The sequence below is a fragment of the Panthera tigris genome, chromosome C2 (genome assembly GCF_018350195.1).
Source record: "Panthera tigris isolate Pti1 chromosome C2, P.tigris_Pti1_mat1.1, whole genome shotgun sequence".
In the NCBI taxonomy this organism is placed as follows: domain Eukaryota; kingdom Metazoa; phylum Chordata; class Mammalia; order Carnivora; family Felidae; genus Panthera; species Panthera tigris.
This window is the reverse complement of record NC_056668.1, coordinates 80268542-80340630: the sequence shown is the minus strand read 5'-3', so window position 1 is coordinate 80340630 and position 72089 is coordinate 80268542. Positions and strand designations below refer to the sequence as shown.

At 45.2% G+C, this 72089-nt stretch overlaps 1 long non-coding RNA gene across 1 annotated transcript; it reads right to left on the bottom strand.

The window, feature by feature from the left end:
• Positions 1-31074: 31074 nt before the first annotated feature.
• Positions 31075-56339, bottom strand: LOC122230703. The gene is made up of 3 exons (XR_006207749.1): positions 56195-56339; positions 34094-34196; positions 31075-31136 (listed from the first exon to the last, which is right to left on the bottom strand). It is a non-coding gene; the product is annotated as an uncharacterized LOC122230703 (long non-coding RNA).
• Between the last annotated feature and the right edge of the window lie 15750 nt (positions 56340-72089).

Genomic DNA, 72089 nt, shown 5'->3' with positions numbered 1-72089 from the left:
GAAGAGATTAAGAATGAAAATTTCAACAATTTGAGGTATTAGCTAATAAGTTTTGGGCTCAATCATCCACTGATTTAAAGGACTCAAAAACTTTTGAGATGAAATCCTGGGAGTGCTGTTTGTCATCTTGGTCTCAGGAAGCCAAGAGCCAAACAAATTTTCTTTCACATTCTACCAGATCATAAAAAGTACTGACTTTTATGTGGAGTTCTGAGGAATCTCATACTATCAAAGCAGCTACAGTCTGTCAAGTCTAAAATTTACATTTGGAGGAAACGACTTCTTGCAGATTTACTTTTCCCATGCCAATCTCCTAACAGTGAGCAGTCAGCTCCCAAGATGATACCCTACCCTTGCAGTGGTGGTTTTGGCTGTCTATCCAGAGAAAGGAAATCTTAAATGTCCTGCTCATTAGCTGGACACTCCTGTGTTAATCATTCCCTTGACCCCACTGAAATATTTATATAGTTATAATGAGCACCCAAGTGAATTATTGTGGTCTCACTCAGGTTCTGAAAGAATATCATACTTCGGGCAACTAACAAGTAAAATGTGGGATTTCATCGTTTAAAAAAAAATGCTTATTTTTGAGGAAGAGCGCGCACACACATGTGCATGAGGGAAGGGCAGAGAGAGGGCGAGAGAATCCCATGTACACTCCTCACTGTTGGCGCAAAGCCCAAGCAGGGCTCAGTCCCTCAAACCTTGAGATCACGATCTGAGACAAAATCAAGAGTCAGACGCTTAGCTGACCGAGCCACCCAGGCGCCCTGAAATTTCACTTTTTAAAAACCCTGTGAGAGAATGATGAAGCTACATAAAGAGAAGACGCCAGATGCAGACACTCTGGTGGTACAACCACTTGAAACAACGAAGGCACCCAAGGCGTATTTAAGCTATTGCAAGGTCGTTGTGATTAGTGTGATTAGATTCACTGAATGAGTTAAGTCCTCAAAAGGATCCTTCTTTGGAATCCCTTTAAGAAAGGGTCCCAGAAGGGCTGGCGGGATGGGTGGGTGGGCCACGCTTGGTATGTTGTGGGAGTGGTTGCCAAGGAGGGGGCAGAACAGTCTGTGGCGGCCATGTCTCTGTGGCTCCGCTCAGCTGGTTTTCTGTAAAGTGACACCTGGACACGCAGCTGTCCTGAGAGCTGTCTCCTTCTCCAAAAATGAAGTTTCCGAAAGCAAAGTACGTTTCTCCAGTGCCTCTCCGTCCTTGACATGTGCTCAGGGCATGTATGTAGTCTTCCCGCACTATCCGTTCCACGTCTACTTCTAACCCTCAGTTGGTTACTTGTGTTCCCAGGAAAGAGAAAGACAGGGGAAGCAGATCCAATCTGAGCTCAACTAAAGGAGACACAGGAGGATCGACATGACTTTCGGGCCAACTGCAGAGAGCGAGAAAGGCTGTCGTGATCCTCTTTGAAGGGGTAATTTCCGTCAGATTCCTTCTAATTTGCTCACAACCCGCATAAAACAGCAAACCAACTGATTAAATTACCTTTGTTCTCCCTCAAGGTATATCTACTAAGAATTCCAGGCTTTATTCTTTGGTACGGCTGATATTCAGCCAACATACACAAGCAAAGTCCCAGTTGTTGGAAGTGTTGAAAATATTTCTGCACTCCTTAGGCATAGAACTACTGCCTGAACTGTCTTGGGTGCTACCAGCTACCCCATTCGTCCTGGCTCCTCCACTGGGACCCAGACTTCTGCCCCCTGCAGCATCTAAAGGGTGACCACTTGGCTCCAAAGGGCTTTGCTCTAGCACTACAACACCCATTCCCTACCGGCTGTTACAGATTTCACTTGTCCTGTCTGTCCTCAGATGATGGTCATAAGTGATACCGATTACCTAAACAGGAAGTTATTAAAAAGTAACCTAGTACAGGATGACAAGGGAAATGGGTAGAGACAGAAGAAGAGGCTACTACCCCCAGGGTTGCCTGGAGAGGATGAGCGAGGGGTTCTTTGTCCTGAGGGCTCTTGGGCAGGCTGTCCAAAGGAGGATTCTCCTTGGTCCTGAATGCTACAGCAGTACCCATTTGCTGCCTCTAGGAGATGCTGGGAAGAAGAACAAATCATTGTTGAGAAGCAATAGGAGCCCCAGAGAAGGGAAGTCCTATGTAAATATGCAAGAGGATTAAAAATAGAAAGAGAAAATTAATCCAAACCACAAGTGTATTTTCAGACTGCCAAGGTCCTGAACGCCTGATTCTTACGCACCTCGATGTGAATGGTGTGCTTAGCAAAGCAAGAGGGAATTTAGCTCAACTGAGGGACATATAAGGGAGGTTAAGGGAACAGTGCCAGATGGGGTAGTAAAAAAATGCAGAAAGAACATAGAATTCCTTTAAAGAGTAAATGCTACCAAAGGCCCCAATTCAGCACACACATGAGTGCTCTCAGAGCTCCCTGCACTTAAAAAATGTCCCTTTGGAGTCGGGTATGAAATTTGGCCACGTAAAAAGATTTCACTCCATATATATTTATTGTGGTTACAAATTGGGTCTCAGAACTGAAAAATGCAGGAGTGAGCCCCGTCCTCCCCCCCAAACTTTCAAGCAAATGGCTTATTTTTTGTGATCTTTTCTTCCATCTCCACTTATACCACTGTTTTCTCTCCTGTGATCCCTCGAAGCCCTCTGAGGGACAAGTGCTCTTTGCTTAAATGGTAATCCCTTTCACAGAGGAATTAGGAAGTTCACATCCCATTCAAGGTCCAGGGGAGCGAACCTCTACCAGCAGGCTTTGGGTCACCGTCATGGGGGGTGGGAGAGGGCCTTTTGTGTGTTCAGCTCGCTGTCATTCATTTTCCCTGAGCTTGGCAGGAAAGGTCGCTGAGCCAGTGGGCACTTCACATTTCGGGGACCTACTTGTGGCTGTTCATGCAGCCAGGAAGTCTGTGTTTCTCATAGCCAAGCGTGAGGGATTTGTCTTAATCAAGTTGGGGTGTTATAACAAAAATAACATAGGCAGGTGGCTTCCGTGACAAACATTTACTTCTCACAGTTCTGGAGGCTGGCAGTCTGAGATCAGGCTGCAGCTTGATTGGGTTCTTTTGAGAATCATCTTACTGGTTTAGGTGTCTTTCGGCTGAGTCCTCACATGGATTTTGGGGGAGGGGGGGAGAGAGAGAGAGAGAGAGAGAGAGAGAGAGCGCGTAAGGGTGAGCAAGCTCTGGTTTCTTATCAGGGCACTAATCTCATCATGATACATTACCTCATCTAAACATATTATTTCCCCCCCAAAGCCACGCCTCCAAATGCCATCACTTTGAGGATTAGGCCTTCAACGTATGAAGTTTGGGGGCACACGAACGTTCAATCCAGAGCAGGACTTGGAATGTGAGCCGAGCAATGCCTTGGTTTCCCAGGCAGTGGCGCCATGAGCTGGGTCATCACGGGACATGAGTAGAGGGGGAGCACGGGGGCAGGAAAGGCAGCACAGCAGCAGGGGTTGAAAGGGAGGGGGACCATCGAGGAGTATTTATCACTGACAAAAAAAATTGCTGGCCCATGTCTATAGTAAAAAGCAGAGCAGCTTTAAATTGGCTTCATTATCGATTCTGCGTTCTCTGCAGACCTGTGCCTTTATTTACTGCACGGGTCGGGCCACGCCCATAGCTGGCCACCGCTAGCACTCATTCCAGCTCACGCCAGCACCAGAGGGTACAGTTCTAGGTCAAGTTTCTGAACACCGGTCACAATCATCCCGAGAGCTAAAGTCTGAGAAGTTTTCGCAGAAGAAATTGACGAGGGCTAAGCTAGGAACGGAGGCAGAGGTGAGGCAGGGAACTTGGTAGACTCTCAGGGCATCACTTCTGGCAGGAGGAGAAAGAAACAGGCTCTTGTACCACCTTCCCCATCAGTCTGTGGTGACTACAGCATCACGCGAGGCCCTGCCTGTGTCCTCTCGTTGCCAGGGCGATTTAAAAATAGCTTCTGCTGCCAAAGAAGGGGGTGGGGCAGGGAAAGAATGAAGATAAGTGGCCTTTTGCAGGAAAACTGCAGGCCGGGAATCCTGCCTATACTTACTTGATCTGGACTCAGAGGGTCTCTTGAGTTTACTGTGCTTCATGCCGTGAGGACAAACTTTCTGCACAGGGTTTCCTGTGAGCTCTTTCTGGGAAGGACCCAGCTGCATCTGGAGAAGGCCCTGTTTACTCCTTGGGCCAGCGGCCAGGAGGACCCTGGCAGTCTGCAGAAGAAACCCTCCGGGTTCAAGTTCAGACAACCGTTCTGCCTACACAAGGAGGGAAGCTTTGGCAGACCAGGCTTTGTGGCTGCAGTAGTTCCATCAGGAAGGGGCCCTTGTGCAGGGGGAGGAACATGGGACTCTGCTGAGCTCGGGGCCAGTGACCTCCTCACCACCTCTTCACACCAGGAATATTCCTATTTTTGTGTGAACAGAAGCGGGCCAGTGCCCCGCGTGTGGTAATACCAGCCTGACCCCCCAGGCGGATGCCACGCTAACTTTACGAACCTTTTCCCATTCTGTGTGAGGGTTTGAGGCCGAGTGTCCCAATAAACTGGCCGGCTGATTTTGAAAATTACTCGGTGGGTGTCCCAGAAAGCTGCTGTGGCTTAGATCTTTCCCCGGTTCTCCCTTCTCCATGTAAGAGGCTATATGTCATCATTACCAGGCTTTGGGATTAAATCAAAAGCAGTTCTTTTTTCAGGAAAAGATTCAAGACCCTTGCATTGAACTATGTGAGAAACTTCCTTGTTACGCAGTTTTTGTCCCCTCAGAAATGCCATCAAAATGAGTTATGGTACTCCATCTCATGGAATATTGTAAAGCTATAAAAAATCATAAAAGAATAATTAAAAACATGTAAAAGCGTTCACAATAAAGTAACACACAGGTTACCAAAGAGCATGTAAATCTCAATTTTTTAAATTATGAGATATATGTATACAAGTATTATATTTTCATGTATTACGCATATAATATAACCATATGTACATATATGATTATATATGTATATAAAAATACAAATATGATATCAGATTTTTTCTGGGTAGTTCAATTATATTAATTTTTTTGTTCTTTATGCTTTTCTTATTTTATATTTTCTACAAGGGGCATTAAAAAAATCTTAATGTGGGAGCCCGGGTGACTCAATCATTAAGCATCTGACTTCGGCTCAGGTCACGATCTCATGGTTTGTGAGCATGAGCTCCGCTTCAGGTGAGCCCGGCTGCTTTCTCTCTCTCTCCCTCCCTCCCTCCCTCTCTCTTTGTCTCTCTCTCTCTCTCTCCCTCTGCCCCTCTTGGGATTCTCTCTCTCTCTGTGTCCCTTGCTCACTTGTGCTCTCTCTCTCTCTCTCTCAAAAATAAACCCTAATGTGATTTTTAAAAGTTCCCTGTTACCAAGGTGAAAAAGTAGTGTGCTCTTCCCTTAGATACAGCCATAAGAAGACAGAATAGTGGCCTGGTGGCAGAAGTGGCCCTCCCTTGCCTTAGGAAACTCCCAGAGAATGTAGAGCAAAGGCAACACTCCTTGGAGGCAGAGGGATGAACTCGATGAACTTCCTAGCTCCCAAATTCAAATCACTACTGAATGGCAACTTGCCAAAAACTTTCCAGAGGGAGGTATTCACAACCTTTTCTATGATCTTGCCCTGTCATTGATCAAAATGTACTTCCTCACATTTAAACTGAATCCCTCCGTACTGGCCTGCAAAACATCCCTAGTGGGCTCAGGGATGAACAAGGGCCCCACAGCCAGGCATCCCCCTACCAGCAGCCCAGACACAGACACTGAATCCCAGGGCACTGGGGCATGGGACTGCTGAGGCCTCACCAGGTGGACGGCCATTGGAATGCCTTCATTGTCTGTTGTGTCTTCTGACTGTACATGGTGACTCTGATCAGGCTGACAAAATCTCACCTTGGGCTGGGCCTTAGTGCCTACTCTCCATGCTTAGACTTCAGTGCCTTTTCCTATAAAATAAAGAATAGACTTGATGAACTCTAAGCCTTCTTCTGGCTCTTGGCTTGCAGGTAAACAATTGCTTCTCGAGTGTTTGGATATGCCCAGACCCCATTTGTCCTTTGCAATCTTTGCCCTAGTATCAACTACAAATCTAGGACCCAAGCACACACTCGAGGCCCAAGGACTGTATCCAAAGGCAAATAATTTAAAAAGAAAAAAAAAACACCCACTTACTAATATTTAAAAATAGGCACATTTGGAATAAAAACCTGTATTTCTGGATTATCTTAGAAAATCATAAAATCTGGCAGCACTGGGTCCTCCTGGCAATAACCTGCTGGATCTGAGTGGCGGCTGTCCCTTCTGAAAAGGACACGGTCTTTCCAGGTGCTCACAGTCCCCATAATTTCCTACCATCTCTTCTTGGACTTGGGCTGAATGGCAGTTGCCATCATAATCTTTCTTTTTAAATTTTTTTTAACGTTTTTATTTATTTTTGAGACAGAGAGAGACAGAGCATGAATGGGGGAGGGGCAGAGAGAGAGGGAGACACAGAATCGGAAGCAGGCTCCAGGCTCTGAGCCATCAGCCCAGAGCCCGACGCGGGGCTCGAACTCACGGACTGCGAGATTGTGACCTGAGCCGAAGTCAGACGCTCAACCAACTGAGCCACCCAGGCGCCCCCCATCATAATCTTTCTTACATCAAGTCTTCTTCACTTATTCATGCTACTTTGTCTGACCCTTGTAAGCATCTGAGTTTCCAATTTCCGATATAATAAAAGCCACCTGGGGACAAAGATCACCTTCATACCCTAAACAAAGCTTAGCTCACTAGAAACTTATGGAGTCTTCAATAAATGTCTGTTGAATGCAGTTGTTATATTGTTTCTAGCTACCTAAAATGAAAGGTTTTGCAGACAAAGTCAATAAAACCCTAGATTTGGAGTTTTACTGTGGTCCTGCCTGAACCTCTCTCCGTTCCTGTGAAGGCAAAAGGACTTGTTCCTAAGAGTAAGCCTCTGGCTGCCACTGGCCCTCCTTTCATGCAGCCTTATTCCCAGCCCTGAGAGTTCCTCAGCCTATGGCAAAGGAGGTTTAGCTTAGCCTAACTTCTCACTTAGGAGAGAACTTGTCAGTAATCTCCATGGAGACAGAAATGGGATTCTAGGCTCCCCCCAGCAAACACTCAGTTGAAAACACAAGAGCATATGTTTCCTGACAAGCCCACAGCTAATATCATACCCAGTGATGAAAGGTTGAAAGCTTTTCCTCTAAGAACAGGAACAAGAAAAAGGTGCCCACTCTTGCCACTCCTATTCAACATAGCACAGGCAGTACTAGCTAGCTAGAACAATCAGGCAAGAAAAAGAAATAAAAGTTATCAGAATTGGAAGGGAAGAAGTAAAATGGTCTCTGTTTTCAGATGACATGATTTTATACACAGAAAACCCTAAAACCTCAACCCAAACACCATTAGATCTAATCAATGGCTTCAGTAAAGTTGCAGGATATAAAATTAACATGCAAAAACCAGTATGTTTCTATATCCTAACAACGAATTTTCTGAAAAAGAAATAATCAACAGCATCAAAAACAATAAAAATAGTTAGGAATAAATTTAACCAAGGAGTTGAAAGAGCTCTACTCTGAAAACTGCAAGACAGTGATGAAAGAAATCAAAGACACAAATAAATGGAAAGGTATCCTGTGTCTATGGATTGGAAGAATTAATATTGTTAAAATACCAACACTACCAAAAGCCATCTATAGATTCAATGCAATCCCTATCAAAATTCCAATGGCATTTTTTCACAGAAGTAGAAAAAAACACTCCTAAAATGTATATGGAACCACAGAAGACTCTAAATATCCAAAGAAATTCTAAAAAAGAAGAATGAAGCGGGAGGCATCACACTCCCTGATTTCAAGCAATACTATAAAGCTATAGTGTTCGAAACAGTGTGGTACTGGCATAAAAAACAGACACATAGACCAACAGAACATAATTGAGAGTGCAGAAATAAACCAAAGCATATATGGACAACTAATATTTGACAAAGGAGCCAAGAACACCCGGTGAAGAAAGGATAGGCTCTTGCATAAATGGTACTGGGATAATTGGATATACACATATAAAAGAATGAAAATAGACACCTATCTTACACCACTAACAAAATTAAGTAGAAATGGATTAAAAACTTAAATGTAAGACCTGAAGCCATGAAACTCCTAAAAGAAAAGGTAGGAATAAAATCCTAGACATGGGTCGTGGTAATGATTTTTTGGATATGACACCTAAAGCACAAGCAACAGAATCAAAAAGAAACAAGTGGGACCCCATCAAACTAAAAACTCTGTATAGCAAAAGAAATGACCAGCAAAGAGAAAACACAGCCTATGGAATGGGAAAAACTGTTTGCAAACCGCATATCTGATAAGGGGGTAATATCCAAAATATATAAAGAATTCATATAACTCAGTAGCAAAACAAAAACAAACCCAAATAATTCAATTTAAAAATGGGTAAAGGAACCTGAATAGACATTTTTCCAAAGAAGATCTACAAAAGGCCAACAGGTATGTGAAAAAGATGCTCAACATCACTAGTCATTAGGGAAATGCAAATTAAACCACAATGAGACATCACCTCACACCTGTTAGACCATCATCAAAAAGACAAGATAACAAATGCTAGCATAGACTGTAAATCAGTACAGCCACAAGGAAAAACAATATGGAGAAGGCTCAAAAAATTAAAAATAGATTTACTATATGACCCAGCAATCCATTTTGGGAAATATGTCCAAAGGAATTGAAACACTAACTTGAGAGCCTCTTTGGAGGTTCTAGCAGGGGAGTGCAGCTACTCGTATACCCTTGACCAAGAACGATCTTCCTCTATCGGGGAAGGTCGTTCTCTTCGACCGAGCCCGCAGCTTCACGAGGGACGCACATGGAGCAGTGAGGAAGGGGACACCCGCCTAGCCAGCCAGATCAGCTGAATCAACCCTGGCGATCATTGGGGTGACAGATGTCGCAGCCAGATCGCCCTCACATCCTTGAAACAATAACTTGAAAAGATATCTGCCCCCCCCCAACCACATGGTCATTAGCAGCATTATTTATGATAGCCAAGATATGGAGACAACCTAAGTGCCCTTCAATAGATAAATGGATAAAGAAGTTGTGAGATACATCTCATATATATATGAGATAATATTGTTCAGTCTTCAAAAACGAGGATGCCTATCATTTGTGACAACATGAATGGACCTTGAGGGCATTATGCTAAGTGAAATAAGCCAGATAGAAAGACAAATACTGTCTGACCTCACTTACATGTGGAATCAAAACCAAACAAACAAACAATTCATAGAAAAACAGATCAGACATGTGATACAAGGGACAGAGGGTGGGGAGAGGGAAAGTAGGAGAAAAATGGTCAACAGGTACAAACTTATAAGATATAGACTTATATATTATATATCTTATATATATACACTTACAAGTATATATACTAATATACTTGTGTCTTATACTAATCGGTACTTTATATAAGTCCTAGGGATGGAATGTACAACATGATAACTACAGCTAACACTGTACAATGTACAGGAAAGTTTAGAGGATAAATCCTAAGAGTTCTCATCACAAGGAGAAAATTTTTTTCTCTCTTTTTTTTTTTGGACCTATTTGAGATGATGGATGTTAGCTGAACCTATTGTGATAATCATTTCACAGTCATTTCACATATATTGTAATCATGTAAATCATGACCACATCATAATCATGACCACAATATATGTAAATAAGACCACTTTAAACTTACACAGTAGTGTATGTCAGAAACATACATTTCTCAATAAAAACTAGGGGAAAAGAGAATTAAGAAAAATATGCCAACCATTCAAATACAGAATCTTCATCCTATTTACACTATAGGTTTAGATAAGCTACCAATAAATACAGAGATGGAAGCTTCTAGAGATATGTGTGGCGTGGAGTGAGAATACCTACCCATCTACTCTTTACTTTCATTAGTGCCTATTTATCCTTGAGCTTCTGCTCCTTCAAACTTCTCTTCCTCTGATGATTCTATCTTTAGTCAAAGGGGAAAACATGCTATAGAGTAAGACAGATGGTTCAAAAGGTAAGTCAAGAGCAGTTCATCAACTTAAAGTAAATAATTTAAGGAAAATAATATTCCATGCAATAATACACATTTTTAATTTAGAAACAGGGTAGCCATATAACTTACCATCCAAAGCAGGACATTCTGGAGAGTGAGGGGGTGTACTAACGGGATAGGGTCCTGGGACTACAGGCATAAATAAACTGGAACTGTCCCAGGAAAGTTGGGATTTATGGTCATCCTATTTAGAAATCAGATGTCTTAATTATAACAGCCGAGGGCAATAGTTTTCCTTTATGTCAAGGCTGGATGCCTCGCAGCAAAAATATTTTGAACTGCTTACAGCAAAACTTGCTGTAGAGGGGAAAAAGAGGTTACAGGCTATTAAGGAGAAATTTCTAAGTGACTACAGGCACTTCCCAACTTGTACTGTCATACATTTATCTGTTCATTTGAGGCTGTGTAAAAATCATCTATATCTTAGGTCATACCTCCATTCTTTTCATTTTGAGATTTATGTTCCTAAGTGATGTAAAAAAGGTTTAAATAGTCAGAATACCTGTAATACTGGGACATGGCAGGCTCTTAGGAAGGCAGCAGCAGCAGGTTGGGGAAAAGGACATAGCTCTCATGGAAGCCGGTAGAAGTAGTAATCACTATCATAGGAGCACCTATTATGAGCTAGACTCCCTTCTAGACACAGGAATCTGACCCACAAGATAGATACACCATAAACAACCATAAGGCCAGCCCTGTAAGGGAAGTTAATTGTTATGCTGTAATAAATAGGCCCAAAGTCTCAGTGACATTACACAATTAAGGTTTAATTCTTGCGCATGTCACAGTCCACTGTGAAGCAAAAGGCTTTCCAGAGCAATTGTCCTCCAGGTGGTGACTCAGAGATCCAGGCGGCTTCCATAACGTGGCTCTATTAGCTCGGAAGCCTTCACTTCTAGTCACGTGACCAGGGAGAGCCAGAACAAGGAGGATCCCACTGGAGCTTTAGGGCCAGGCCTGAAATTGGTATTCATCGCATCCACCCCATTTGATCAGCCAGATTACTCACATGGTCCCACCTACCTGCAAAGGAGGAAATGTAGTCTTGGTTGATGCCAGGAAGAGATTAGTGAGCATCTTCTTAAAAACAGAATCTTATTAAGAACAGAATGCACTTGTGTATTGTAAAATGGTTCCTTTCCCTTCCTCCTGCAAGAAGCATGTGGGAATTTTTCCTCTGATATTCACTGTGAGGACGTGGTCAATCTCCTGGAGGTAAAACTTAGAAAACTGTGGGGACCCCCCTGCATGACTAAGGTTCCTCTGGAGTTTTTGACCCTCAGAATGGTCCTCATTGAGCCTCCAGCAATTTTTCAATCTCAGTTCTAGTTTTCCTACTTCCACAAGGGTCTCCATAAAGGTTTCTGTTTGTAGGCTCCTGCCCTGGTAAGTTGTGATTCTTTGTACGTTTGCCCTGTGACGTCACTTCTCTTTTGCCTATATGAAGAGTTGTTAATTTTTCAGTTTATTCAGGTTTTTACTCGGTAAGACAGAGTGGTGACCTCCAAGCTTCTTACATGCTGCACCAGAAACTGGAACTCTTCACTTTCTTGAGAATACTTTTCGATGCATAAAAGTTTTTAATTTTGATGAAGTTCGATTTGTCTCTTTTTCTTTTGTGGCCCATGCTTTTGTGTCGTATCTAAGAATCTATTGCCAATTCCAAGGGCATGAAGATTTGACTCTGTTTATTTCTAAGAGTTTTAGAGTTTTATGTTCATTAATCCATTTTGGGTTAATTTTTGTACATAGTATGAAGTAGGGGGTCCAAGTCCATTCTTTTGCATGTGGGCACTTGCATATATGGTTGTCCCAGCACCCAATGCAGATCTTTTAATATCATTTTGCTTTCTTAAAAGTCTAGGAATATATTACCTATCAAAAATTAAATAGCTTTTAAAATGCGAAAGATATAATCCATGCAGAAAGAGGAGCAAATTGACAATGCGGTTAAGATCATGAACTCTGAAGCAGGACTGCTTGGGTTTGAATCCTGGCTTCTCCACAAACTAGCTGATTGATCCTGGACAAGGTACTTAATCTTTTGGTGCCTCAGTTTCCTCATACATAAAATTAGGATAATAATAGAATTATTATAAATTATTATGAGAATTAGGTAAATGAGTACATATAAAGTACAGTGCCTGGCTGTAAGTCTTATGTAAGTACTGTTTTAAACAGTCGAATCAATAAGCTTTGAAACTCTAGATATTCCAACCAATGTCCATTCTTTAGGTGCTAAGCTTTCCAGACCAACAGGCACTGAGGGTGGTGAACCAGAAGAAAAACCACTGAAAGTGGTTAATAGCATACTGTGAGAGGAAAAACCCCAACCCTACATTCCAGTTTCCTGGCCATTGGCCCTGGGGAAAACGGCTTCTACCCTGGTCCCCTGGGTTAGTGGGCCCCATATATCACAAGCATAAAGAAATAGTGAGAGCCTCTGTTACCAGCACGGCCAGTGTAACCCACAACCTTAAGGACCAACACAGGGAAGCTTGTCTTTACTTCTCTTGCCCTATGTTCTTGAAACAAAAAGCAACTTTGTTCAAACGTTGGAAAACTATGTAGGTGGGTTGCTGCTATCACTATGATGGACACTGATTTGAAATGTGCAAAACATTTGCATGGTACAAGCTTCATATAAGAGGAAAGGACACCTTGTGACAATTTTTCTCTGGAGCACCTTGCATAACGCAGTATCTATTTCTTTATGCTTTTTGTGTTCCAATTCATAGTTTCAAAGTTTCCCACAAGTTAGCAGTCTCTTCAAAACAATTGCACAAGATGCCTGAGGAACATTTTACAGTATTATCATATCACTGTGTGTGCGTATGTCTCTTACATAATATGTATGAAGATTGATAATGATTCTTTACATTGGCAACAAAATGGACATTGAACATTAGAATTGCAAGTAGTTTTATTTGTATAACAATTTAACACTACTTAATTAAAAATTTTAAATTCAATAAGTTATATTTCAACTTTATTTAAAAATTTTATTAAATAATGAAAATGTATTTTATTAAAACCCTGATATTCTGTTTATTATTATTTGTATGTTGTCTTTTAGTTTAAATAATTTTGAATAATTTAGAAAATATAACATTAAAAACTTATGGAGAGTAATTTTAGCTTTTTATCTTTTACATTTACTTTATAATTTTATTAAACATACTCCATTTTTGAATAATTTCAGTATGATTACATTTTATTTATTTATTTTTAAATGTTTATTTATTTTTGAGAGAGAGCACATGTGAGCAAGGGAGGACAGAGAGAGAAAGAGAGAGAATCCCAAGCAGGTTCCATGCTGTAAGCAAAGAGCCCGAAGTGGGGCTCAAACTCACGAACCATGAGATCATGACCTGAGCCAAAATCAAGTTGGACACTTAACTGACTGGGCCACCCAGGAGCCCTTGTATGATTATATTTTATGTTTTAATCATTTAGATCAGTGTAGTCTAATAGAACTTTATGCAATGATGGAATGTTCTATATCCATGCTGTTTAACCACTAGTCCCATGTGGCTACTGAGTACCTGAAACGTGACTGGTACAACCAAGGAACTTAATTTTTAATTTTATATAATTTTAATCAATTTAAATTTAAATAGCCACATTTAGCTGGTGGCTCTCTTCCTGGAAAATGCAGTTTTAAACCCTACTATCCCTAGAATAGAAATTACATGAAAGTGTTCAGTATAACTACATAATTAGTGAGTTTGCTAGAATAAAGGCAAAAAATAAATTTTATTTTAAAAATAATAATTTACAGTTTATAAATATCTTATCTATTCCTTATCCAAACACCACAGGTCCATGAACAGAACTCCCAGAATATGCAATAATAATTATGTCCAGTCATCTTTGATGTTTTGTCAACATAGAAACCTTCAGCTTTACTCATTTTTTTTAAGTAGGTGCCCAACACAGAGCTTGAACTCACAACCCTGAGATCAAGAGTCAGATGTTTAACTGACTGAGCCACCCAGGCACCCCCATATATTTTCTGTCTAATCATTATGAAGATATATTTGTCAAGAAGGGAGTGTGGAAAGTTGTTTAACTGTTTGTGATTTATAACTTTTAAGTGTTGGCTTATGAAAATGGAAGCCACCATTTGAACACTTGCCCCTAGCTCTCACAAATGTCAGGGCTGGGCCTGTCTGCCCTAAGTCATCCACCTGCAAAGAGAGGAGTCAGCACACCTTCACTGGTCACTGCTCTCAAGCCCCTGGAGTACCACCCCACTTGGCCTCTGCTGGTAACAGGTTCCTTCCCACCCACCCCAACCCCCACTCCCCAGCCCACCTAGCTCCAGCTGCCCGGAAGTTCACAGTCAACTGAGAGATGCATTTCAGATCCTGTAGGGGCCCTTCCCAATCCCATCTACCCAGTATTTGCTGTGCTGTGCTGTCCGGGAGAAGTCTGACCCACAAAATAGCTACCAGCCACTATGCCTTTCTCTAGCAACCTGCTCATTCTCTCCACTCCTCACCTGAGTAATGTGTGCACCCATTCTAGAGGGTGAAAAGTTCTCATGGACTCCCAGCATCATTTTTATTATAATCTCACATAGAAATGTACAAGTAAAAGGGCATAAACTCCTTATGCCTATAGTACTTATTCAACTAGAAAGCTCAAATAGGCTTTTGCAAAACTGCAGTCAATAAAAATAAACCCAGCAACATTAATTTAATGTGATAATGTGTTATGGAAGCTAGGTTGCCAATGCTGAGTTTAACAGTCAAAAGTTATTATCTTGCTGTCAGTTTTTTGCTTATTATGTTTCTGTACTTTAAATTTAATAATACAGGGAATGCCCCATGCAAAATCATATTAAGAACAAACTTTACTTCTTAGTTAGGAGAATTGGGACTCACATTTTTTTTTTTTTAATTGGGACTCACATTTAACCAAAGCCTTGCCCTTGAGCACCAGTTTTAATGAGGTGCTCCTTGCTAACTCCATTAGCTGTCTGGTTATATCTAGGTAAGGGGGCTGCATTATAGCATTATTGATATCCGAAGTGGGCAGCTAATTCCATTAGATTTTGGACTTGGAAATGAAAATTTCTTTCTTTGACTACCTTCAAATACGCTTGCTCATAAATTAAGATTCACACGGTAAATCCCCTCTGCCATGAACATGGTGTTGATTGCCATGGCCCAAGTTCTCCCTTTAGTTCAGGCTCCCTGGGCTTCTGTGCACTTTGCAGTCACAGCTACCTGTGTACCCTACTTCAAAAGGAGATCCCAACGTAACTGGACACAATATCAATGTGGGCCCCAACATACAATGGCTCTGTTTCAACTGTGGTCCTCTATGGGTTTGCATACATAGTTTATCATAAAAATGAATGCACAAAATTTCTGAATCCTCAGGGGTATCTCAGGAAACCCCCCAAATGCCCTTAGCTGAGTGGTTCTCAAAATATGGTCTGCAGATCCCTCGAGGTCCCTGAGACGTGTTACTGGGGTCCTCAGGTTGAAACCATATTTATAATAATTTCTAATGTGGGAAATATTAATAGATATAACCCACATAAACAAAGACTCTGGCCGGGCAAACAAGCATCAAGGTCAACATTTGCTGGCAGTGTTAGACCTTTAAAATCAGTTCAATCCTACTATGTAGTCGCTCTGCCTTAATCTTAATGCCCAGCTCCGCGTGTTTCTCCTGGGATCTAGTGTGCACTATCTCTGGCCTGACCTGAATTCGGAATTATTTTTTCTCTTCCATGGTGGGATTTACAAAGCATTGAGGATGAATCTGAACTTACGTTATGGTCACAAGGTACGCCTCCTGCTGGGGAGGACTGTTACATCCAGTGGAAACGGGAGTAATGGTGGCAAATTATCTGAAGTAACCCCACCTATGTTGGGAATAATCTAATTCTTCAGGCACCCAAGACTTCCCAGATATCCCTCTGTTTTTCACAATTCCTGTTTTTGAGAATGAGGGCCACAACACTGACACAGACACTTGTTGTGTCTAGGAATCCAGCTTCTCAAGTTCTGAATCTAATCAGTTTCTTTTTTTTTCTTTTAATCTTCACTTACTTTTGAGGGAGAGAGAGAGCGGGGGAGGGGGAGAGAGAGAGGGGGACAGAGGATCCGAAGTAGGCTCTGCACTGAGAGCAGTGTCCCAGATATGGGGCTCAAACTCACGAGCGGCGAGATCATGACCTGAGCCGACAGAGCCACCCAGGCGCCCCTGAATCGAATCAGCTTCTGATCTCATTTTACAGCAAGAAGACAAATCACAAGGAAATGGTTCTTCCTGAGTGGGGTCAGCTTCTTTATCTGCCTAGAGCAGTACAGTCCGGAGCCAGAGTCAATTCCTTTCCCAAATGAGGCCATTAGAAACATTACTCTGAGCCATTAGAAACAACCTACCTGTCCTTGCCTACAAACTTCTCCCCAGCCCGTGAAATGACATCTGTCATTGCCTCGGAGCCTCATCTTTAGTGGGCACCTCACCTGCACCCTGAGACCAAAATGTGAGAGCGTAATCAACCTCTTCACTGCTGTACGTCACAGACCTGCTAGCCTTCCTCCGTAAGATGTGGGTATTCTTACTTTCCTCTGCCCGGTGGCATTTTAATCAGGTCCATGGCACTGAGGACATCTTGCAACTCCACTCTCAATACTAGTTTCTGTAACCGTCAGGTTTTTACGCGACTGCAAAGATTCCCGTTGGTATGGGGACTGGTGAAGCAACAAGGGAAGCCATCTCCCTGGCAGCCTGGGCATCTGGATCCCGGTGCTGCTCAGAATGAGAATGGGGAAGCAGAACAAAAGCCCAGTGTTGTTTGGGCTACAACCTTAGCTGGAGAGATCTGCCCTGGCATTTATACTTCCTAAAATAGAAAATTTGACTGAGTCAGATGGCCACCATCCAGATGAAGTGCCTCTACTGAAAAGTGATTCATGCCAACCCGCCCCACAGCATTTAGCCTTCCTTATATTCAGTTGACCCCTGCACCCCTCATGTGCGGTGAGGTCATCTGGATTGTGCCACTCAATTCACTTGGCAAGAACCACAGCAACTGATGCGGACGGCAGCCTATGCAAGTCTTTTTTTTTTTTTGCCAAAGTCAGCCAGGCACGCATCAAGGTGTCATGGATTCATGAGTGAACCCCCTCAACTAGTTCCGTATAATATTCTCAGAGAACATTTTTTTATTTTTATTAAAAAAAATTTTTTTAAGTGTATTTATTTGTCTTGAGAGAGAGAGAGAGCTTGAGTGGGGGAGAACCAGAAAAGAATCCCAAGCAAGCTCCATACTGTCAGCACAGAGCCCAACACAAGGCTGGAACCTACGAACTCTGGGATCATGACGTGAGCCGAAGTCGGCCACTTAACTGACTGAGCCACCCAGGAGCCCTGGGAACATTTTTTTAAAATGTTTGTTTATTTTGAGAAAGGGAGAAAGAAAGAGGGTGAAGGACTATGCCTACATGTGCTGGGTAGGGGCACAGAGACAGCAGAAGAGAGAGAGAATCCCAAGCAGGCTCCACACTCAGTGCAGAGCACGGAGCTCAACCCAGGGCTCTATCTCATGACCCTGAGATTGTGATCTGAGCAGAAATCAAGAATAAGATGCTTAACTGACTGAGGCACCCAGATGCCCTTCAATGAACATTTTAATAAACCCTTACAGCTAAAGTCGTGGTGCTAACTTTTCAAAATCATGACTCCAACTTTGAGGCAGTTTGTGGTTCAGTGAATTGATTTTCAGTATCTCTGTTACTGAGCAATTTATTGAAAGAAAATGCAGACATTAGATCCAAGTTCCATGCCAGTTTTTGTAAGTGACTTGTAAAAAAAGCATCCCCAGTGCCATTTTAACTTTTAAAGGTGCCAAACAAAATGGCTACTAATTAAGTTTCTAGAAATGTGAACTAGTATTTTCCAAACTGCACCCTATAGAAACTATAATAGATACACAGCAAAAATGAGTAAATAAATAAAAACTTTTAAATCCATGGTCAAAAAATTTTGGGAAGAATTTGTATACCACAAGACCTCCTCTTGGACATGTACTCTCCAAGAATATTTGAAGCCCTGAGAAGTTTCATCTTAAAGAAATTTATTTTAGGGGCGCTGAGGTGGCTCAAGCGGTCGAACATCCAACTTTGGCTCAGGTCATGATCTCGCGGTTCGTGAGTTCGAGCCCCACATCAGGCTCTGTGCTGACAGCTCGGAGCCTGGAGCCTGCTTCAGATTCTGTGTCTCCCCCCCTCTATGCCCCTACCCCACTCACACTTTGTCTCTCTCTCCCTCTCTCATTAATAAATAATAAAAACATTTAAAAAATGTTTTAAATAAATTTATTTTAGTTAGCTAAGATTTTCCAGATTTACCTGAACACGTGAATGTTTTTGATTTTGCCTCATGCTTCCTTAGATCCTCATTTTAGGATGTATTGATCTATGTAAATTCTAGGTCAAATGTATAATTTTGAAAAATGTGTAGGACTGAAATGGAACAGGACATTGTATAGACCGTGCCTCCAATCAGGTCCTTAGGAACCAAATTCCAGGACAAGGACTTGAGTGTGGAAAGTTTACCAGGTGGGATCCTCAGGATCAATACCTGTGGGGTGTTAAGACATAGACACAGGTAGAGGGAGAAGCTGAAGTGTTTTGTCATCGCCACCAAGGCCTCATGCCATCATAGGGGGACTCTCTGAAGCTGGGTGGCCCTTTAAAGTTGTCTCACCTTGAGGGAGGATGGCTGGTGTTTGTGCCCCTCATGACCAGGCTGCCTCCGTGGCAGGGCATGATCCTGGGTTGGACAGCTCTCTTCAGCTGAGGGCAGTTCTTGGAGAAGGATGCTGCTGGAGTCTCCAGTTGTTAGGCCATCACCAATTGGGAGATCAAGTACATCAATCCTAAAGAGGTATCTGGGGGAGGACCACAGCATTTATGACATGCCACTGTACACCACTTGGTTTGGGTTTGAGCGATGTCTGGGAACAGTTCCTCCAGGATTCTGATTGGTCATTTTACTTGAGGAAACATGCAACAGAAAGGAAATAGGAACAACAGCCCCACTGATGCAGCTCATGTAGAGGTTGCAACTGACATTCGTCTCCTTTGACGACTGTTTCAGGTTCCCCTCATTCACAACCAGCAGCTCTGTAGGTCCAGGTGGCTTGACTGATCTGGTGATTAAACCCTATGAGGGGTCTGAGACTTACAGTCATGATTGCTGCACTTCCATTTATTACCAAAATTGGATGCTGAATATTTTCTTCCTGCCCCCATGGAGTAACAGCAGCCCCTTATAATCTTCCTTATGATTGAGTCAATTTCCTGCCAGGATGGTGACTCCTTTCCTTCTCTGCTGCTGTCTCTGCACCAGGGGTCAAAACTTGGCCCCTGACAGTCATAGGTAAAAGTTTACTGGAAAATTCACTGAGTCCCTTGGTGGAATCGTTTTCTCTCTGAAAACTGAATCTCTAAACCCATAAAGCTCAGAGTTATGGGAATGGCAAACACGAAGTCCACAAGGGGGTCGCTAGGAATGATGGTGAGCAGGGCAATGCCTAAATCTATCTCTTAGTTTCTGGACCCACGTATTCTACCTACTGAGGAGACAGTGCCATGTTATGGCAGTTGGTTCACGTCTTTCAAACTTTGGGTTTCAGGAACCCCCTTACACTCTTAGAAATAATAGAGGACCCCCAGAGAGGTTTTGTTTATGTGGGTGATCACTATCAATATTGTATTAGAAATTAAAACTGAGAGAAGCACCTTGGTGTCTTAAGTCAGTTGAGTGTCCAACTCTTGATTTCGTCTCAGGTCATGATCTTACGGATGGTGAGTTTGAGCCCCACATCGGGCTCTGTGCTGACAGTGCAGAGCCTGCTTGAGATTTCCCTCTTTCTCTCTCTGCCCTCCCCCCACTCTCTCTTTCTCTCTCTCTCTCAAAAAAAAAATTAAAAAAAGAAATTAGAACTGAGAAAATTTTGAAATACTTTTCATTTGAAGATACTGATGAGGAACACATTACATGTTACAAGAAATAACACCTTAGTGTAATTACTATGAAATTACTTTTGACCTCTTGGAATCCTGAGGCCCAGCCTAATGTGCCAAAATGTTCCAGAATATGAAGGAGGATGATAAAGAACAAAATTTGGTAAGTGAATTTTACTTTCCCTGATTTATAATACTTGAATCTTAAAAGAAGCTAAGGAATATGTTAAAATTTAAGTAAAGTTTGGTCTACTTTAATGGGTTTGCCTTCTTGATTTACTGATTAATACCTTTACCAACAATATGAAGGATTATTCTTAACTTTCTGTGTAATCTGCCTACATGGCAAAAATCTTTACGTTAATCTTTTATATCTCTGTTTAGGAAAAGAATCTCAGTTGTGAAAGAACTTACATATTCTTTACAATCATGTTAACACCTATTTTTTTTTAATTTATGGCTATTTTGATTAAATACGTAACTAAATATTATCAGGTACCCACCATCCCTTCTTAATCAAACGTCCAAATCTCCTCTAACAGCTTTTTGATTTTTTCGTCTCCAATCAAATCCAAATACAGAAATACAGGAGGGAAAAAAAGATTGTTTCAAGATATCTTTTATACCAAAATCTATTTTGAGATTTCCCGGAGGATCCTTGGAAAAAGCACAAAGATTTGTTCTTTCATCTTATAAAAAGAAAGATGCGGGGCGCCTGGGTGGCTCAGTCGGTTGGGCAGCCGACTTCGCTCAGGTCATGATCTCGCGGTCCGTGAGTTCGAGCCCCGCGTCGGGCTCTGTGCTGACAGCTCAGAGCCTGGAGCCTGTTTCAGATTCTGTCTCCCTCTCTCTGACCCTCCCCTGTTCATGCTCTGTCTCTCCGTGTCTCAAAAATAAATAAAACATTAAAAAAAAAAAAAAAAGAAAGATGCTAGAAATAATTAGTTTTTTTCTGGATATATTACTATTGTAGTTTCATGGGAAAAGTTGTCAAATCAGAAGAGGTAGTTGACTTTCAATTTGGATAAGTAAAATATTATTAATACAAGGATCTCAGACATCATAGAATTCATGGAAGTCCCTAGATATTTGTCAGTGTCCTCACTTTTCATATCTCTTAACTTCAGAGGAAACATTGCCTAGACTCTGGTTTTCTTTTCTTTTTTTAAAATTTATTTATTTATTTTGAGACACAGAGAGTGTGAGTGTGGGGGAGGAACAGAGAGAGAGAGGGAGAGAGAGAATCCCAAGCAGGCTGTACACTGTCAATGCAGAGCCCAAGACAGGGCTCTATCCCACAAACTGTGAGATCATGACCTGAACCAAAATCCAGAATTGGATGCTTAACCAACTGAGCCACCCAGGCACCCCTGTTTGGTTTTCTTATATCTGTCGGAATCCTGGCAGCGTTAGACGACAGCTATAGAATGTTAGCCATCATTTCCATCATTTAACATTTAAAATGTTAGCATTGTCACAGTCTTTTTTTATTTGAAGTTAGTATCTTTTATTCTACCAATTTGCAACTGGGGACGCACATCAGACTTACCTACAGAGTTTATAAAAATATGGATGTCTAGACCCATGCCAAATTCACTGAACCTCTTTATATTCTTGGTATATTCTTGTATATGCTTGGCATAATCTTAGTATACAACGTATATTATGTCTCAAGAGTATTTTATTATGTCTCCAGGTTTTTCCTCTATAAAATTATATTTTATCCATTTATATAATCAGATACTCTCTGACTTCTCTGAAACTAGGTTTTATCATTATTCTTAGAAACAAGTTGTCTAAAACTTGCTTTGGAATGGTTTTATCTTGTTTTGCATGCCAAAAAAGCAATCAAGTTTCCTTGTCAGTTTATTATTATCATTAATATTATTCCTGCATCTTCAACAAAGAAAGACAATCTCAGAGCCCCATGGAAAAGGACTATATGAGGTACTACAAAGTATTAGCACTTCAAAGAACAGGCTCTTACATATAGGCTTCTAATGCATCACCTGGACAATTTTCAGGTCATACCAGTGGGTTGGGTCCGGATTTCCAGAACTCTTTCCATTAAAAAGCACGTGAGACTGCTAACTCAAGACCCAATAGAAGAGGGATTCATTACATAGGACTGAATGAACTGATGAAAAAAATGTGATTATGGTTACTTGTTTGAATATGGTTACTTGTAGAATATTGTTGATGTTTTAATGTTTGATTTTCCAAATATAAAAGCAAATACTTGTTTCCTTCTAAATTTTCTGTAACTCATAGTGATGAAATGCTTTTAAATATCAAAATATTTTAAAATTACATCTGATTCTCATTGATCCAGCCCTAAAATTAGAAACTCTTAACCAAGTCGCCATATTTTTCATGGCAATATAATTATTTGCATAGGTTTAGTAAAAATCTGTCCTTTTTGGTTTTTTTTAAATTTTTTTTTACATTTATTTATTTTTGAGAGACAGAGAGAGACAGCGCGAGCAGGGGAGGGGCAGAGAGAGAGGGAGACACAGAATCCAAAGCAGGCTCCAGGCTCTGAGCTGTCAGCACAGAGCCCGACATGGGGCTCGAACCCACGAACCGTGAGATCATGACCTGAGCTGAAGTCGGACACTTAACCGACTGAGCCACCCAGGCACCTCTGTCCTTTTTGGTTTTTAACCAGAATATAATTGGTCCCAGTTATGCAACCAATGTCATATTTGAGAATGATGCTTATTTAATGGAACTTAGGAGGCCAATATTTATATTTATATAGCCTTCCCCAGAAAACTGGCCTGGTACCTGGCTCACAGGATCCCAAGCTTGCAGGAGTGAAGGCTTGACTGAGGCCAAAGGTGGCTCATTCAGGTATGTTGACAGCTCTTCCCTGGCTGTTAGCCAGAGATCATAATTCATGGGCCTCTCCCTCCATAAGCAGCCTGAGTAACCTCATGACATGGTGGCTGATTCACCTAGATCCAGTCCTCAAAGACAGAGAGGAATGAGAGGCAGTAAGGAGTAAGTTTCAGTGCTTTTTATGACCTAGTTTCAAAGTCACACTGTTATTTCTGCCTTATTCTATTTGTTACAAGCAAGTCACTAAGTCCAGCCCACACTCAAAGGGAGGGGAATGAAGCTGTGCCTCTTGAAGGAAAGAATATCAAAGAACTTGTGGGGGTGCCTTGGTGGCTCAGTCAGTTGAGCATCCGACTTCGGCTCAGGTCGTGATCTCACGGCTCACGAGTTCAAGCCCCACATCGGGCTCTGTGCTGACATCTCAGAGCCTGGAGCCTGCTTCAGATTCTGTGTCTCCCTCTTTCTCTCTGCGCCTCCCCTGCTCACACTCTGTCTCTCTCTCTCAAAAATAAACACTGAAAGAAGAAAGAAAGAAAGAAAGAAAGAAAGAAAGAAAGAAAGAAAGAAAGGGAAAGAACGAACTTGTGGACATGTGTGTAAGCCCATCCCAAGGGCAAACCAAAGTTTGGTGACTTCCAAAGCCCTGGCTTGTCCAATCATTCTGGGCCTACCCTCACCTATGGGTAACTGTATGATGTAATGATGAAACAGTCTTCTAATGAATAGCAATAAAACAAAGCAGGCCATAATTGTGTGGTATGATCGAGGTCCAGAAAGTTCCAGGGAAGGCTGGTAAGTCCAACTGGAGTGATCTGGGAGACTTCATGAAGGAAGTGATATTGGACATGAATGTATTTATTTTTAGTTTATTTATTTATTTTGAGAGAGAGAGAGAGAGAGAAAAGTGAGGGGAGTGGGACAGAGGGAGAGAGAGAGAGAGAGAGAGAGAGAGAGAGAGAGAGAGAGAGAACCTGAGCTGAAGAGTGCAGAGAGAGAGAGGGAGAGAGAATCCCAAGCAGGCTTCATGCTGTCGGCACAAAGTCCAACTTGCAGCTCAATCCCACGACCCTGAGATCATGACCTGAACTGAAATTAAGAGTCAGACACTCAACCAATTGAGCCACCCAGGTGCTCCTGGACAGGAGTCTTGAAGAATGAGAGGATTTCAATGGTCTCAGAGTAGAAGCCAGAGGGAGGAACTGATCAGGGAAGGGAGCAAGGCAGATGCTGGTAGGGAGGCAGGAGACAGGTCCTATAGAGTCCTGGGGAGCTGAGAACAATACAGCTTCACTAAAAACAACTAAAATAAAAGAATGGATGGTTTAACTTTAAAGAAGAGAATGGTGTTGGATTATGCATCAAGGTCATGGAGTAGGAAAGGCTGGTTGGGGCTAGATAACAGGAAGCCTGTATGTCAGGGTCAGGACATTAGAAATCCAGGAAAGGCTTCTGATGAGAGAAATCTTTCCAGCATGTGCCTATGTACCAACATGCTTTAGAAAGATTAGCCTGATGAAGACCCAGCCCGGGAAGACCGGGTCAGAGTGGGAGAGGCTAGAAGTGGGAAGGCCAGATGAGAGCTGCTGAGATGGCCATGTGCCCTCCTCACCCCCAGTGCAGCTCAGAGGTGCTCCACCTCGGCTGTACATCAGAGTTACCTTTTTAAGACTCACTGGTGCCCAGCCCTCCCCTCCTGTGGTTCTGATTTAATTAATTTTGGGCTAGTGCCCCCTCGTACCTCATTATCTGAACTCCTCTTGTACCTCCGTGGGTCCTTGTCCCTTAGTTCTTTGTGTTTTTATTGGTTTTAAGTTCCCCCTGGAAGTACCTCTATTTTGCTGACTATTCTCTTCCCCAATGTATTTCAAGTTCTCACACAGCCTATCTTCTCCCAAGACCCCACCAACTTCCATTTCCCCAGAGAAGCTGTTATCAAACCTACATTAGAAGGAAAACAATACGATGGGGCGCCTGGGTGGCTCAGTTGGTTAAACATCTGACTTCAGCTCAGGTCACGATCTCATGGTCCGTGAGTTCGAGCCCCACGTTGGGCTCTGGGCTGATGGTTCAGAGCCTGGAGCCTGCTTCTGATTCTGTGTCTCCCTCTCTCTCTGACCCTCCCCCATTCATGCTCTGTCTCTGTCTCAAAAATAAATAAACGTTAAAAAAAAAAAAAGAAGGAAAACAATACGATTGGGTGACGTTACACCAAGATGTAAATGACTGATGACCCCATTACCCACCTAAGGATATTTGATTTTTAAACGTTTTTCTAATATTTTTTTAAAAAATAATTTTATATGCACATAAAAGTTACAAGAAAAAAATAAAAGATTTCCTATATACTTTTTTGAAATACATTTGTTTTATTCTTTCTCTCTCTGTCTCCACACACACACACACACACACACACACACACACACACACACATTTGTTTTTCTCAACTATTCAGGAGTAAGTTGTAAGCCTTCCCCCAAATTCTTCAGTGTATACCTCCTAACAACAAGGACATTCTCCTACAGCCATAACATACACACCAAAATTAATACATTGACATCGATACAATCCACCCTCTAACCTACAGACCCAACTCAGCTTTTACTAATTATCCCAATAATAATTTTTATCGAAAGACAACACCACCACCACCAACAGCATCTCTTTCCTTTATACCTTTTCTTTCTGGTCCAGATGTGACACTTGATTCCACATTGCATTCAACTGTTATGCCTCCTTAATCTGCTTTAATCTGGAGCATTTCCCTAGTCTTCACTTGCATTGTACAACCTCGACATTTTTGAAGAGCACAGGCCAATTCTTTTGCAGAAAGTCCCTCCACTTGGGTGTGTCTGATGTTTTCTCACCATCAGATTCAGGTTATGCACTAGTTTGGGGTTACAGGAACCCCACTGAAGTGATGCTGTGCTCTCAGTGCATCCCACCAGCTGTCGTGCTGTGTCCACTTGTCCCATTAATGGTGCTGTTAACGTTTACCACTGGTTAAGACAATTTCTATGTAAAGTGAAAAAGTGTTTTGTTAGAAACCGGTAAGCATTTTGTGGGAATATACTATGAGGCCATATATATATCCTGGTCCTGAACTTTCATCTATTTCTTTTAGACCATTGATGACCCTTGCCTGAATCCATGATTACTATGATGGTTGCCAAGTGAGGATTTTCAGATTTTATCATTTCTTCATACCTATTAGTTGGTCTCCTGGTAGAAGGGAGAGCTCTTCCTTCTCCCCTGTTTGTTTGTTTATGTATATAAATATGGACTCAAATTCCTACTCTACGCAATAGGTTGTAATATATTGATACCATTATTTATTTTGATGCCCAAATTAACTCAGATTTGACCAATGAGAAACCCTGTCAAGTTGGCTGGATTATTTGATTTTTAAAAGAGGTGGATGTTCCATTCAAATATGTCTCCAAATAGTACACATAAGACATTAAGAGCAAATGAAGTGAAGAGTTTAGGCGGTATGCCAGAGTGTGATGGTGAGCAGAGTATTCTTTACTGGAACAGCGCTCCCCCAACTGTTAAGCTTCTCACGACTTCTTCCTTCTCTGTCCTAAAATGGAATTAAATGCTAGAACTTGGAGGGACTTTAGAGACCATCAGGTCTGTGGTTCCCAAACACTGGCTTGTGCCAAGGGCTGTGTGACTGTGACCACTGGAGACTTGGTTTAACAGAGCAGGTGCTTCCCCCCAGGAGATTCTGATTCAAAGGGCAGACCCAGATGGGTGGGCACTTTGTGCGTTCATAACCTCGCCACGTGACTCCTGTACTCAGCCAACATCCCTTCCCCTTTACACATACACCCACCTTTTACAGGTGAGGAACCAACCACACAGAGAGGGACATCCATGTGCTTTAGGTCACACTCTTAGTGCCAGACTAGGAGGAAATCAAGGAATCTTGGGGGGTCAATTGGCCTGCATTGTGCTGCCACCTTCCAGTCCTTTGAAAGCTCCCACATTTTTGTCCCGGTACAACCCTCACAGCAGTAAGAATGAGGAATTTGCTATCAGGATGGGCAGAGTGTAAATTAGATGCTTGTAAACAGGGAGCTGTTTCTGTTTATTGACTTAATAATTACCTGCAATGTAGTTTGTTTCCTTTAAGCTGATCTCCAGAGTTTGTTGTAAATCGAGAATGATAATCCCCAATCCATATAGTTGTTATGAGCATTAATTGTAAGGACACTGTATGGGAAGACCTGGCACTTTTGCTAGGGAATACATTACCTAATTCCCCTGCCCTCAAACACACACACACACACACACACACACACACACACACACACTCCACTAATGTCATTTAAGGAAACCCTATCTGTTATTACTTCTCTCTCCTTTACCTACTGACCCCTCCTGAGGATATCAGCAACATGCCCTTTCCCCAAACAGAGATAGAAAACTGTATGGTAAACGGGTATGACTGCACTATACACACATGTCCTCCCTGGGACTGTTCTGAGCTATGGGCCACAAGAACTTGAGTCTTCAACAAAACCAACCTTTAAACACACCTTTAAACCTGATAGCCCAGGATTTCCACCTAATGACCACTCAGCCACCCACCTTATCAATCTAGAAACCGCCCAGTATTTTCAAGGCATGTGACACTACAGTGAAGGAGGGGCACATGTTATAAGCGTATATATGGATCCGTCATCAAGGTGCTCAAGATCGCAAGCACTCCACAATATACTTGCTCATTAGGTAGGTCATTTCTTAAGCTCCAGCTCCCTCCTATATCTTCCATCTGCTCTCTTCCTTCAGGAAATCTGTCTGACAGAAGGGTACTGGTACCAGGAGAGTCCCAGGAGGGTCCCAGGAGGGTCCCAGGAGGGTCCCAGGAGGGTCCCAGGGACCAGGGCAGCAGGATTCCATTTCCCCGCCTTCCACTGTCACCCAGCTGGCCAGAGCCTTGGCCTCCAGAAGAGAAGGGGCCCTTCTGATGTTATGAGAGTGAGTGAAGCTAGGGAGTAGTTTAGGCTGGCACCACCAAGCTGTAGAGACAGTGACTGGAGAGGCTGTATTGTTCTGGACTAGAAAGAGCTGCTGAGGGGTGCCTGGGTAGCTCAGTCGGTTAAGTGTCCTGTCCGATTCTTGATTTTGGCTCAGGTCATAATCTCATGGTTCATGGGTTCGAGCCCTGCGACAAGCTCTGTGCTGACAGTGCAGAGCCTGCTTGGGATTCTCTCTTCTCTCAAGCTCTCTGCCCCTCCTCCCTCTCAAAAATAAATTAAAAAAAAGACATTTCTATTCTAAAGTTCTAAAAAATAAAATAAATTAAAAAGAAAGCTGCTGAAGCTACCCACTGGGGAAGAAACAGGTGGTAATTCTGTGTTTCTGAGTAACCGTAGCAAAGAAACTTAGCATCACTGCTAATTAAAAAACTCTGGGGGCACCTGGGTGGCTCAGTCGGTTGGGCATCCTACTTCAGCTCAGGTCATGATCTCATGGCTGGTGGGTTCAAGCCCTGCATCAGGCTCTGTGCCGACAGCTCAGAGCCCAAGCCTGCTTCAGATTCTGTGTGTCTCTCTCTCTGTCAAAAATAAATAAAAACTTAAAAAAACAAACAAACTTTGGCTTAAGAATGCATAAATCAATCACAGTGACTCAGCACTTAAGGGGCTTGTGGTTTTAAAATATGACCACAAGTTCTTTGAATCTCCTCCCTTCAAAGCAGCCTAATTCCTCTCTTGAGTGTGGCCTATACACTTTTAATCAATAGAATATAGCAGATATGATAGAATATGACTTCCAAGGGAAGGTCATAAAAGACATTGCACTTCTGTTTTGCCCTCTCTTTTGCGTCATGGCTCTACAGGAAGCCAGCTGCCATATCATGAGCAGCCCTGTGGAGGAGTCCCCATTGTGAGGAACTGAGGCCTCTTCCCCACAGCTATGTGAGTGCGCCATCTTGGAAAAAGATCCTCCAGTCCCAGTCAAGACAACATGGCTGTGGCCCTAGCCATCATTTACACTGTGGCCCCTCGAAAGACCTTGAGCCAGAACAGCCTAGCTAAATCGCCTCTGAATTCTTAACCTGTGAACATTTCAAGATAGTAAAACCTTGTTGTTTAAGTCACCAAGTTGGGTGGTATTTTGTTCCATAACCATAGATAACTAATACAGGGCGCTCAGTCTTTTCCATAGCAACCATGATGAAAGGTGATCCAGGCTCAGCTGAGCACACCCACTGACAGCACTTGCTTCTTCCAGGGCAGCCCAGTGCATGGCTTGACTACTCTGGGTCTTATTAAGTGCTGCCTTCAACGAGCTGGTTTTGGCTTCAATAGCTTCCAACCCTGTCAAGGCGTGCCCTGTGAAGCCAAAGCGAATCCTCTCCTCTTCTGTGTGACTGCCCTTCAGATACCTGGAGTCAGAGATTACGCTGCCCCCATGTCCTCTTCCACTGGCTACAGGAACAAGGAGAAGGGGCCCAGGAAAAGAGACAGTCTTGGGGCGCCTGGGTGGCTCAGTCGGTTAAACATCCAATTCTTGCTTTCAGCTCAGGTCATGATCTCACGGTTTGTGAGTTTCACATAGGTCTCTGCACTGACAGTGTAGATTGGGATTCTGACAGTGCTTGGAATTCTCTCTTTCTCTTTGCCTCTCCCACACATACACTCTCTCTCTCTCTCTCTCTCTCTCTCTCTCTCTCTCTCTCAAAATAAATAAACATTTTTAAAACAGAAAGGAAAGAAAAGAGACATAGTCTAGAATTAGGCCACATTCTTTTGGGGACCAACCCAAGAGGGACTGGATACCAAGAGGCCTCGGGAAATGAGGGACACCAGTCCTGAACCTCTAGATAATGACAATAGCAGTAACACTAATAACAATAATTAGCACTAACATAGCACTTAGTGTGTGTTGCGTTTGTTGTATGGGTTTTATGTGTGCTAACTCACTTAATCCTCCCAACAGCTCATCATCACTGTCCCCTTTTCACAGATGAGGAAACCATGGTGGTTACAACATGCCAAGGTCCCACAGCTATTAAAGGGAAGAGCAAGACTTAAAGCCAGCAGCCTGGTTTCAGGAGTCATTCTCCCAGTCACAACTCAGTCCTTTCCTACTGGGTCTAGCTCACATCAGAGCTGCCTTAAAGCTCAGATAGAAACAAAAATCCTGGCTACCATTTATTCAACGTCTGCTGTGTGTCAGGACCTGGGCTGAGCATTTTGCATGCCCTAGAAAAGTTAATGCTCAGAGTCACAGAAAGATGGAAATGTCACGAGGGTATTTTTGTCTAATCCCATGCCCAACCGTGTGATTGATAAGGACCACGGGATTGAGGCTACCACTCATTTGTGATTGCAGCAAATCCATCCAGGCTGTGAAGGCTGAGGTCCTATCAGGCCTTCATCAGCAGAAAAGGAAAACTGTCAGATCCTCCGAGCCCCCAGGACACTCATTTATCATGGTGAGAAATATTGATGTTAATAAACCCTACCGCCTCATACAATTTCCTGTCATCGCCCTGCCCCTCCCAACCACTTTCTGTTTGAAGAATAAAACTCCCAGCAAACAGAGCTTCACACTTCTTGCAGACCTGTTGGATAAACACACAGAAACACTCACAGCAACCATTTCACACCTAATGAATGGGGGTTGAAGTTGTCTGACAGCACGGTGGGAGATTGGAGAGCTACTTTCCCTCGGATTCCCTCTCCTGGGAGCCTGGCAGCAATGGCTAAAACAAGGCTTTCCCCCCACTTCCTGCTTTTGAGGTGCTTTTGAGGGAAAGTCTGGCCTCTGGTCCCCAGGTCGGGAAAGCCCCCTCTGAGGCACGGGGCATGCTTTTCGAAACCCGCCCTTTTTCCAAACTCAGGGAAGAGACAAATGCAGATTTTGTGAGGCTTGAAAGTTGTGCAGTTTGAGGTCCTTCTTTAAGAAAAAGGATACCAAATTATGACACGAACTGAGATTTGAAAATTACCATTTATGCAAAATGAGAAAAGAAATCACAACCAATTTCAAATCTTGCAAATGCTAACCGACACCATAAACATCACAAAATCCAGAAACACGATACAATGTTTTGTAATTGCCTGGCACATGACTAAAGTATTTTTTCCTACCTTTTTTTGGGCCACATATTCTTTAGATTGCTTCTTCGCATGGCAACAATTTGATGACAGTTCTGCCAGAGGAAGACAAGTCAGACTTACCTCTAATGTGTTCGATCAAAATTTTTTTCTTATTGGCTGTTTCAGAAAGTTTCTCTCAGCGTTACAACTCATTCTCGGAAGTGCCACATGTTACCTTTAGGATGGTTGTCGATTTGGGGAAAACCTCCAACAGCATTTCTTTCCGATGTGATGACATGACCCGAGAGCATATCAAGTTTTCTTCAGCAGTGACTAATCTTAAAAACTCTTTAAATCGAAAGTCACTCATTGATTTACTTATTAGTCATTCACGTCCTCACTGTAGATGGGTATCTTGCGTTGTAGGCTATTTTCACTGGTGTGAATTTATCAGCAAGAAGTGTAACTCTTTCTCTAATGTATTCATATGATTCACTCTTCATCATTAACTGGATTATTAAACGAGACAAAAGTCTGTTCATTATTATTCTGTTTGGACGTTATCTCTCCTATTGAGTTACTGCTTTTGATATGATTAATGATAGTTCTATCCTTGAATCAGAATAATTTCTATCTATTTTATTGCTTTTCTTTTTCTATTAACTTTTTTCCTGAAATTTCTCTCAGTTCTGTGAATGTAAAGATGACAAAAGAATGTACCTTTCCTATGTGCCCCAACTGGGAATCTATACTATCTTGTTTCTTTTAATGAAATGTTCCAAAAGTGCCCTTGCAAATTGAATTAAAATGGCACAGACAGCTTTATGAACTTTTAAGTAGGCACCTTCCTTCTTATTTGTATTCAAGTTTCTCTTCTGAGTCTTCAAAAATAGTTTTTAGAGCCTTTTAAAGGTTGCTGTGTTCATGTTGCAAGGTTGAACAGATTTGTAATTGCAGGCCAGCCATTATCTACAGAATTCCAAAGCTGGGCACTGTAGGCCACATTCATACTGAAACGAAACATCTGGTCCTACACATTTTGGACAGTAGAAATATTCTTGGAAGACATTCCTATACCAGACACCCAATAACAACTCAACTATACATGGAAGTGATAGTGATTTGAAACCACACAATTATATCCCAACAGAGGAGATAACTAAATTAAGTAAGCCCCCAACTCAACGTCCCCCCTGGCCCACATACCCAAAATGCCCATGGGCCACAACACTGCCTGGGATAAGGGGGAGTATGAGGGAGAAGGAATTGCAGCAGAAAGAGATAATGGACTGTACCAACTGCAATAAAAAGTGTTTATTTTAAGGAAGTGTTTACCTTGAAAGAAGTCCCAATGGCCGAATCTAGGAAAACGGGAGCAATAAGGTGGATAATGATAGTGATGGACTTAACCTGTAGAAAAGGTTAGTATCTATTGGTTCATGGTGATACAGATAAAATAACTGATTAAGTAATAAAGAAATGGGGGAGAAGGGACTTCTCTTTATAGAAGGTTTCCAATCAATAATTGTATAAAAGGGAGGATGAAGATAGAAAATCACCAATTGGCAAATAACGTAGCAATAATTATCGCAGGCAAGAATCATCAATGGATGCTAAAGTGGGTGAAAGTATGATGATAAACAGAATATTTGTATAGTATCAAAGTATCTCTTCATCAGATCCTTACTGATTCCTAGGGGGTGGCAGAGGTGGGGGAATAAAATTCTACAGAGGAGAAGCCTCACAGACACCTTAACCAAGTGGTCAAATTAATAGGACCAGAAATAAGACACATCAATATCAGGTACCACCTGATATAATGTCCAAGAAGAACATAACATCCCTGTCAAGTCAGTGAACTCTTTAGGGATCTATTGGTTTGGGGGTATGTGGGGACATCTCTTGGAAATAAAGGACAGATTAATGTATCCCTCACCTCTCACCACTAAGAAAGAAGCCCAATGCCTGGTAGGCCTCTTCAGGATCTGAAAGCCACTTAGTGATAAGGCTCTGACCCATTTACCAGGTAACGCAGAAAGCTGTCCCAGCAAAACTTTGAGTCACAGCAAAACTAGGATGCAATGCAAAACCATATTGCTTAGACCAAATGATTGAGCAGACTCTATTGATATTAGAGTTACCTGTGGTGGGAAAATAAAACACCATGTGGAGCTTATGGCATGCCCCAATAGGAGAATCGCAATGTAGACCCAGAGGGTTCTGGAGCAAGGCCATGCCATCTGCAGAGAACATCTATATACCATTTGAAACATAGCTTCTGGCATGCTACTGATCCTGATAGAGACGGAGCATCTGACAAGTGACCATGTGACCAAAGCTTCCCATCATGAGCTGGTTGGCATCCAACCTACCAAGTCATTGGGTTGGCAGACTCGGCAGTAATCTGTATGTAATGGAAGTGGTACATCTGGGATTGGGCACGAGCGGGGCCAGAGGGGAGTGTAAGCTGCATTGGTAGATGGCCCAGATGCCCATGTCATCCACCACTGCTGTACCAAGTTCTCTCCCGTAGATAAAACGTATTGCCACATGGGGGATGCCTTCCATCGGCCAAGCCGGTAGAGGCAGAAAGAGGCTGAGATTGGATGTGTTGGCTTGGTTTGGAGATGCTAGCCAAAGATGGACTGTTGTGGCCATGGGGCAGTCCCGAATGACAATGTTAAAGGAATCTTCTCATTAGACGGAACACATGGTTGTTTACTTTGTATGGAATAGGAGTAGGTATATAACTCAGGGCTGTGGAAAATGACTAGGCCGGTTGGCCAGGGGGCCTGAAAAGAGAAAGATTACAGGACTGGAGCCTGAGAAGAGCATGGTGGTGGGCCTATGGGAGTGGACATGCAGAGTGATGATCTTTGTACTGCAGGTTAATGCCCAGCAGAGAGCATCTACCGTGGAGGAAGCACTAAACTCTGTGAAAATGGGGTGCTATCCTCTAGGATGTAGTTAATACCCCCAATCAAAGACTATTATATAATTTGGTATCCCCAAATAGTAGAATACATAAGTCCAGGAACCAAGGGGTAAAAGTAGAAAAGGCTTTGCATACCTTCATTTCCAGTGTCTTGCCTGGGCATGTAATGCTTCTCACTGCTGCAACATTCGACTCTGTAAGTCTACAGGTCTTGATTCCCCGAAGGAAACATTTGTATCTGGAAACATAGTAAATGCCTCATTAAACTTTAAGCCTCAGCTGCTGCCTAGTTACTGTAAGCTTCTTGTACCAAAAGAAGGAGGTGAGAAAAGGAGTCCTCATACGTGCAGGGTAATTGGCCTTGACTATCAGGAGGAGTTAGGGCTGCTGTAACACTGTGACACCAGATGATATCCTGGGGCTTTTCTTGGTACTCTCCTGCCTCATCTAATGATAACTTGACAAGTGCAGCAGGCATGGCCAGAGAACAGCACACTGACCAGAAGCTCAGGGATGATGGTTTGGGTCATCCTAGCAAAGTCAACAGTGAGAAGAATATAAAATGGGTAACTGTGCCCTTGAAACCAACTGCACCCACTTGAGTTATAGATCATCCTTCTCTAATCTTCCTCTGGAAAGCGGCAAAGGGGACCAGACAATTCTCGCAGAGCTGTTCCCAGATAGAGAACTTCCTACCAAAGTCCAAGCAGTGCACTAAGGCAGATAGTCTGGTGCCTCACCCAGAAGCCTCCATTTAGGGTCAAGGCTTCCATTCCCTCAGCTGCCATGAGTGTTGGCTGTTGACTGCTCACATCTGAGCTCCTCTAGGAATTGCCCTCCCCTAAAGGGAATGGTCTCGGGAGCAGGCCGGGGCTCCATTGCCTCAGTCTGGGTCAATTCCAGAGGACCATCCCTATAGAATTGGCTGAGGCCTCTGTTGCAACTTCACCACACTGCAACCCCACCTTGTGCTCACTCCTGCTTCCTCACCCCCCTACAGGTGTTCTCAGAAACGATCACCCTGTGTACAAACTTCCTGCAAACCAACACCTGCTGCAAGCTGTCTCTCAAGGAACCTGACTCAAGACTCCCGGATTTTTTCATGCTCTTGACACGAGTAGGAGTGCTTGCCCCCACACCTAATGGTCCCAACTACTACAGATGGGGGTGGGGGTGGGGAGGGTGATGTGAAGAGTCACGTGGACATAGAGGGCGAGCAAGAAGTAAAATTTGTGGTTTTCAGCCACTAAGCTGTGACTGTTGCTTGTTATCACGGTATAATCAAACCCATCCAGACTGATACAGAATCAATACAGTGATTGTGTCTTTAAAATTTTGCATATTTGGGGCCCAGTTTAGAGGTGGCCCAGGCCAAACCTCAATGTATGAAGCAAATGTAGGTCTGAGCTTATGGGTGACAAATTAGAATCAAGAAGGAAAGAGAGAAATGAAGTCAAGGAGGCTAGGTGCCAGCTCAGTGGAGCTTTTCTGGAGGCTGACTGAGAGTTGTAGGAAGGAATTCACTTAGAATTGCCTGCGGTGGTTGTTGGATAAGTCTGGAACATGAGGATGAATTGCTAGTCAGCACGTCATGGTTAGAGTAGGTTAGCCAGCTGTCCATGTGGTTTCAGGTCACTGCCAAGAACTTTTTGTGGGTAATCCAAAGGGTTCTGGACTCCAGTGGAAAGTGAGTTGATACCTGTATCTGTGAGAAAAATAAAGATCAATACTTCAGAGTTGCATTCCATGTCTTCATCCAACAGGAGTTATGGATCTTAGACAAAGGTCCAGACACTAGACAGTGCGTTCATAGACAAGAGAATTTGTTAGAGTCCTTTCCAAAGAGATGTAAGCAATGGTTTTTGCTGACTGAACTTGACTAGTCACGAGGCTTTACATCATGGTCCTGTCTGTAGGACCTCCAGGTAGGTGGTAGAGTTTCTTGAGCCCGTGAATGTGTCCTTGACGCCCGTGTGAATGCCTTGCCATATAACACAATGTTATCTGGCTCAGGAATGTTCTGAAGCAGCTGAGGAAGAAGCTTGTTAATATTTCATGAAGTGAAGTCTTGGGAATTTGTGTGTCGTTGACCTCATCAACCTAAGAGCCGTAAGTGATAGATCTGGCCTCTTGCATCTAGTTTCGGCACAAATCTTGACCGTTTATTATTTCGAATCCCATTTTGATATTTCATTCCCTGTGTTCACTGCAGACAATGTGGGCATTGACAGCATGAATAATTCTGTAGGCTTTACAACTTTAAAACCTGACCTGTCAAATGCATGTCTCTATGGTTGTGGAGTATTTCGAATCTGGGAATGAAGGTTCATGGAGGCCTTTTACTGATCACCACTGCTTCAGCCTTGGCAGACAGATACATGCTTCTACCCATCTTGAAGAGACCATAAATTACTAAAACAGGTGCATGCCGAGAGCATTCTCCTTATCTGGATAAATTGAGCTTGAATTTTAATTACAAATAGCCCCCAGAGAAGGGAATAAATGGCTTTCTCTTTTTTGACAGCCAGCCCATACTCCCTTTTCAATTGTGAGCCTGATAAATAGGGCAGTTCTTGGTGTGCTGTCTGGCCAGACGGAGAACACTGTGGACAAACAGGTTGAGCCTCCTGTGTCCTAGCCTCCCTTCTTTGTTACCATGCGTCATGTCATGGGTCACGGGTCATGGGTGAGCAAGGGGAGGGGGCAATGCTTTTTGTGCCAAGCATGATATGGGGGCAAAAGACTCTCTGCCCATCTCCAAAGATTCTGATCTGAATCTGAGGCCTCTTCCAAAAGTACTGCCTGAGGAGAGTGCTAGACTCATGATGTTGGAAAGGAGCCGCAGTAGGAGAGTAGCCAGTGGCCAAGGCTGGGCTATGAGCCAAAGCAAACACCTTTTTATACAAGGTAAAGCCACCAGAAGTTTTCGTTTTTTCCATCCTCATAAACTGCCCAAAGGCACAGTGGGTGTCGGGCTTTGAAGAACTAGGTGTATCCAGCAGTCTGCCCCCAGGAGGCCAGGAGCTCCTGCAACCCCCTGGGGAGAACAGATTGCGTCCCAGGGACTAATCCTCTTTTTTTCCTTCTTAAACCAATGACTGCTTTACAGTCACTGTTAAGCCCTTCAGAACACAATAACCCTGGGAGATAATCTTACCTCCATTTTACAGATGGAAGAAATCAGAGTCCAAGAGGCTGGTGAGTTGCATTGGCCAAGCCTGGCTCCAAAACACTTTCCCGTCACCTCTGCGACAGCCCTTCCCTTCTATGCAAAACAGCCCTCTCTTCTGTAGTACCAGCCCAAGCTGGAGACTTGCTGATGAGCCTGTGTGTCCCAGGGAACACAGCAGTAGAAAAGAGACCTACTTTATTCATCTGTGTGTTCCTTCATCCTTTCCTTCCTTCCTTCCTTCCTTCCCCATTCATTAACTTAACAAATATTCATTCAACTGTTACTATGTCCCAGATACCCAGCTAAGTGCTGAACTAGGTAAACAAAACAGATGGCCCACTGAGGAAATCAGACACTAAACATGTAAACACACAAATAAATACATAATTGCAAACGGTGTGGGAGGCCTTTTTTCCAAAGTCGAGTACCATCAGCAGCCGCCATACTGGAAAAGCAATTTCAGTCGTGTGGTTGGTGAATCGGAACTGAGAAGTCCCAGAGCACCCCTGCTCAAAAGAAATAGGTGTGTAGCATGCAAACCTCGTAGGCAGACATACTTTCTAGGAGCAATGTTAGGGCAGGGGAGAACAAGCAGGTGAAATTAATTCTAATAATACATTTTATGTAACCCAATAGGTCCAAAACTATCATTTCAACAATATCTCATTACTGATGCGATATGTCACACTTTTTTTTTCAGGCTGTCATCAAAATCCAGTGTGTTTAAGGCTTACAGCAGATGTGAATTCAAACTGATCTCATTTCACGTGCCTAATACTACACTCTGGTTGTGGTTGCTATGTTGTACGGTACCCATTTCGTAGACACTGACAGAGTCATCTTGCATGTACGTTGGTGGTTTTCAACTTGGCTAACACGGGAATCGCTGGAGGACCATAGATTCTCATTTGATTGGTGTGGGGATGGGTTAGGGTTGCGGAGAGAGATTGCCTGGGTGTCAGTATATTTGAAAGCTCCCGAGGTGCTTTCAATGTGTAACATACTCCAAGCAATAGCACTTTGCACCCAAAGTCTTCAGAGCCTTCAAGGTGACAGGCTTGAAGCCCCCCATCTCAGTTGGCTAACCCCTGCCCTCTCCCCACCACGAGCTCAGCCCTGGCCCTAGGCTCCAGCCAGGCACCTCCATTTGGAAAGTTGGGTTGAGGAACTCTGGGGCAGTTGTGATGGCCTGGCATCCACACCCCACTCTGACTTCTCATAAATCTGACCCTGCCTTCACTGTTGATTATCTCCTGTGCCTTCTCTTGCTCCAGGAATCTACCTTGTTTCCCTAGTCTTGGACCTGCCTTGGTCTCTTGCGTGTCCCCCAACTGTCTTATCCTGCCCCCTCTTCTGAGAGTACCTGTTGGGGCTTCTACCCTTTTTCCCACTTGCTGGGACACCTGTCACCTCTCTACCAGGTCCTCCAGATTCTCTGGATCCCTGGGCCCACCAGCCTGGCTGCTCTCCCTATGCCCCCAACTCCCCCTAGCACCTGGCCCACTTTCCCTGACTTGGTGATTAACCCTTCCCTGCCCAATCCTTATCAGAGCATCTCAAGCTCAAGTCTCTCTAGCCTCTGATCATAATAGGCTCATTAATCTTTGTACCTACGTGCTTCGACCTGCCCGGGAAACAAGAGCTTCACTTATTTCTATTTTTACCCTCTCTCCTTTACTTGCATTTAGTTTATTTTATTTTAATCTTTTTTTTTTTTTTTTTTGTCTCCAGTTGTTTCTCCTGCTCCAGACCTGCCATCCCCAGAGCAGAGAACAGAAAGTCTGATCAATAGCAGAACAGGCATGTCGCCCACAGCCACCATAGGAGGTGTTTGCTCCTGAGCTGACTCACTGCCCATGACTGGTTTGGGAGCATGGAGAGGGATGCAAAGCCAGTGGAGAAAAGTTCCCTGGGAGATTTGGTTTCAAGCTCAGTTTTCTCTTGGAGTCTCTTGTGTGAGGCTTGTACGAGTTTTTCTCCCCAAAGTCCTGAGGACAGTGTTGTTACATTCAGCCCTGTGGCCCTGTTATGAGGGTAGTAGAACCCTTGGCTGAAAAGTTCATAATTTCTATGCTATTTTCCATAACCATACAGCTGGCGTCTCCAGAGTCAAGCTTGTGAGGTAAATAAAATTAAGGCTGTGAGGCTGTTATCTAAAACCTACCACAATTCTATTCCCACCAGGGATTTAGGGAAAGATGAAGAGAAGACAAGAAGAATTTTTAAATCCACTCATTGTACATACAGAGGCCAGGACTTAAGAGGCTCTTCTGGGTGTGAGGGCAGGAGGGATGACTTTCCCTACCTGTGGCAAATTGCTGCTGCCCTGAGCCACTAGGTGAAATTTCTGAGGGAGCCAGCCAGTCCAGCCCTGGCCATTGGGCAAATATCAAGTTTATATTTGGATCACTCAATCTTGTTCATTAACCTAAGACACTAGAGTTTAGTAGCATTAATTGGTAGGGTGAACATTGCAGAACAGTAACAAGGGGCTTGTGGGGTCCTAGGTGTGTGGGTTGGTAGATGAATGGATGGATGGATGAATGGATGGATGAATGAGGGCCTACACTGCTGACCATGAAAATAACTTATTCTTTTCTCTTATGTGCAGTGAGATCATATGTGGAAACATTAATTGATATATTTTTGTCCCTGATAATACATTTTTATTTCCTGACTTTTCCACCATTAAAAAGCAAAAGATCAAAACAGTGTCTTCTTCACCAGACTGTTGTGAAGATTAAATGAGATAATGGGGGAAAGCTGTTTAGCCAGGGTATTAACACATAGTAAGAGGCCAATACACGCAGCTATTGTCATTATTTTTCCCATTTTACATTAATAATTTGTTCAAGATCACACAGCTAGTAAGTATAAAACCTGGATATATCCTGCCCCATTGGGAAGCAGCTCCTGGCTTGGATTTCTCCAGAACCTCACACTTCCCGCTTAGGCCCCTTGGAAGGAGAATAGTACCACTGAGGCCTCTTGATACAAGTGTAGACCAGTCTTCTCCTTCAAGTGGTCATGGTCCTGCACTGGAAGGAAAAAAAAGAGGTGTGTGTGTGTGTGTGTGTGTGTGTGTGTGTGTGTGTGTGTGCATGCACACGTCCACATGTTGAGGGCAGAGGTAGAGAAGAAGTCTGCCATCCCATTTGGAAAAGGATATATCTGGGAGGACTCAGATGTGCTTTCTTGAAAACTCTTATAGATATGGAAGCTCTCAGTGTTTATATTGGGAGCCCAACCCCTGTGACTCTGATGGTCCCTCAGACAGGAGGAAAATGCAGAACCGGGAGGATACGGAAGAGGAGCCAGCTGTTCAGCCCTCCTTCTGCTCCTTCCTGGGACTCTTCAAAATAAATACGCCTGCACGAAGTTTCTGTGCAAAAGCGGGGGCCTCCTAGCTCCCCTCACCTCCATGCCTGCTTGCCCTGAATGTTTATCTTTGGACTCTGAGGAACCTCTGAGTTGAAGGAGAAGGAAGGAAAAGGGCCAGCCTCTGAGAGGTGGTGTTATTTGAGTAGAATACAAAGTTGCTGGGAAAATGAGACTTTTCGGCCAGAGGCACAGTCTGTAAGTCCCTGTCGGTTTCTAAGCTTCGCCAGAGGGCTCCCTCCAGGGCCCTTCTAAGTCTGAGGCCCCAGAAGAGCTCAGGACTGAGAGCACACAGCTTGACAAGAGCCAGGTCCCCACTCCCGGTGTTCAACCTGCCCGCAGTTACAGACCACAGAGCATGGACCTGAGCAAAGAGGTGACCCGTCCAATAGGCGGCCCCCATGCCTACTCAAGACTCAGGATTGTTCCTCAAAGAGTCCGTAGAACCAACCCCAAGGGGGACATTACGGAAAGCAGAGCAGCCACTGCATTTTCTCTGGTCAGATTTCACCTGTAACTCATAACGTCTGTTTTCCTGGTGCTCAACAACAACAGCAAAATCTCCATCTGAAATTATAGTTAATTTAAACATTTTTAAAGCTATATTTCCAGAAGGACCTTCAACGTTTCTTTTTTTTTTTTTAAGTTTATTTATTTATTTTGAGAGAGAGAGAGAGAGAGAGAGAGCCCGCGTGAATGGGGTAGAGGCAAAGAGAGAGGAAGAGAGAGAGAATCTCAAGCAGTCTCCATGCTGTCAGTGCAGAGCCCGATGCAGGGCTCAGTCTCATGAACTGTGAGATCATGACCTGAGCCAAAATCAAGAGTCAGATGCTTAACCGACTGAACCACCCAGATGCCCCAAGGACCTTCAACTTTTAAACATAGCATCCAAAACAGTGGCTTTCCTTAAATATGTAAATGAAGTAGCTGAAGCATACAGCTTGGGTGAGACACATTTATCATGAACACACTGCAAAGATTCTCAAAGAGCAGCCGGCGGAGCAGTCATGTGGCAGAGAACCCACATGCCACTTAAAGGACACCCATGCATGAAAATTCAGCTTTGGTAAAGCAGCTAAATTACTGAAGGGAAGCTTTAAATTTTCTAAGATTTTTCTCGGGACTCCTTTTGATAGAGTCGCTCTGGATCACTTACAATATAGTCTGATTTACAAAAAGCCCATCTGGTCACAACACACACAATGTAAAAGTGAAATGATTTGGTTTGGCTAGAGAAGAAAGGAGAATCTGTTGCTCATACCCTCATGCAAGGGTAATGTCCAGTTGACTCAGGGGAGCACCTTTCCTGGAATTCTTAGCAGGATCTATCCTCGAAGAGACGGTCCCAGTAATCCACGACTGCGACAAGTACAGACGAGGAGCTCGTGTGGCTTATAAGTAAAGTTAAGAGGAAGGAACAGCCACTGTTATGTCACATCAGTGTCGAAGATGACAGAGGCTGTTCAAGATGGACCAGGATAATGGGGACAGGCGTATGTTGCAGCGGGGACAAGGCTTACACCTGGAGGAGGGTCATGGTCCAGGAACCAGACAAGCAGCTAAGAATCGGGGGATTCATGGAAGCCAAATTATAAAGCACAGCTGTGGTGCTGAGGTCGGTGAACTTGGGGGTTCATGCGATCTGAGACTTCAGCCAGGCATAGGTTCAGAAACTAGAGTTAGAGGTAAATTGAAGACTGGAGGGGTCATCAATGTTAGCCAAGGAACCCCAGACCTATAGGTGTGGGAAAGGTCAACTCTAACTCTGAGGTAAGAAGATTGCATGTCTGAAGGCAAAGCCAGAGGTCAGGCGGGAAGCAAGGGCTCACCTGCAACGGTTTCTCCCTGGAAGAGGGGGTATCATAATGTGCAAAGGAACAGGAAATTAAATCTTACTCTCTCCTGACTCCCTATCTAGAGCCCAAGCTCTTATCTTCCCGTAACTCTTGTTACCTGAGTGAGATACATAACCAACTTGTCAGGGATCCAATAAGAGAGATAAGATGGTCTTCCCAAAGCCATGTCTTCTGCACAACATTACTGGACCGAAGGAAGCGCTCCCAGGAGGGAAATTAAACCCTGAGGACCTCAGCATTTGACTTGCTGCCGCAAATTTGGTAAACCGTATCCCAGCCTGGACAAGACCCGGGGTGCCTTCCACACTGCCCTATGACTTTGGAGGGTTGAAAACAAGGGAAGCAAGAGGAGAGAGAGAGAGCTCTGCCCACCTCCATTTTCCCCCAGAGCTATTCCTCAGTGCAGGCATCCTGAGTGGAATGCCTAACGGTGGGGGAGAAGGGGCGGTGGGGGGGTGGGGGGGGGGGAAGAGGATGAAAGAGAGGCCTTCAGAGAGGCACCGTGTCCATTCGCTTAATGGAAACGGGTGAGAGAGGGAGAGAAGGGAGCAGAGCGGCAGAGGGCCCGAGCCTAGTTAAGTCATTGCAGATACTGTGCTCTCCGGTACTAGGTAGCATGCTCCAGTCCATTTTTATCAGTGGCCAAGATAAAAACAGGAGGCGTGCCCATCAAATCTGAGATACCGCAGAACTGTCAGGAAAAGCTAAAGCATCAGAGAGCAGATTTGGGGTCTAAATTCACCGCAACAAACTAGGTAAAGTTGGAATTTAATCAGAAACGGAAAGGCCTTCACTAGGGTCCAAAACCACAGTCGCATGACACAGAATGGGCAAGGCACGGCTCGACAGCAAGCTGGGGGGCGCCTGGACTTCCCGCTGTGTCATCAGAAGCGTGCTGGTCACTGGCTGCGAGTTAGGAGTATGCTTCTCCACCCTGGCAGGAGCATCACAGGGGGCCTGTAAGCGGTTCTTTAGGAAGGACTTCCACAAAAGAGGGCTAGCAAGCGGGAAAGTGGGAGCAGGGTTCCACACCAGGCGCTTCAGAGAAAACCCGAGAATCCGGCCATGCACCCTGCAGGGAAGAGCTGTGGACAGGGTGAACTGTGTAATTCTCGGCGCCCAGCGCAAAAGGAAAAGGTAGCACCCTTTGTTCCTGGAGCAGGAAAAGAAAAGGGTCGTTAAAGATACTACAATGTGAAGCTTTTCCTTTTAAAATTGTTTTTACTAAAAAATTAAAAAAAAAATTTTATCAAGTTTTGAAACAGTCAGAGAGTTGCAGAAACAACTTTTTCTGAACGGTTTGAGAGCACATTGGCCAGCACAATCGTCCATTATCCCAGAATACTCTGTATTTCCTACAAACACACCTGTGCAGAACCACAACACAACCAGAAAAAATCAGGAAGTTTCCCAGGGAAACATTACTATCACCTAATGCACAGAACCATCCACATTTTGCAAATTGTCTCTATAATGTCTCTTTTATAGTGAAAGAATTCAGTCCGGGATCATGCATTGCATTTAGTTGTCCTGTTTCTTTAGTCTTCAATCTGGTACAGCTGCTCAATCTTTCCTTAACTTTCAAGCCTCAACACGTTTGAAAATTCCAGGCTAGTTACTTTGCAGAATGACCCTCAGTTTAGCTTGTCTGATATTTTCTCCTGATTAGATCCAGGTTATACATCTTTGGCAGGAATATCCCAGAAGTTGTGCTGTGTTCTTCTCGATCCATCCTCTCATGTGGCATAAGATTTTGATTTGTCCCATTACTGATGATAATCGCTTTGGTTACTTGATTAAAGTGGTGTCTCCCACTGTAAAGTTACTCATTGTTCTTTGTAACAATATTTTGGAGGGAGATACTTTAAAACTATTAAATGTCTTGTTCCTCGGGGCGCCTGGGTGGCGCAGTCGGTTAAGCGTCCGACTTCAGCCAGGTCACGATCTCGCGGTCTGTGAGTTCGAGCCCCGCGTCAGGCTCTGGGCTGATGGCTCGGAGCCTGGAGCCTGTTTCTGATTCTGTGTCTCCCTCTCTCTCTGCCCCTCCCCCGTTCATGCTCTGTCTCTCTCTGTCCCAAAAATAAATAAAAAACGTTGAAAAAAATTAAAAAAAAAATGTCTTTTTCCTCATCAAAATAAATAAATAAAAATAAAATAAAATTGTTTTTATTTACAAAGACATAAAACATGGGGGTGATAACCGAGATTCGTAATTTGCCTAACATTTTGATGTCACCATTTAATATAATACAATAGATAACTTTATTAATGTGACGTATTGACCGAGCATAAGATTTCTCTGCAGATTCATTTAAACTTGCAGCGATTTCACTCCCATTCGGTGTAATTAAAGGCAACATGAGTTACTCTTGGCAAATGTGAGAGTAGGAGCTGACAACTAATCTTTTTAATTTTGAGAATAATCTTCCTGATGATGCAGCTGCTACTGAGCTATTAAAAGTATTTTATAGGCTGTGTCAACATTGGGATAGCTTTCTGATGAATTATTTTGAAAAGTATATTTTAGTACACCTAGAGCTGATGATTCACATGAAACAATTTCTCTAAAGAATTTTACTTTTTGCTACAAATCAGTTTCATGTTGTCTGAATCTAACTTTGAAGGCATTTTATACAACGGCATTTTATTTTATTTTATTTTTAAGTTTTATTTATCTATGGACTCTCGACACCCAATGTGGGGCTCGAATTCATGACCCTAAGATCAAGAGTTGCACGTTCTTCCGACTGAGCCCGCCAGATGCCCCTGTATTAAGGTTTCCTCTGACATTTCCTGTAACTTGTGAAAGTCATACAAGAAACTGAAAGTGGCCTCATGATTTTATATAACTCAGAGCATCTGTTTATGCATGCTATCTCTGTCTCTTCCATTACAAGGAAAATTAATTTTACAACTGTCTGCTTTATTGAAAATCGGTTCATCTATGGCCTCATGTGAAAATAGTGTTCTTTTCCATCCAATGCATAATCTTTAAATTTAATTTCTCCTCTAAGGCCGTGCATATTTGCTTTGCAACGTTGTAGCAGTTCAAAACCAGAGAGTCGGGCTCTTTGAAGAATTCTGGTAAGGGGGGGGGCGGGCTATGAGCTACATGATACACTTTCTTGCAATGTGTATGCTTTTTCTTGTAATAACTTATTGACAGAGTTTACTGGGTTAGCTTTGGCAGCCCCTATCTTGGGGTTCAGGCCAGAGAGTGAATGTGTGTGTGCAGATGTTGCCAGGATGGGTCCTGGGGACAGACAGGCAAGCCAGCCTCCCACGAGCTGTCTCCCTGCTGCTCTCCTGCACAGCCCCACCTCCCTCCCTGAGCCTGGTGGCTGCTGCTTCTGCCACTGCTGGTACTGTCATCACCACTGGTCTTGGCCCAGCTTCTGCCCCAGGCTGCCCAGCCGACTGCTCCGCACGCGTGCTGCCCACTGCCTCCTGTGGCAGCCGACTTGGGACCATGCCCCCTCTGGGTGTCTCCTCCGCTCACATACTCTGCTCTACTGTCCCATCAGACTTCACTTACGGAGCATGAGTTCCAAGATAAAATGATTAAGAATTCGAGTCAGTGACGGCAGGACATTAAACCAAACACAGAGCCCCTTGTGAGGTGCGACCTGTGTGACCACACAGGTCACACACCCTGCTTGTGGGAGAGGGTCAGGTAAATGATGCGGATCCGAGGCTGGACTTCAGCACGTCTGCACATGCATAACTGAGCGGTAAAATGCTCCCCAAACGTCAATTTGCTTGGGTTTTCCTGTATCGAATGCACAGAGAAGCTTGCACCTCAGAAGGGAGGGGCAGGGGAGAATGAAATGGATCAGTACCTGGACCCTAGCTCAGCCCCCAGAGACAGGCACCCGACCCAGCCCCTTGCAAAGGGAGTTGCAGGCAGAAGCTGCAGGAGCCATTCTTCTCACAGACCTGGAGATGTGGAGAGCCCCACTGGGCTGTGCGGGGCTCAGGTGACTGCGTGGCAAAGGGCCCCCACGTTCTGAAGGGAAATCAGCCAGGTGCTGGACCCCCAAGCTCTCTGGGAAGACCCAGCTGCCGTGACCCTTGGGACTGCGGGTGTAGGGCACCGGTGCTGGCTCCTCACCGCAGAGGCCAGCAGTACTAGTTCCGGGGTATCCTGACCTCAAGGGGCTTCCCGCTTTGCACTGGTGGGGCCAGGCAGGAAGAAGGGAAAGAGACTTGCAGGAGCTTGTGGGAATGGAGGGCAATTTGTGAGCTGGTGGGGGACATGCCCCATAAAGGGACAAGAACCAGCACAACTGGATTACAGTCACTCCTGGGAGTCTGTAACCACAGGCTGCTGAGGCCTGGGGGGGGAGGGGGGGAGTTACAGAGAGGACCTTGGCTTTGAGTATTTGAAGCCTCCTCAGATGAGAAAAGGAAGAGCAGCTCTGTGAAGAACAAATGGGGAAGTAGTGGGCAAGTGTGGGTATGGGGCAAGTTCTCCAGCAGCGCAGTGCTGGCCCGGGCTCCAGAATCGGTTCCAGCCGAGACTGTGTGACTGCAGGTCAAAAGCCTTCTATAGAAGGTGCAAGGAGCAGGTGGGACTAGGGGAGGGAGGGGAGTGTTTTTCCAACTGCTGGGGTGGGGGGGGGGGCTTGCTTCAGATGCACTCAGCAGGGAGGGTGTTGAAATGTAGATTCCTCGTGCCACCCCCCCCCCCCCCCCCCGCCCTCCCCGCCCCCAGCCCTGGAATTTCTAACTCAGTAGGTCTGGGTATGGCCTGGGAATCTGCAACTTGAACACATGCCCCCAGACAATCTTAATATGCACTCAAGTTTGAGAACTACATAGAAAGGACTTTGCGGCCCTGAAACCTGATGCCTACAGCCCAGCATTGTTCCCCTTGCCCCTGCAAAAACACCAGCAACTATTGCACAGAGAATCCCCGAGGCTGCAACCCACTCAGGGCCCCTGTGCCAGAACATTAAATAGGAGAAAAATGAGCCAGGGAAGGAGCGAGTCTCCTACTAATTCTTTTAGCATGAATTAAATCTGATTTTCCCAAAAACACTTTAAGGATGTTTTAAAATCTCTCTTTGCAATCCAAACCATCGCAAGCACTCAAAGGTACAAGCAGCTTTCCCCACAGCTTTCAAAATACTGCAAAGAAGATGATTTGGCCCGGGGCTGACCACCGCTGCCAGTCCAGCAAGGAGCTGTGGGACAGTGCACTTCCCCACCAAATGCCTCCCCCGCTCCACTTTTAATATGTAAGTCTGGTCTGCACATCAGCCCAACAAAATTGGCGGTACCATCCACAATTTGCATAAGAGCACACTGAGGCTCAGAGAATTGCTTAAAATCCCAGAGTAAGTAGTGGAGCCAGGACTCAAGCCAAGGAGGACGGGTTCAAACCCTGGGCTATTCCCAGTGCGCCGAGCTGGGAACGCCCCCGCTTTCTCTCTGGCTTCAGCAGAGCTTTGTGAAATGGTGGTTATTAGTCATACCTGCTCCCTCCCTTCCTCACAGATAGGAAGAGGGAAATTGCAGATCTTCCTGTGCCTTGTCAGTAAGAAGCTGTTAGCTGTGAGCCCAAACGTAAATGTCTATAAGGGTCAGGCAGATTATGTCAACGATAAATTAAGCCAGATTTTAAAAATTAACTTAAAGCTAGGTAGTATATCAAACATATAAAAACAGTGTCTATTCCACAAAGAAAGACGTTCAAAGATTTTTCCCATGCCACATAAGAAAGCTCTTTAGTTCTAATTGTCCCCATGTCTGCATCTTGCACCTGCAATCTTAGAGCCTTGAGGGCAGGCTGCGTGTATGATATTAATCTTATTCCAGCCCTCAGCCTCCTCGGATGCCTAGGCATACGGACGATTACAGGAATGGTGACTAGACAGGATTAACAAAAGAAAAAATGTCGGGCAGAAGGATTTAGGCTAACTAATGGAGAAAGAATGCCCCCATTCACCAAGAGTATACGTCAGGCAAGTCCTTGGATTTGCTCCCTGTGTTCTATTATTTCCTAGGCTTTTAGGTCTAAGATCCTATTATTCTAACACAGAGAGAATTTGTTTACTTTTAAACCCTGGATTTGGTTTATCAAAAATGCTGTCTGTATGTTTTCTTCTTGAGACCTTAGAAGAAAGAAAACTTGTCCCCTGCGTGGGATGGCTTAAATGTGGTTTTATCTAAGGACAGGATGAGTTCTTAGTTCTTAATTAATTATCCTGCCTCAAATGATTTGGATAAACAGGTCTAGTCTTTCTGCACTGCTCCTCCTTGGTAGAGACCCACTCATTATTTTATTCAACCTTCACACTAACCCTCCAGGGTGTTATTATTCCTATTTCACAGATGATGACATTGCAGCTCAAAGAAGTTAAGTGCCCTTCCTTCCTCCCCTCCTTCCTTCTTTAAATTGCATTAATTTTTGACAAGCTACAAAAGGTAGAAAAGGGTGGGGATAAGAATGTGTGTTACTTAAGCCCCTTATGTTATGTCGAACCACAATTGAAAGTTTGTGCTGTGGTTGTTTGCTTTGTCTCCCACCAAACTTGAACCCTCTGAATGTAGCTCACGGTGGCAAATTATACAGGAAGCCTTCCCGGACTCCTGTCAGTTTCCTTTTAGGTCCATTCTTGTCGACCCTCATAGCACTCATCTAGATAATCCAACTGTTTAACCAATGTCTCTGTGCCCCAATAGACTACAAGTTTCCCGAGAACAGGAGCCTTATCTTTTTTGCTCCTTGTTATATCTCTAGCACCTAACGCAGTGTTTTGTACATCCCATGCACTCAATATTTGTTAATTAATGTGATAGGTATCCTGGTGCACCTAATTTCATACTCCTAGACCTAAGATGCACCTACTGGTGCAAAGGCCAGATCAAAATTATGTACATTTTCAATTTTAATAGATATTGGTAAAGTGTCCTCTTAAAAAGTTATATAAATTTACATCCCTTCCAACGATGTGTAAAAATGCTTGTTTCTCCACGTCTTTGCCAAACCAATTTGATCTTTGCCAACCTAACTGAAGATGGAATCACCAAATATTGCATCCATATTTTTCTTAATGTTTATTTCTGAGATAGGGCAAGCAGGGGAGTGGCAGAGGGGGAGTGGCAGAGGGGGACGGACAGAGGACCTGAAAGGGGTCTTCGCTGACAGTCTGACAGCAGTGAGCCTGATGTGGGGCTCGAACTCACAAACTGTGAGATCATGACGGAGTCAAAGTCAGATGCTTAACCAACTGAGCCACCCAGGTGCAAGTCAGGGAGGGACAGAGAGAGAAGGGGGAGAGAGAATCCCAAGCAGGTTCCATGCTGTCAGCCCAACATGGGGCTTGATCTCAGGAATTGTGAGATCATGACCTGGGCCACAATCAAGAGTTGGATGCTTGGGGCGCCTGGGTGGCTCAGTCAGTTAAGCTTCTGACCTCAGCTCAGGTCATGATCTCATGGTTCATGGGTTTGAGCCCCACATCAGGCTCCGTGCTGACAGCTTGGAGCCTGGAGCCTGCTTTGGATTCTGTATACCTCTCTCTCTCTTTTTTCTGCCCCTCCCCCACTCATGCTCAGTCTCTCTCTCAAAAACAAACATTAAAAAAATTAAAAATTAAAAAGGAGTTGGATGCTTAACCCACTGAGCCACCCAGGTGCCCCTATATTTTTCTTATTTAAGTGAAGTTGAGCAGCTTTCAAATGTCCTTTATATTTTCTTTTATGCAAACTATGTGTTCATGATCTTTGCCTATTTTTCTATTGGATTATAAGTTTTATCATTGTAGTAACTTTATTATAAGGAAATTAGCCCTTTGTTATGCATGCTGCAAATGGTTTCCCCAGTTAGTCTGTTCTCTTTATGGCATTTTTTTTTCTCAAGCAATTTAAAAAAAGTATATAGATGAACCATCAGAATTAAGTTTTCTAGATATTATTTCCTGGTTAGAAGAATATTCTCCATTCCAATATACAAAATTCTCACATGGTTTCTTCTAGTATTTTTATGGCTCTTTCTCTCTTTTTAAGTCTTTGACCCATCAGAAATTTATTTTGGAATAAGATATGGAAATATTTTATTCAGCAAGTTTCTTCATGTTTGACTTTACAACTTAGGGCTGAACTCCACCTATAGACAAGCCCCGATTGAAAGGTTTTTTTTTTTAGGCACCCCACTTAGATGACTCTTTCCAGAATGCATTCATTGATTCACTCATTCATTCATTCAATACTGTGCTTATTATGCACAAGGCACTTTGTTAAGTGAGAGAGGAAACTCAAAGACCAACATCCAGTTTTTCCCCTCGAGAACCCCACAGGCTTGGAAGCACATAGTAAACAAATGACCATTTTAATACATGCACACACGCATGCACACACACACGCACACGCGCACAAGCGTGGACATGTAGGCAATGGTTGTTATGAGTGTCCAATGGGGAGCACGCAACCCAGGAATAGATGTCCCGAAGGAAGTGAGCAATGTCTGAGCATCTTAGAGAATGAACAGGCATTAACCAGTCAAGGAGCATCCTAAGATGAAGAGAAAACATGAGCAGAATCGGGTAAGAAAAAGCTCTAAGGAGTTCATGGCAAAAAGTAGAGAAAGATAAGCCTGGAAAGGCAAACAGGGGCCAGGTTAACAGAAGGCCTTGTTTGTCATGGGAGTGACCTGGACCTCATCCTGAGGACAATGGAAGCCAATAAAGGATTTTAAATAAGGGAGCGACACTATCATATGGAGAATGGATTTATGGGAGCCAAGAGTGCAGGGAGACTCACCTGTTGGGAGACTATTGTGACAGTCCAGGTATAAGACAATATAAGAGTACATTAGGACAGTGATCGTAAGAATAGAAAGTAGGAGAGATTTTGGTACTGACCTCTTTGTTCCTCTCATCTCCTCTAGTCTATGTAATCTCTCACTGCTTCCTTGGCTCCCTTACATCCAGTGCCTTCCAACATCTTGTTTTCTCCCCATCTCACCCACCCAATCCCCTCCATTTGTCAGTATAACAGTATATGTCTTTGAGTTGCTAAAGTCTTCTCACTCATAGCTTTTGGTCTAGGGAAATTATCTCCTTGAGAAGTAAACAGACAGGTTTGTGCAAGTGGCAAGGAGCTTTCTGGGAGAAAGGAATCAAAACCCGATTGTTTTCTTTTTTGAGGCTCAATGTTTTTAGAACTCATGCGATGAATTTCAGTTTTAAAAAGCTGATTGGCCACAGGTGTTCATTTCTTTGCCCTACCCAAATGTCACCAAAATGATAGTAAAGGAATAAAAATGGATATAAGGATGTACAGAAGAAGCAGTAGACATGACATCTAAATGAAGTTTTGGTGGACTGAAAGCATCCTCTGACTTAGCAGAAAAAAAAAAAAAACCAAATTATAACTTAAGAGTCTGTCATAGAAAATTCTGACATTAGATAGAACCTACAGACTGCTCAGGATTTGGACGCCCTGCTTCACAAGAGGGATTAGGCTCTGGTTTGAAAACAAGAGCTGTTGTTTGAAAGTCTGCATACAGTGTGTTGGGACCCCATATCCCTTCCCCATTCCACATGGCCACAAAACTGAAATTTGCAACTATCCCAGTGAAAAATCTGGCTCAGTGTTTGAAAATCCCAAGGAAAAGTCAACCAGTTGACAGGCTCTATCCACATACCATGGAACTTCCTAGTGGCTTTACAGTGCTTTGCTCTTAAAAGGAATAGATAGGGGCACCTGAGTGGCTCAGTGCATTGGGTGACCGACTTCAACTCAGGTCATGATCTCAAGGTTTGTGAGTTTGAGCCCCATTTCAGGTTCTGTGCTGACAGACAGCTCAGAGTCCTTAGCCTGTTTCAGATTCTGTGTTTCCCTCTCTCTCTGCCCCTCCCCTGCTTGCACTCTCTGTCAAAAATGAATAAACATTTTAAAAAAATTTTTTTAAAGGAATAGATAGCCCAAGATAGGACACATAAGGAATGTTTCTAACATGGGAGAGACAAAACCTTCAGAAAACAAAAGGAAATTGGAGGAAACAGGCAATACAAGACACATAAGAAATGATACCACATCATGAAATAAGACCATAAGAACTTTAGAAGAACTTTGACTGACTTGGATAATTCAGGATGACAGAACATTTGACGGGGAAAGTAGATTGTAGTAAAACAGACAAATGCAAAACAAATTAATTATAAAAGCTAAGAAAAAACCAAGGGCCATACAAGAATGGAAACATAATCTAACTTGCTACCTGGAGCAACGGTGAAAAATATTTGCTTAGCCAAAATAATGAAATATGGAGTGTAAATGTACCAAAACATTGCAGTGTAAATATGTTTGGGAGATAGTAAAGGAAACGGGAAGGAGTGTTCATATAGAAGAGCTAAATCCTTACCTACCAAAGTAGGAAGTATAGGAAGTGGCTAAAGTTAAATAAAGAATTAAGGGAGAACTGGAGACAAATTCTAGAAGAGCTAGCTGACAGTTGTGGGTAGTTGCCTCCAGGGATCAGGACTGGAGGATGGGAGGGTTACAAAGAATGGCAAAGAGACTGGTGTTTCCAATATGGACCTTTTAATGTCATCTGACTTTGAAGTTACGAACACATGTTACTTTGATTTATAAAATTAATTATGGATAAAAAGAACACTGCTAAGGATTGGGACAGACTTACTTGAAATCAATGAACAAAAAGACACCAGAGGCTCTTCATGGCACGTAGGAAGCACTCAAAAGGCGTCTTCAATTATTCTCACTATAGAAGCGAGTAGGGAAGCCAGCAGACTTTACAACATCATTACCTGTCCATGACTGGTCTTTGTCTACAACTGGCAGGGACTTCTCCTGTGTCAGTTACCATACTTAGCTTTGACTTGAGAGCTGAGCACTGTGGCTCAGATGAGGTCAAAAGAAACCCTTAACTTGGGGGAAAATAGTAACCTTGTTGGGGAGAAACTTGGCAGACCCCACCTAAGCCAAGTGATCAAGGCTGACATCCCCAGTGGTATCCTAAGCTCTTCTGAGTTTCAAGTTATTTCAAATTAAAAAACGTTTTGAAAAGTACAGAGAAGCAGCAGCAAAATCTGTGAGACAGCAATTTACAGAAACACAAAGTGGCCAGTAGACATGTGAACATATGCCCAGCACCCCTAAAAATCAGAGAAATGCAATATTTAAAAATTATGAGATATCGCCTTAGCCCCGCCAGAATGGTAGAAAGTAGAAGAGAAGGAAAACAGCTACTACTTATGAGAAGGTTAGGGGTGAGGCTCCCCCTACAAATGCTATCTTTCATTGTCAGTAGGAATGGGATAGTAACCCTTTTGGAGATCAACTTTGCTCTATCTTTTTAAAAAATATATATTTCTTTTGAGGGAGAGAGAGCAAGCACATGTGCACAGGGGAAGACAGAGAGAGAGAGAGAGAGAGAGAGAGAGAGAGAGAGAAGGCACAAGTTGAGGAGGGGCCGAGAGAGAGGGAGAAAAAGAATCCCAAGCAGGCTCTGCACAGTCAGCACAGAGCCCGACGTGGGGCTAGAACTCACCAACTGTGAGATCATGTCATGAGCCCAAATCAAGAGTCAGCCACTCAATCGATGGAACCACCCAGGAACCCCTGCTCTATCTTTTAAAATAAAAAAAATCTGCATACTCTTCCCTCCCTCCCACTGGAATCTATCTGATAGAAATAGAAGAATCCATGGGGATATAATAACCATATATTTGATGACTTTTTTTTCAGTGGCCAACAAAAACCAGTTAAAATCCAAACAAAAGGAAAATAAATAAAAACAACAATTTACCAGGAACTCAGTTGATAAAAGAAGGAGTTGGAGTTAGATCTCTATCAGAAGACTTAGGGAGTTTTGTAGAGTATATTTTTTCATATTTTCCCCCCTTCCCTGGTGGCTAGCCTAGGGCCTGGTATACAAGCTGGTTATAAAGGGTTACCTGCAATGGGAAGGAAGTTGATGTAGGAGAAGAGGAAGGCAGAAGGGAAGAAGGGAGGTCAGAGAGCAAAAGACTGCATTAAAAAAAATTCTCCAAAATAAAAACAGCATGCATGAAATAGTCTCACTTATGTCAGATGATATGTGTGTGTGTGCACAACACTTACGTATATGCAAAAATTGTCAACAAATGGTTAATGGGATCATCTCTGGGTGGTGGGATTTCAAGTCATTTTTAATTTTTTCTTATCCTTTTGTCTGCTGTTCAAATTATTTCAAAGACCATGTGTTCATTATATAAACCCAAAACAGCAATAAAAGCTGTTTTCACAGCAAGGAAAAAAAAAATCTTGCCAAGGATCCATCATCCATGAGTCTACCTGATGATTTCTTTAAAACAAAGTCAGCCCTGTCCTGGAGCAGACATGGTGCTTTGTTTTACTATGCGATGAAAGAGGTGGTCTTTCTTTTACATATATTCTAACGTTCCCTCGTTCTTGCCATGAGGGTTCCTCGGCACTCTGAGCATTGCTAAATATCCATGGCCCATTTCTAATTTTTTTTTTAATGTTTCTATTTATTTTTGAGACAGAGAGAGACAGAGCATGAGCAGGGGAGGGGCAGAGAGAGGGGGAGACACAGAATCCGAAGTGGGCTCCAGGCTCTGAGCTGTCAGCACAGAGCTCGATGCGGGGCTCGAACCCACAAACTGTGAGATCATGACCTGAGCTGAAGTCGGACACTCAACCGACTGAGCCACCCAGGCGCCCCCCATGGCCCATTTCTAAACCTGAAATCATTTCATAGATTTGGTTATCGTCTTCTCCATCAGTTGTGCTACTCCCCTGCTGCAGATAGGAACCCGGGGCTGAGGGGATGAAAACCCCCATCCTAACACCACACAACTGAGCACACTCCCAGGCACAACCCCCAGAAGCTGGAGATAAGGAGAATGGCAGTTCTGAACATTCTTAGGCTAATTTCTTCATCTTGTTGCAGCGCGAGTGTCCATGCAAAGCCATCCTTCCTCTTTGCCCTTTGATCTTGCAGGGCAGCTGCAAGGTCAGCTGCAGGGCCAGGCCCCTCCCCAAATGCTTCCCGACTAGAGAACCACTACTATCCTTCTCCTCTTGCAGCCGGCAAGCTTTAAGGAGTCATGGTGCTTCCTGCTTTCAGCCCCAGCATCACTGCAGCCTGATGGTGCCCTGTGAGCCTGTTCACTATAAGCTCTCTGACCACTAAAGCCAGTAAATCTCCCACAACAGAAACCACCTGGAGGAGAGCCAGGCAGAGGCCTTGACATTCGTGTTCTAGGAGGAAGGGAAGATAGAGGGACCAGCACGGGTGGCTCCAGCCGGCCCACAGCTGCTGTTCTCAGGGCTCATTCTGCCACTCAATTAAAATGACGGGCAATCAGAATAATAAAATCAGAGCATCTTTGAATACAGCACTAATGACCCCGACAATCATAAATCCTCAAGGGCAGGACCAGGGACTCCTAGAATTTTGCATTGGAAGGTACCTTGGAGAGCATGTGGTCCCGTTTCTCCACCAAGGTGACTCTTCGGAGAAACCGGAGTGTGGTGACCGTGTGGCCACAATATCCTGTGAGTGTGGGGACATGCCCAAGGTAGCAAATGTAAGCAGCATTTCTGTGGCTCTAACTTCCGAAATAGCACAGGAGGGCAAAGAATGTCCCTTCTCTTGGGTCACTTCCTGAGCCACTGTTCTCTAGAAGTCTCTGGTCCTCCTGTATCATCCCCTAAGGCTTCATCCTACATTGGAGAAGGTTTGAGGTGGAAGAGGAGGCTTTGGAAACTTTAAATTGTCTTCACCACTTCTGTTGAGGATCTAGCCTTATAGACTGTCCCTGAGAAAAAGAAGAAAGAAGGGGAAATTCTTACCTCTCTCCACTTCAGGACTATGGACTATTTTTGTCGACATTTTTTGCTCCCCCCACCTCCATCTCTTTGGCTCTTATATCTAAAAACAAACAAATAACACCAGGCTGTTCTGTGAATTATATAGAATCTGAGCTAATTTGGTCCTCTCCTTCCTCCCATCCACCGAAGGCTCTGGCCGCAGCCCGTGAGCATTAGAAAATAACTTGTCACCCACTCACCTCCCCGTCTCATTCTTAAAGGAAAATATTTATATTATGCCACAGAAAGGGTTTCCATGGCAGTGACGACTGTAAAACTGTTGCCTTGGCAACCGCTTGAGTCCATCTTGAATGATCCGAAATCCCCTTCAGAGACAAATAAGGAAAATCTGTCAGAAATGCTGTTCTGCTGGGGGGGGGGGGGAGCCCTGAAAAATGGCTTTCTTGTCCCTCCCCCCCCCCCCAGTTCTCCCTCTGACTCCTCCTCAGTCTCCACTGGTTCACCTCCTTTTATACACTCTCTTAAGAACTTTCCATAGTTCCTGCTCTTCTGAGGGTTTGCCTTGCTGTTATCCTAATTTACTGTGGAGACTCTGCCCAGGGCTCTGTAAAGGGTTAAGGATTGGCATGCAAAGCCACGCCAAAGATAACAGGAGGCAGAATAAACACACAGATCGTCCTTTTTATAGAGCTTGCTGCCTGCCCCTGGAGGCCCAGGGTGCAAATTCTTCTCTGCCAGCCCAAAGCAGGTCTGACAGGAGAATTTTACGGGAAGGGAAGACCAGTCTATCCTGCGGTGCAGCTCCCAGTCAGTACATGTTGGCAACTCACCTCCCTGGGCCTCAGTTTCCTCATCTGTAAAAAAAAATAAAATAAAATAAAAGAGTTGGGTGCAGGATCCTTCTGGCTCCTACATTCTAGGAATTTTTATGAATCAAGAATGCTGCATCTCCCATCTCCCAAAGGCACCAGAGATTTCTCTTGGCATGCCTGCTGGGAACGCAGGACCCCGGGACGAGAGAAACCCTTCAGTGAAATGGGGGCATGTCTACACTGCATGAGTCCGTGCCTTTTGAGTCCTGAAACATGCACGTGTACAAGTGTCGTCTCTGTTATCACCCCATTATTAGCACAGCACCCACTAAACAAACAGTAGGCCCCAGCTTCAGGGCCACTCCAACTCAAAATCTCTTACTGGAGAAGGTACTCCAACAAGCTGATTAAATATATAAATGAGCCCCGCCCCTCCCCCGCCCCGCCACGAGAAGCAGAGGTTTTTCTCCCAGAAGAAATATCTTTCACGCGATTCATGCCCATCCCTGAGGGTTTCTTTGCCTCTCCCTTATTATTGAAAAGCAGCTTAAAAAGCTAGAAATGCTGACCTGTTTTCGTTCGTTCTTCCTCCCACTTCTAACTGATGGGAAGAAAGCTCTTTCAAGAGAGGAAGAGAGCAGTTTAAATTGTCTTTATCATTTTACTAGTAGGCAAGGAAACCACTTGGCCAGTTTGGTGTGGAGGCTAGGAGCAATCCGAGGAGCCATGGGAAGAAAGGCAAGAAGGAGAAGCAAACGCTACCTCAGAAGGAAGCTGAAATACTTCCCCCCAAAGCCCTTCTTGCAAAGTAGAAAGTCTGCATAGCCGGCTCCGATTCGTTCAGATTTCTGACCCGAGAGGCAGAGGCTACGGGAGTTAAGGGGTGGGCTTTGGAGCTACACAGAATCAAGGACAGAACTTGACTCTGACCCACACCACTCCTCCGCCCACGGGCATATTACTTGACTTCTCGAAGCCTCTCTTGTTCCATCTGTAAATTGGGAGAAGCCTCCCCCTTATGGGACCGTGACTGGTCTTTAGTGTTAACGTGGCGAGCTTACAGCGCCCACGTGTGTAATCAAACACTACTCCACGTGTTGCCATGATGGTAATTTGTGGATGTGGTGAACACCTGTGATCAGTTACCCTTAAGTTAAGAAGGTGACTCATCCAATCAGTGGAAGGCCTTACGGGGAGAAACCAGTGGTTTTCTGGAGAAGAAGAAATTCTGCCTTAAGACCATAGCGGTGGGGCTCCTGGGTGGCTCAGTCCCTTGAGCGGCTGACCTCAGCTCAGGTCGTGACCTCACGAGTTCATGAGTGCAAGCTCCACATGCGGCTCTCTGCTGTCAGCACAGAGTCTGCTTTGGATCCTCTGTCCCCCTCTCTCCCGTGCGCTCCTTCTCTCTCAAAAATAAGCATTAAAAAAAAAAAAAAAAAAGGACCGCAGCATTAACTTCTGCCCGAGTTTCCAGCCTGCCGGCTCACCCTATTTTGAACTTGCTAGCCCCCACAATTGCATGAGCCAGTTCCTTAAGATAAATTTGTCTGTGTGTGTGTATCTGTGTGTGTGTATTCTTTTTCTCTGGAGAAACCCAACAAATACAGACTGTTTGGGGACTGCGGTAACACATGTGTCCTCGACATGTTTGTGGGGCACCCCCAACTTCAGCCTGTGTACAGGGGAACTGGTCTGTCCATAAGCCCTCGTGGCCGAGAGACCACATTTTGTCCCCGGATACCCTCTTGCTGGCTGGCCACAGCTGGTTGGACGAGGCAGGAGTAGGCACTTGACCTAAAGGTGTGGCCTGATCTGATCCAAAAGGTTGAGCCAGGCCAGTTAGCTTTCTTTTTGTAGGATCCTGAGTAGCAACTAAAAAAGAACTCACCGGCTGGTAAAGGATGAGTCAGGTCAATGGCAGAGCGGTTGGAAAGGTGCACAATTGGCAGGAAGAAGACACTCATGGCGTAGGACCACATCATGATCCACATTTTTGTGAATCTGTTACCAGTCTTTAAAATTTGGAAAGTTCACGTAAAAACACAGCCAGACTCTGTAACCCAGGGCTTGCACAGCTACAGTAAGCTGGAGCCGGGGTGCAGCTGCCTGTCTATGGGAGCCACGTGTTCTCCCATCTACCAGCCTCCACCAGGCCCTACTATGCGCCATCTGGCCAGCCTCAGGCTCATGCTACCTGCCTGGCAAATGTAGGTACTGGTGCTTGCAACTCCCGAGGTAGAGGGAACGTCCTTGGACAACTGCTTCTCAGAAACCAGAGTTGCCTTGAATACAGTCACCTAATAAAGCTTGAGAATTATGGAGGCAAGACCTTAATATGATACCTGTGCCTAGATTTCCTTGAAGGTCCCTTTTATCTTCTACATAAATCCTCTTTATTTGAGCTAGTGTGAACGGACCTCTATTCCTTACACTAGCAAAACTCCCATGTATATAAGCGTAAGAATGGAAACTCCCTCTTTCTCTTCCTGAACCCGAGTTCTCCCAGAACCCGAGTCTCTCAGAGGCTGCATTTTGTGCAATGGGCTGCCATCTAAGGAGGACTCCAGAGAACACTGGCTGGTGATGTCCAGCTGCAGACTCAGGGGTCAGCTGGGTTGGGCCCATTTCTGCCAGGAGAGATACAGAGAGGAGAGCTGTAGCAGGCTGGCTCATGGGCCAACAGTTTGGTGAATACCAAAGTAACTCCCATGAGGTAACTGCCTGGGGTTTCCCGGGGGTCAAGAATAAGCAACACATAGGTTGGTCTTCTGGATACCTGGGGAAGCTAAGGTGGTGTCCAGCGGGACTCTGAGGACAGACATCCATGCCAGCAATGAAAACGGACCTTAGCCTTAGCATAAGAGCTAGGGTGCACAGGACTCCAGCCAAACTATGGACAGGGTCCTGAGCAGCTGGGCCAGTAGGCTATTTATCAACCAGCGTGGAAGTGTGCAATGTGCTAGCTATTAGTATGGCTGACCCTGTGACCATAAGAGTTTTAACTCATCAAAGAGTCCTGGATATTGGGGCCTTGTTACTAGTTTGAGAAGAGCACAACATGGGTGCCTTGGTGGGTTAATGCAGGCACAGCCCCAAGAATCTTCCTTTGCCATGTACAAGTATCCCTCGCAGCTCTGCTTTGCCAAGGATTTCGGTGTACAGGTGTGTGTGAGCTCCAGGGGATTGCAATGTGCTATCACTGACTCCCAGGTACTCTAGATGTGAGCCACCCAACTCAGTGCACAGTGAGGTCTTTCCTTTGCCTTCCAGATCCGGCTGGTGCAGCTGCGACATAGGCCTGACCCACGGGCTGGGCCCTGGGGTGAGAGCAAGATCTCCTACTCTGAGCTCTCCGCACATTTTGACACATTTTCTCAGTGTCAAGTTTTCAGTCAGTAGCTGGAGTAGAGCATGGCTGTGTGAGAAAGGAGGAAGACGGTGGTTTTCTTGACCTATTTCACGATTGGGTGGTTATAAGCCACTGTCTTTATCTGAGTGGGGTCTCCCTCATTTGAAAACAAGTTCTTTAAAATATGGACTATTTTCTGAGTCTAAGGTAACTCTACTTTCAAGGCAGAGAATTCAGAGAAGACCCAAAAGAATACAGAGGAAGTAAATCCCCATGTTACTGCATAGTTGGAGAGCATATTGCAGCGTTGAGCCGTTTAGTGATTCCCCTTTGGTGGGTCCCAGAGCTAGGGATGCAGAGCTGGGGGGTGGTTCGGTCTTAAATAAAACCCACTGTAGTTCCTTCACCTGGGGAGCCAGCTACAGATTCTGTGGTCTTCAGTTAGCCCGTGAGCACCCAGCAGCATCCTGCATGCACCAGGGTCTGCCTTGAGTTCTGGAATGGTCCCCACACTCAATGGGGAGACCTTGCCATAGGCTGGTTCAGCACATGCTTGCACAGGGCCACGTGTCTGGGAGAAGACAAGGTTCTGAGACACTGCTTTTAAATTAGCTGTTCATGTAACACGTCCCCCAGGAGAACATCTTTTCTGCCTATGGCCCCTGAGTCAGTCTCCAACCAAAACAAATTCCCACAATTCCTGCTTAAACCTCCACATTAATTTCTTCTGATAATAAACCTCGATTAAGGACCACATCCCAGGTCCTGTATGAGAGGACGCCAGCCGATTAAGACAGGTCTACCACTGATGAGTCCCAGGACTCCGGAAGGTGGGAGCAAGAAAGGGCAGGAGACCATCAGTGTGAGCTCTCGTTACACCTGAGAAAACGAGGCCCGTGTGGGGACGTCTCTTGGTTCCTCGGGGTTCCACGGTGAGTATCAGAGCCGGACCTAGAGCCCAGTTCCGTGGACAGTCCGGAAAGATCCTTGCCACTCTATTCCAAGGGGCACACTTTAGATTTCCAGGCAGGTGGCCTAAAGGAGTGATGTGGCTAGTGGGGATTGTGTTGAGCTAGGGTGTATAGACCCTTTTAAAGGTGACCCTTACTTCTCAACCTTTTGTACCTCATCCAGCCTACTTACCCACAGGCAGGACCACCCTCCTCTGCCTTCCACGTCCTGTGGGTGAGGCCAGAGGAAGGTAGATAAAGTCAGGTTAAGTCCAAACCCTTAGCCCAGCTTAGTGAAACACCCCAAAAATTGAAGTTTGTTTAATCCTGGCCTAGCCACCAGGCTCAACTCTAAGGTGCATTAGAATTGCCTGGGGGAGGCGGCTAAAATGTGAATTCCTGGCCTCTTCTGGAATAGTCTGATTGAGAACCAGGTGATGTGGCTGACACTCAAGCTGTGAAGCCCCTGGGAAAGGAATAGGCTGCTCCTGAGACCCTTGGAATCTGGAGCAGGTTGGGTGGCCCAGCTGTGTGACTTCACTTCCTCATGTGTTGCTACATACGGAGGTTGGTTGGATGGCATAGTCCCAGCGGCCCCCCCAGTTCTGTCATCTCACGGTGGTGTCATTCTGCGAGTCTCACACACTCAGACCCCATTGGCTTGGCTGAGCAGACACACACAGAGTGACTAGGGGCATGGGCCACACTTAACTCCACCTGTAGAGGGCTCCCCGGACAGTACTCCCTCCTGCACATGAACCTGGAGATGTGTGCCTGGTTCAGTCGAACACCCATGCCCACTGACAGCTTCCCATCATGTGTGCCCTTCCCCGGGGTCTTGAGAAAAGAGCCCGGCCAATGGGCCTATCTGACTAGTTGGGCCAGGTCCTCCAGAAACAACATTTTGTTTTCTTTCTCCCACTGGCATGTCTTCTGAGGATGCTTTCTCATATATCCGCCTGGGAGGAGATGAGCCCATAGACACAGAACACATGGTTCTCTAAGGGATGAGAAAAGAAGGGGTCCTGAGGGAGTCAATGCTGAGCCAAAGAGCTGGAGTGGTCCTGCCTCTCCCCTTTGAGCCCAGGCACACCGTGGAGGTGAGAGAGGCTTTGGGGTGAAACCTGAGCTCCAGTCTTGATGCTGCCACTTAGCCAGCTGGGGGTCATCCAAGTGATTCAACCCCTCCGAACCTCAGCCTTTCCTCATCAGAAAAACGAAATGAGAAAAATCAAGTTTACCTGCAGGGCGTGGGGGAGAATAAAGTCTGATGCACAGGGAGCACCTAGCTCTTAAAAGGGGCTTGGTAATCCCTCCCCTTCCCCTCTCTCCTGCAGCTCTTTCTAGCTCACCTTCTGCTTGGGGTGGGGGAGGGTGTGGCTGCCTAGTCTCTGCGGCTTAGGAGTCATCAGGATAGAACAGGGCTGGGGGAGGACACCTTCTCTCCTTGGCGTTATTGAGAAATTTTTAAAAGAAACATTTACACCAAAGGCAACTCTGGGAAAACAAAGGGGAAAAGAACAAAGCAGCTATAAATCCCTAAAATGAAATGCAGATTGCAGCTCCTACAGGAACCTCTGATAACACCCCCCCCCCCCAGGGACAATGGGTCCAACTGGAGCTGCCCCCAGGGACAGTGGGTCCAACTGGAGCTGCCTGGGGTCTCCAGCTGAAAATTGAGGCCCTCTCTCTCCTGTTGGGGCTTCCTCTGCCTCCGGGCTGGGGGGCGGGGAGGTGGTAGGCTTGTAGGCATAGAGAACACTTGACTTAGCCCCGTCGGCTTTGTAGTTCCTCTATAGCACCCCGCCCAACCCGCATAATCCTTGCCGGCGCCCCCCACCCCACCGGGGACCCTAAAAGGACAATGACTACAACCCTGTCCTGGAGTTGCTGCACAAAGCCTGTCACAACTTTGGACTCTGGGGGACTCCCACTGGGGTGGGTGTTGGGCCACAGCAGGGGCAGGAGGCTGACTGTACTGCCTTTCTGCTTCTGGGCCCCAGGCGGACACCAAGTTCCTGCTGTGAATCACTGTTCTGATTAGCTGTCAGGACGCCCAGTGTAGAGCCTCGAGGACAACTGGAAGCTCAGAAAAGACAAGGCCCCAGGGGTGGTCTAGAAGCTCTGGTGAGCACCACCGAGGCGCATTGACAGCAGAAAATGGAGGGAGATCAGAACAGGAACGAGATTAGGTTCAGATGGTGGGGCAGAGCGAAGTGGGCGGTTCAAAAAACGTTGCGTCTAAGAGGGGCTGGCCTGCACCAGAGGACAAAACTTACAACCCGCGTGTAGACATTCTAGGGGAGCAGACTAGCGTCAGAGTAAGGAAAATCTTTTAAACAGCAACGCAGCGGCAAAGCGGGCTGGGGGTGTGCCCTGGAGTAGGGGTGGGGGTGGAGGGGTTGCAGCCACCCGGGTCAAGTCTCCGCTCTATCAACAGGCGTATGACCTTAGCAAGTTTCTGAACCTCTCTGTCCTCCTCTGCAAAGTGAAGGAAATCCTGGTACTTCCCTCCTGGGGCTCCTGTCAGGGCTAGGAGTCCGTTTGTAAAGGGCCTAGAGCCTACGCATGCGCACACTTACCTAAGCGCTAGGTATTCACTAGGACTAGGTTGCGTTCCAGGTGGCGAGATCTCCTTGCTGGAAGTGGTTGAACCTGGGCTGCAAGACGAGTTTCGGGGATACTAGAGGTCCGTGGAGACAGAGCCAGACCACGTTGCAGAAAAGCGAGATGGGCTCAGGTGGCAGAGGGCTCGGGTTCCTACCACTGTGACTGTGGGCAAAGCACAAAATCGACAGGTCTGTTTTCACATCTGTAAATAAGGCTGAGGTCTCTCGCTTGACCCATCGTCCTGAGGTTTAAATAATCCTGGGTACAGACATCCAACTTAGTGTTTGCACTTTCTTCTTGTATTTTAAAAATCTCCATAAGACCGATCACCTATGTGCAGTCCCTGACACGTAATGGGGGCAGAGTACGCAGGATCACGACTCCCTTCCTTCCCAAAAGCCCTGTGGCTCCCCAGACACCAGAGCTGGTCTTCAGCAGCCTTCTGGCTGATCTTTCTGTCCTTTTACAGCAAGTACCCTCTCCTTTCAGGCTGCTTGGTGTGACTCACCCTTCTTTGCAATTAACTGTGATGTTCTGCTGGCGGCTTCCGTTACGAATGACGAGCAGAACAGCAGATCTGGCCTAAGCAGGGTCTGGCGGGTGGGACGCTTCACTTGGTGATTTACTGCCTCGGAGACAGAAGATAGGCCCCTGGGCATGTTGCAGCTGGCCTGCCTCTCCCCCACTGCTTAGTTTTGTTCCCTGACCTGGGTCCCCTGGCACATTCTGTTCTAAGGGCCAGGCCTGTGCCGTCACACATGCTCTCAGGCACCTGGCTGGCCGGTAGGAGGGAGGCTGGCAAAGAAAGAAATGCTATTTCTTCTCTTCGAGTTTGTCTTCCATTTGATTCAGGATGCTTTAATTGAACAGCTACTCTGTGCCAGGCACTCTGGGAGATCAGACGTGGATGTGAAGCAGTACTCATTCCCTAGAAGCTTCTAACTCACCAGGAGGTGAAGGCAGATCCATGAATAGTTTTGAGCCTCTAATGGCACAGAGCAACTACTGTGGAAATAAATACGGAGAACAGACTTTGCAACCGCAAGGGGCCTAGAGAGGCTTATTACGGTTGCCATTTGTTGGGCATCTAATGTGTGCAAGGTACTTCCCTTATCTCACTTAAGCTACACGACTCTGTGAGGAATGGGACTGTTGCCGTGCCCGTTTTACAGCTGGAGAAACTGAGGGGCCGAAAGGTGAAATCACTTACCCCAAGTTACATGGCCAGTAAGAGGCAGAACTAGGACAACAACCTAAGTTCAAAACACATGTTTTTTTCCTGAGAGGCCAGGCTGCCTACCTCTTAGAGAAGGCCGAATTTGACGTGGGCCTGAAAGAAGGTTGATACTTTATTCCTGGGGGTAGGGCGTTCCTTCTAGGCGAGTCCTGCTCAGAGACACAGCTAATGTCCTCCCTCTTCTTCCCACAAGGGGCTGAGGAAGCCTCATGGCTTGAAGGGCCCTTCGAGTTCTCTCCAGCCTCTACCTGTGACTCGACCCCAAATAAATAACCACACTGTCAATGCAAATAGTACTGCCTGGCCACTGGAACCAACAACCCAGATTGATGTGGCCCCCACTGGGGGGCCCTGTTCAACTCTGTAACTGGCTGAGCGCGCGTGCGCGCACACACACACGCGCGCGCACACACACACACACACACACACACACACACACGTCCTTTATGTTCCCTTCAAGCAAGTTTGTTCTTGCCCCAGTTACAGAATTTTAGGCTGGAAGTGCTGGCAGATAAGAACTTCCTACAGATCCCATACTGGGGTTCAAAAAGGGGAAGGAGCTGGCCTAGGGGCTTCAAGAAAGCACAGCTGAAGAGCCCTGTCTTCCTGCTCTCACTTACTTGAAGAGGCAGAATGAGGGTTCACCCAGCACGTCTCCCGTAGGGATTTGTCTGGTATTGTCACATGTCATCCCCAAAATGGCCCCGATTAGGGCTCCTGCACCCCACTTTCAGATGAGAAATCTGACAACTCGAGGAATCCTGGGACATGCCCAAGGTCAAATGAGAAAAAGCCAAGGAAGGGACACATACCTAGCTGTCTCCCAAATCCCACTGCAGAGCAGAGGGAGGTGGGTGTTTTTTTCCTCCCCCCACCCATTTTTGGGCTTGGAAAATGGACTGAGGTATGGTGTAAACCCAGGAGGTCTAGAACCCAGTTCTCCAGCAGAAAGGGCTCCAGTATTGGACCTTCCCAGGGGAGAGATCTGAGCTGCCCGAAGTAATGACCAGGCCTGGGCAGGCACAAAATGACACACAGAAGGTTGTGGAAACTGTACTTACATCTCTTGCTTTGTTTCTGGATGACTCATGCAGCCCACATAACAAAATTAATGTCTTCTCCAGCACCAGCAAATTGTATTTCTTCCTTTAAAAAAAAAATCACAACCGGCCTGCAAATGGCCCTGGCTTATTCTGGAGACATAGAGCCATCCTGTGGCCACTTCCCTGGATGGGCCGGCAGCGGCAGGCAGGACCCCCGCAATGGGGGGGGGGGGGGGCCTGAGGCCATGTCAAGTCCTGCACTCTGCTTCTGTCCAGACCCTCTGGTCTGGTCGGTGACATTCTGTCATACCCGTGTCTCCTCTGAACTGATGTTTCACGTAAGAGCAAGTGCTCTGGAAGCCCCCCATCCCGAGTCCTCTCACACGGTGCCCTCCGTCGGGAGCCAATTTACTCACCTCTCAGGCTTCGGCTCAAAGACCTCCCCCTGCCTTCAGCTCTGTGAGCTTTCTCTGCCTCCTTCTGACCCCAGATAGCATTGCCCCTTCCTCACTGTATAACCTCACCAGCTCCCTACGCAAGTCTCTTAATATAATAACAGCTAACATTTATATAGTACTTCCTCTGAACCATCACTCTAAGACCTATATGTGTGTGTATATATGTGTGCATATATACGTAGTATGTATAGGGGTGTGTATGCATACAACACAGATATGAAATAGGCGTCATTATTCTCCCCATTATATAGATGGGGAAACAGAGCGCGAGGGTATCTAGTTTGCTCACCATCACTCAGCTAGTTAAGTGGCAGAGCCAGAATCTGGGTTTCTTCAGTCAGGCTCTAGATCCCTCTTCTTAACCTGTACCGTGTGGCCTCTAGCACCAGTCACACCTGGTTTTACTTGCCTATTTCTGCCCACCCATCCCCCCTACCCCATCAATTCTGTGGTCTACTTGAGAAGGCTTGCATCTTCTTCCTCCGGTGTCCCTGTGCAGGGCACAGCAGCTGGACCACCACAGGGCCCCACGCTGCTGACTGGAAGAATGTGTTGCGTCTGACGCCCTGGGCCCTCAGTCCTTTCCCATGGCTGCGCGCGTCTTTACGCCTTATTTCTTCAGTTCCCTCGGGACACATCCCTGGCTCTGTTCTCTGTGCCAAGGATATTGGTCCTGCTTCCTGTCCCGGTCCTGCCTCTCTGAGGCTTCGTGCTTCATCCTGTGGGCGGCCAGGAGGTATGGGGGAATACGGACAAGCATGTATCCCCACTCCCTAGTTTCGATTTTTCTTTGCCTTACAAAAGCACTTTGTATATATACATGCATCGACAATAAATTTCGGACATCAGCCTCAAATCGGGCACTGTTCTGGGTGCTGAGAACATAGGACAAGAAGCAGAAACTATCATCATGGCAGTAAGGTTCTAGGCCGGGACACAGGCGGGAAACAAAGAGCAACGGAGTGTGGGGATACAGCGTCAAGGGATGACCGGGGCTGCAAAGGGGAACAGAGTAGGGAAGGGCAGACAGAGAGCGAGAGACTGGGTGGTCCGGGAGGGTTTCTCTGAAAATAGGATATTGGAGCAGAGACCCGATGAAGTGAGGGAGACCGGCTGGTGCCTGCAGGAAGACGCTCCGGGCAGAGGGGCCAGCAGGTGCCACGTGCTGTGGTGGCTCGTGCGCGAGGAACAGAGGGAACGAGGGCGACCGTGGCAGCAGGTCCTATAGAGCCTCTTGAGCCATGAGGAGGATTGGAGGCGTGTCTTAGCACCGCTTTGACAAAATACTGCAGGCTGGGCGGCTTGTAAACAACAGAAACGTATTTCTCGCTGTTCTGGAGGCTGTCTGGCTGAGACCAGGGTGCCGACATGGTCCGGTGAGTTTCCTCTCCTGGGTCACAGACTTCTCAATGGGCCCTCATGTGGGGGATGGGGGCAGGAGCTCTGTGGGGCCTCATTTATGAGAACACGAATCCCCTTCACGAGGGCTCCACCTAAGCAGCTTCCAAAGGCCCCACCTCCCAGTACCCTCACACTGGGCGGTAGGATTTCAACATGAATTTTGGGGGCCACGAACATTCAGGCCGTGGCAGGCTTGATCCCAAGTGTGTTGGAAACTCTCAGAGGGGCTGATCTGACCCAGGTTTGAAAATGTGAAAGCTCGGGTTGTGTGTGTTACCCAGTTATCCAGATGGATAACGACTTTTGGGGTCCTGAGAAGTCCTTTCTCTTCCCAGTGCCTCTGTCAACGGCTCCCTCCCGTCATAGCTCATGTTGTGTCTCCACACCCTTCCACCAGAACTTAGGGCCAAAGAAGGGACACGACCACACAAATCATTGCATTGCTGCCAACACAGGCTGGGATGGGGCGGTCCAGAGGCTGTGGGGGCACAGAAGAGGGGGCTGCCGGGAGACGGGGCTTCCTCGCCTAGAAAGTCAGGGGTGGCTTCTGCAGGAGATAGCGTGTGACACAAGACCTGAATAAGCAGAGGTCCAGCCATGGGGAGCCATAGGCACCGACGGAGAAATCACGGGTGCCGCTATAGCGAAGGTCTTGCCGGCATCCTGATTCCGGCACCCCCTTGTCCTTCAGCACCCACCTCGCCAGCCCCAGTGCTGGCCGCCCCGGCTGAATCCCCTTCCACTGCTGAACTTGGCTGTAGAAATCCTAACACAAGCTCACACTCTAATCCCAGCTGGACCCTTGTCCTCTCAGCACTCCTTTCCGCGAAGGTTAACTGCCTGCCGCATTCCCAAAAGCTTCTCTCCTCTCCCTGCCTCCTTCACTCCCTGAGGTGACCTGACCTCCTGTTACAGTGTGAACCCCACCTCCTCTCTCCTGATCTCCACCTCGGAGGGTGCTTGCATCTTCAACCCTCATCTCTTGCAAATGGTCTCCGAAGAGAGGTGATCATTCTTAAGATTGACCATTTGCCTTCCCTTGCCTAGATGGATTATATTTTGGGGTAGACAAAATAGCCCAGGTGGATAAGGGAGAATTCATTTTTTTGATGGAAGTATTCTAGCAAAACAAAACGAAACTGTGCATGGAATACAGAATTAGAAAGTCCCCTTTTTGCAATCCCCTTTGGTCCAGGTGAAAATTATCAGTGGCTGAAACGATCAGAGGGTATGTTAATGGAGCACTTTACATGGACAGGGAAGGCTGCCTGCACCTGACCCCCACTGTTCCATCTTAGATCACTAGGAAAGAGCGAACAACACGTGTACCTCCTGATGAGATGAAACACAGGGGCTGGGCCTCACCTGCACATTGGCATCACCTGGGGAAGCTTTAACACGTACTGATGCCCGGATCCATCCACACTCGTTATGATTTAAAAGGTCTGGGTGCAGCCTATGCACGGAGATGTTGACAAAGTGCCCCAGCTGGTTCTAAAGAGTAGCCAAGGCCGCGGTCTCTGCCATGTGAGGTGTTATCTATGAAGCACGAAGTACACCCATGAATTGTGCTTGCCCTGAAAAAGTTGATCCTAATCGAGCCTTCCAGGTTAATCTCTAGTCAAAGACATTTCAAGGGATAGAGAAACAAGTCGAGTGGTGCTGCAGGGAAACAACCAGACAAATCCACATTGTGACTCATTCTGCCAAGCAACTGACTCATTTCACATTTCCAATAATTCAGTGGCTTTCAAAAGGGGGTGGAAGGACTGTTCTAGATTGAGACTTTAAAGACCTAAAAGGTCCAGTGCATGTGTATACTTTGGGTCTTGAATTAAACCATTGTCTTGAAGTTTATTTGGGGGGAGATGGAGAGTGTGAGCAGGAGAGGGGTAGAGAGAGGAAGAGAGAGAATCCCAAGCAGGCTCCATGCTGTCAGCACAGAACCTGATCTGGGGCTCAAACACACAAACCGTGAGATCATGACCTGAGCTGAAATGAGGAGTTGGACGCTTAACCGATTAAGCTGCCCAGGTGCCCCCAAATCAGTTTTTTACACACTGGGGAAACCTGACTGTGGACTGGACATTAGGGGCTACCAAAGAGTGAATGCCTGTTTCTTAGGTGTATAATTACATTGCAACCATGTAAGAAATGTTTCAAGCACTGTGTTTTCTATACATAAAAGAGTGAAACGATAGGAGACCTGGGGCATGTTTTAAAATATCTCAGCCACAACAAAAAACAATCCTTGAAGCAAGTGTGACAAAAGGTTAGGAATTAACTAAATCTGGGTGTTCATTATGTTAGTCTCCCTAGTTTGTGCACGTTTGAAATCTTTCTAATAGAGCTTTTAAAAAGGTGGCCCCTTTTGCTCTCCGGTGTCCGATGTCATTATTTGTGTTGTCACGTGAGCTCCCTTGTTCCATCCTCAGCAGCAGCAAGACTAACGTCCTCTGAGCGAGACCAGGAACCCTGCCCCGGGGCTCATTCCCCCCAGAGCCCTGGGTAAATGCCGTCATCCTCACGGTACAGACAAAAAACTGAGTTCAGAGAGACGGTCACTTGCCCAAGGTCACACAGCTAGTGACGGACAATCAGGATTAGAAGCCAGATTTCAACAGACCCTGGTCTTTACCGATAAGCTCAGCTATTGTCTTCCCTCTTTCCCCCTCTCCTTTCCTGTCTTCCCTTCATCTCCCTCCTCTTCAGGCCCCCCTCATGGGGACAAGTACCCTTCCTGGAGCTGGTCTTTTGTCTCCCAGTCTCTTCCCTCCCCACGTGGCTGGGAAAGAGTAGTTTTTGACACTTTTATTCTTACCCTCATTTTTCCCTTAGTCCCTTGCACTCTGACTTCTAGGCCAAAAGAGACTTCATTAAAAAATAAACAAACAAAAAAAAACCCTGGAGAACAGTCTCCACCCCCTGTAATTTCCCTGCAGCACATGACCCAGACTCTTAAAATCTAGTAACTTCATTTTAATAAGTTTCCCAGGAGATTCTTACATCCCTAGAGTAACAAAGCTTTCCAGGCGCCCCATCCTTTCCGAAGCCCCCACTTTGCCACCTGCAGGATTGCAGATTTGTTAGAGCTTTCAGCCCTCTTTCCTACTGGTCACCTGGTCTGGAATCTCCGTCTCCTCCTCTTCCTCATTTTCCACACGTGATCAATTGCTCCAGTGTGTTAATTCTGTTTCTGAACCATCCCTTGCATCCATCCGCTCCCCTTGTCCCACTGAGCCCCACGGCCCTGCCCTGGGAGAACTCTCCTATTTTCCGACCTGGCCTGTTGCATTCAGTTTCTGAGTGGTCTCTTTCTCCCCAGAAATTCCGCCATTTTCCAAATCGTCCTCCAGACTGTGACAAGAGTGCTCAAAACGAAGCACCGATCTAATCATGTGGATTTCCCAACCCTGCAATATGCAGTGGCTCCCTATTGCCTGTAAAATGAAGTCCACATTCCTCTGTGCTTGGACCTCTATCTACCTTTCTGGTCTTATCTTTGCTTTAGATATGAAATGATCAAAACTGAAACCACTTGTTGTTCCCCACATATTCCTGTGCTTGCTCTTGTGGTCCCTTCTGCCAAGGATCTGGTCCTCCTCCCATCTTGAATGTTGAAATCCTATCCTCTGTAGCAGCTAGATTCAAAAGCGTCTCCCCAGGAAGCCATGCCTCCTGGTCATCAGGCTCTCATGTAGTCCTCCATTTGGGATCTGGCCTGGTCAACAGAGTGCAGTAGAAATGACGTTGTGTTCTTCCCAAGGTTAGCTCAGAAAAGACCTTGAGTTTTCTCCCTGGGTCTATTGGAATGATGCTCTGAGAGAAGTCGGGTGTCATGTGATAAGTTCGAGTACTCTGAGTATGCTATGCTGTGAGGAAGCTCAGCTGGCCACGTAGGAGTATCATGTAGAGAGAGAGAGATCCTGTCTGCCCAGGCTGTTCCAGCCATCTCAGACAAGATGCCAGGCATGTGAGTGACGGAGCCATTTGGGGGGCCTCGACCGGTTGAGCTTTTAAATGGCTCCAACCCCAGTTGCAACCTGCCACCACATG